Below are 72,089 nucleotides of genomic sequence, written 5' to 3'. Positions count from 1 at the left end.
TTTGGGAGAGCAAAAAACACCTCAGTCTCAATGAGAATACAAGAAGCATACTATAAATTGTTAAGCAGGTGGTAGATGACACCCCAAGGATTACACAGAATGTACCCACATGCAAGTGGGGGGTGTTGGAGAGGCTGAGGAGGCGAGGGAACACTTCTTCATATTTGGTGGACCTGCCCATGTATACAGCCTTATTGGGAAGATGTGCTGGGAAAAATGAGCAAAATTCTTAAGATTATTATTCCACCAAAACCTTCTTATCTGATCTATCACGATCTACCCAAGATTGTTGGGGAAGATAAGTACTTACTCCTCTTGCTGATGCTGAATTGTGCAAAGGGGCTAATTCCGGTGCACTGGAAAAAATCACGAGTCTCGAGCTTACAGGACTGGAAGGCCAGAGTGGGGGAATTGCTTAGACTAGAAAGATACCATTACCTCAAAGTGGGCAAACTAACTACACACGACATGTGGGCCGCCAGCAGGGAGGTGTCAATCAACCCGATCATACTCGATCGGGTTGTATTGTGGCGATGTCTGTCCGCCTGCTCAGAGCAGGCGGACAGGTTATGTCCGCTGCTTCATAACTGCTGTTTCTGGTGAGCCTGCAGGCTCTCCAGAAACACGGGGCATCAAGTTCCATTCAGAGCTTGATACATATGCCCCTTTTGCTTTAGTGCATAAACCAGATGTGGTTCTCACGAACTCAAGGCTGTATTGTTATATACAAATCAATGTCAATATCATAACGATGGTCTAACTGATCTGTGAATTGTATCATTGTTTTTCTCATCAATAAAGCTTGTTTGAAAAATTAAAAAACAAAACAAAAAAAAAAACATTTAAAAACAAACAAGATAGTATGGCACCCATATTGAAGGCAGCAGCAATACACTTAGCAAAGGGTTAAAAAGATTTTCTCCCATTATGCAATTGGTGATAATCCAATGAAAATACAGCTAAGGGTTTATATTTTAAATGAGATTGTTTTTTAATTAAGTCTATGATTAAAGGGACATGAAACCTAATTTTTTTTCTTTCATTTAGAAAGAGCATGCAGTTTTAAACAACTTTCTAATTTACTTCTATTATCTAATTTGCTTCCTTCTCTTGATATTCTTAGCTGAAAAGCATATCTAGATAGGCTCAGTAGCTGCTGATTGGTTGCTGCACATAGATGCCTCCTGTGATTGGCTCTCCCATGTGCATTGCTCTTTCTTCAACAAAGGATATCTAAAAAATGAAGCAAATTAGATAATAGAAGTAAATTGAGAAGTTGTCTAAAATTGTATTCTCTATCTGAATCATGAAAGAAAAAAAATTGGGTTTAGTGTCCCTTTAAGGCCACAAGCCGAAACATGTTAGACCATTCTCGCCAAGCTGTTTTCCCTTTTTTAAGCTGTATCATTTAAGTTTTGGAATTTAACCAGAAGATTTGTGCCGGCTTCTTTTCACTTATCTTTCATTGGAATTGTTTTCCTACGTTGCTGGGGACCTTCTAATCTTGTGGGATCCAGCTATCACAGATTTCCTCTTACCATTGGTGGAACAGCAGTTACATTGAATAGTAAGAGGCCAACATCTACCTCTGACGTCATCCACACTTTACGGCACAGAAGCTGTAAGGAGCAAGGTCAACTGAGATGCTACAGAGGGAGAAAATACCCTGCTTCCCCGAAAGGATAAGGAGGTAATATTCCGGATAGTAAGGCTCCTCCCATCTCTGAGTGTGCTGCAGAGTATGCAGCGGACCGGGTGACGGAATTCCAGGAGCCCTATCAAAAACGTAAGTAGGTTTTTACCCTTAACCTGGGGACTTAGGCTGCAGTCCAGAATAGCCGCACTCAATTGGTTGTTAACCACCGCTTTTTCTATAAAAGACATCCCTCTGTCGTAGTATATAGATCACTTGTTGTATGAGCACGGGCTTCCTGGGGACTATTTTCGCTTCAGTTATATATATATATATATATATATATATATATATATATATATAAGCAAGAAGTGTGAATTGGCGCAATATAGTATAGAGAGTAATCCAAATAAAGTACAAGGGTACACTGGAAAATACAGATAATCTGTGAAAATATGGTACAATCTTATACAAATCTAATAATTGCAAACAATTAGGTATTTTGATACCTACCTACAATGGAGCTCTAGAAATTAAACACATTATAAAAAACACTGGCATATCCTAAAAAAAGGAAATTTTTAAAAGGAATAACAAAGAATGTTTAGGAAAAATCAGAATCTAAAAAGTATTTTAGCTCCAAGCCAACTGTGTGTATCACTGAGAAACGTGTCGCTGTATCTGAGTATTTGATATTAAATTGTTTTAAACATTTTATATCAATACTGAGTTTTATACACATTTTTATGAGAATCCAGCCGATTGACAATAATTTGGAAAACACTTTGGCTATCGTGTGGATCCTATTGCCTCCAAGACCGAGACACTCCCTACTATCAGATTTTAATTCTGTTTTTTATGCATAAGAAGTTCTTATATATGTTAATAAGGAAGATTTTTAATTTCTTAAATTTCAACTATTTATTTCTATTCATCAAAAATAATTGGTTTTAATGATATGGATTTATTTTGTACTTGTTTTTTGGTGAATGAAGTAGCACATGATGTCTACATACATACATAGGTGATGACTAAGAGTCGTGTAGCTTGCAACACATGTGCATCATGTAACCAGTTGGAGCATATCAACTGAGAAGGGGCATGCCGTAGCCCCGAATTAAAGTTAGGATCACTGCGTTCATTCTGTAATATCCTCTGATGAAGAAGGTACAGAGAGTGATTGCCTTCGAAACGCATCAGGATTGGTTTGGAACACCAGGATTTTAGGACTTTCTGTTTTTAGAGTAGTACATCAAAATTTATTTGATTTTATGGAGTGTATTAATTACCTCATACGATATTGAGATCTTAGAATGTGAGCACCTAATTTTGGAATGGAGTGTGTGTATTAAATAAACAAACAGTATTGCACTATTCCTTTCTTGTCTCTTTACATGTACTATGTATGACATCCAAAACTAAAGCCTTGTTTCCTACTACAGGTGTCTGAGATAGACTTCCCTTACACTGTGCGGCCCTTACCTCATATCGATTGAGGTTTTGGAGTGTAAGTAGATACCCGAAAGGGACCAGGATATCTTCCTGCCATCGCATTGATTGTTGATGAACTTTATGACAATTTATTTTAACTATTACTGTTTTCATGGTTAATTATCTAAATACCTATTGTTTTCAATTATTGGATTTGTATGAGATTGGACCATATCTTAACAGATATTAGTTTACTTTATATGTCTCACTAGATTTATCTGTATTTTCCAGTGTACCATTGTACTTTATCTGGATTACACTCTATACTATATTGCGCCAATTCGCACTTCTTGCTTTCTTTTCCATTTTTTCTTTTTATTGGGTTATTAGACACTAGGGAGTATTTATATCCCAATAAGTGGATTCAGGCTGCATTTTACAGTTAGAGCTTCGGATGCACAGCGTCCACGTCACACTATCTCTTTCATTACACACACACACATATATATATATATATATATATATATATACAGTATATGTTTATGTATTATTGTATTGACAGACATATATACACATATACTTCACTGGTTCTAATGCACAACCGGAACCTATGAATAACAGTAATTTTCATAGAGATCCTTTGTTCATCACTCAATTTAACCACAACCACAATTTAATCAAAGAGATTGTCACCAGACATTGGAGAATTTTACTTAAAGATCCGATTTTGAAAAAAACTTTAGATGACAAACCCAAAATAGTATATAGAAGGGCTCCAACCCTCAAAACAATGTTGGCTCCAAGTAAGATCGTTAAACATAGACAATCATATCCTGGCACCAACAGTAGTAACTTGCGACATGGGTCATTCAAATGTAGACGAGCCCGCTGCAAGATGTGCACTTTTATTGATGATCAGCGGAAAACCTTTAGGTCTAATGTCACAAAAAAGTCCTATACTATTATTGGTCATGCCTCTTGCGCTTCTACTTATGTGGTCTATCTACTCACTTGTGTTTGTGGGGCCCAATATGTAGGGCGTACCTGTAGACATCTTAGTACAAGATGGTCTGAACACTATCGGAATATGAAGAAAAACTTCAGACTCCATAGTGTTTCAAGACATTGTAATGATGTACATAAGGGAGACCTTAACTGCTATTCTGTGGTTCCCATTGAATTTGTTCCCAAATCCCATTTATACAATCGTTTTTTCAGACTCAGACAAAGGGAGACCTTTTGGATCCATTTGCTGAAAAGCATGCATCCAGATGGTCTTAATTTGTGTGTCGATCTGGCGGCCTTTTCCTAAAGGTCTGATCCTGGTGTCCCTCTGTCTGAGCTTGGTCCTCTATACTGGTTTATATCTCTGATTCAATGGTCCCATATATACTAATCTTGTGATTCCTATTAGTCTGATAGATTGTTCTGTCAGTTTTTGATTTATAGGTTCTAAATTCAGATATAAGATTATCCACTTTCAGGTATTCATTGACATTTCTCTGTCAGAATATATGTCCCCCCTACAATGTGTATAGCCTTGTATAATCTCTAAATATCTATTGCTATAAACTCAATTTAATCATGCCATATGGCTGTGGAATTCCCATTCTAAGCATATAGTCACTAGGTATATTAAACCACCACAGTATATTACTTTTGATTTTTTGCTAGAGGCTTTATTTTAGGCACCTATCTATATTATGAGCACATAATCGTGCCTTATTTAGTTGGTGCTGCCTCTGTATATCATATTTATTATAAATATTATGATATATTTTTTCCAGTAGATCCTCATCCCTCATTGTCACTTTAGATTTCTGACTGTCAATGTGAGAAGTGCAGACACAACCCCGCTTGTGACCAGTTCCCAGGGTTTTAGTTTTAACCTATGATGTTAGAACTTATTTTACAGTCATATATACCAATATAGGCACCTTATTCAATCTTACGAAATATATATGAACTGTTTGTGACTGCGTACTTTGATTTGATGCTTTATATGCCCTATATATTTTATTAATTTTTTGAGTAATTTTTAAAATGTTTTATTTTATTATTTTATTATTTCATTTTGTTATGTATGTTCGCATATTACGGTCGGTAATGTTTCCATATTCATCATCATATATTCATTACTGAGCAGGTGCAATTGTCACTGCAGTTGTCAATCACAATCTATGATTGGCTCCATGAAGGGTGTGGACACAGACTGGTCTGTGATTGGGTAACTTTTATGTTAAATAGAGCTGGGATATCAAATGTAATATCAGCCTGATGAAACGACCGGAAGGTCGAGAAACGCGTTGCTGTTGTCATCTCATATAAACTATATGTTTTAACAGTGATTTTAATAAATTAGCTTTTACGATATCCCCGCTCTTGTGTATACCGTTTTTTGGTTGGTCCGGTTACACGCCACTCATACTAAGAGCTAACAGCAATTGGTCCTATCACGGGCTACCCGTTCCTCTGACGATTCTACCTCCTGTAGCTGCGGATTGGACCCTGGAGTTCCGGATCTATCTTTCCATTGGTCCGTCTGGCGGGCGACTAAGGTCCCGTCCTGTCTAGTGAGGCATACGTTTATGCCATCATTTTTGTGAGTATCCTGACTCGTTGTGTGTGCTGTCTCCTGCCCTTACCACTGTACTACGATACTGTCCCATAAGGCGCCTCTCTTTTTTCTGCTTCTACAGACTTTTACAACTATTCCTCTCCAAGAGTGCTGCCGTATCATATTGGTTGCTGGCTGTTCCAGGAACTTCGCTTTCCCTGAGATTGTTATCTAAGCTGGGTCTTGTTCATCAGCTGTGCGCACCTCCATAGGATTCATCCTTTATTATATATACACTTATAAAAACATTCACATATATAAACATATATATAAGTGAATTAGAGCCCTTTGCCATTAAGCAGATAAAAACATGATAAAACATATTTATGCAATATTGATATTTAATATAGATTTTAACTATGTATTTACTGTAAATATTTCACATTTTATAATGCAAATATGCTATGTTTGCGAAAAGAAGATTTGCATAATTAACACGTGCATAATAAAAAGACCACAATTTAACACCTGCTCTGAATTTCAAATCAGCAGTAGATTTTTTTTCTGACAAATTTTTTTTTCCCATTTTCCGGCCCCTTGTATCATGTGACAGACATCAGCCAATCACAGACTAGTATACATATACTCTGTGAGCTTGTGCATATGCTCAGTAGGATCTTGTGCTCCAGAAAGTGTGCATATAAAAAGTTTATTTTGACTTGAGTGTCCCTTCAAGTTAGGTTTTTCTGCACTGTTCGGGTTAACACTAGCGGCAACCCAACAAGCACAAAATTAAAATCCTAGCGGAGTTTTTGCTTAAGCAAAAAAAACAAAAACACGCAACTTGTAATATAGCCCTATACGACAAGAATGAACAAGCCTTTCTCGGTTATCTCTCTTGATGCCGAGAAGGCCTTTGATAGAGTTAGATGGAGCTACCTCTGGGAGACTCTCGACGCTTTCAAATTTCCCTCTGACATACGCCTCGCGATCCAAGCTCTATATTCCAACCCCACGGCAACGGTTAGGGGGGTGGGGTTCCATTCAACTTCATTCCCTATCCATAATGGTACGAGGCAGGGCTGCCCTCTCTCTCCGCTCCTGTTCGCTCTGGCAATTGAGCCGCTAGCAGAAACAATACGCACTAATAAGGATTTAGTGGGAATTACACTCTCTGGCTCCAAGCACAACATCGCCTTGTTTGCTGATGATGTGACAGTGTTCTCTGCAGACCCACTTCGCACGATCCCTAGACTCCTGGAAATTCTAGAGTCTTTTGGCTCTCTTTCCTTCTACAAGCTTAACGCCCCCAAAACAGAAATTTACTGGTGGGGTTTCCCCCAAACCTATGTCTCAGACCTCCAAAAGCAATTCGACTTCAAATGGTCTAGTAAATGGATCACTCATCTCGGAGTTAAAATATCTAATGACCCGAAACAGATGGTCAAGGATAACTTTTTACCCCTGCTGGCAGACCTGCGAGGGTTAAAAAATGTCTGGGATCACAAGAGCATTTCTTGGATGGGCCGTATAGCCTCCCTTAAGATGTCATTCCTTCCGCGGCTCACCTATCTGTTTAGATGCCTTCCAATCAGAATACCCACCCACCTTCTGCTACAATTTCAAAGCGAGTGCACCAAATTTATCTGGCAGAACAAAACCCCCAGAATAGCCCATAAAACCCTTCAATTCCCAGTCCAGTTGGGGGGGCTGGCCTCTCCATCCATAGTAAAGTACTACGAGGGAGCCATGCTCACGCACATCTCTCAGTGGGGAGTACTTCATTCACAAGACAGGTGGAGAGATATCGAACAAGCTTCCCTACCCTTCGATATCTACTTAAAGGACCTAATCTGGACCCCGGTCCATAGCCGTAGAACCCTGAACATACACAATTGTGTAGTCGTGGAGTGCTTAGCAATTTGGGATAAGATTCGGCACCGCAAGCTGATTGCGCCGCACCCTTCCCCGATCACTTCTATTCCAGGTCTCTTCACAGGCCTCCCTGAAACACACCCCAACATGTGGGCTAGGATAGGAGTGAAGCAAGTCTCAGACTTCTGGTCTGAGGACAATGGGGACGGTTATTTCTCGTTGTCTAAGGACAGACCTTGCGAAGATATCCCGTCCTATCTCCACTTCGAACTTACCAGGATTAAGAGTTTCCTCTCTAGCTGGGGATTTTCCCCCTCCACTCAGCGTCAGCTTACCCCATGGGAATCTGTGTGGAAGGGGGGATGTAGACTCCACAAGCCCCTATCGAGACATTATTGTCTGCTGGAGGGTACGGTGCCTCCAGATCTGGCCCCACACTTACGTAAGTGGGATACTATCCTTCACACTCGAATTTCGGCTAACGCCTGGCAGGGGTCCCTCACCCTAACCAAAAAATCATTGCATTGTGTGACAATGTTCGAAACACACTATAAAGTCATTTCTCAATGGTATCTGGTTCCAGTGCGGTTATCTAAGATGTTTCCGACTTCCTCTCCACAATGTTGGAGGGACTGCGGCTCCCAGGGAAGCATGCTCCACATCTGGTGGGAATGCCCCAAGTTGTCTCCTCTGTGGAACATATGCTTCCGCACTCTGTCTGCTCTCAAGATTCACCTACCCAAAAGCCCTGCCACAGCACTCCTACACCTAAATTTGCACGTCCTCCCTAAACATCAGCAGATCTTTTGTGTTTATCTCCTGTCATCAATTAAAACTAATATTGCTAGATGCTGGAAGAAAGTGTCTCCCCCTAGCTGGCCTGATACTCTCAGAACTATGGCCTACTTACACGCTATGGAAAGAGACATATTCTATAGTCTTGACAGAAGTGACCTTTTTGAGATGATTTGGGCTGACTGGACGGACACACACGACACCACATGGCTCCCCCAGGTCAGAGTATAAGAATTCATGCTTCACTGCCTCAGACCTAGTTAAAATAAAGACAAATTTACCTGTAAAATAAAACCTAACCTAAGTTACACTAACACCTAACACTACACTATAATTAAATAAATTAAATACAATTAATTACAATTAAATAAAATTATCTAAAGTACGGAAAAAAAAAACACACTAAATTACAGAAAATAATAAAGAAATTACAAGATTTTTAAACTAATTACACCTACTCTAATGCCCCTAACAAAATAAAAAAGCCCCCCCAAAATAATCAGCTCTTTTACCTGTAAAAATAAAAGTACAAATACCCCCCAACATTAAAACCCACCACCCTACTCTAAAACCCACCAAATCCCCCTTAAAAAAAAACTAACACTAACCCCTTGAAGATCACCTTACCGGGAGATGTCTTCACCCAACTGGGCAGAAGTGGTCCTCCAGACGGGCAGAAGTCTTCATCCAACCGGGCAGAAGTGGTCCTCCAGACGGGCAGAAGTCTTCATCCAGACAGCATCTTCTATCTTCATCCATCCAGCGCGGAGCGGGTCCATCTTCAAGACATCCGACCGGGGGAAAACTTATCTGTCCACGGCCGACGACTGAATGAAGGTTCCTTTAAATGATGTCATCCAAGATGGCGTCCCTTCAATTCCGATTGGCTGATTCTTCTCTGAACAAGAGAAACAACAACCCCAGACGATCATTTCAGCCTTCTGTGGGCCTTGTCAGTGAGGTGCAGTCACATCTCTCTAAGGGCATGTGTGCAAGGAGTCCAAGTCTGGTTTCCCCTTTTACTCTTAGGGAGACCCAAGAGCAATTTGCATAAATATAAAAAGAAAGAGAGATGCACTCAGCTGAGACAGAACAAAAGCTAGAAAAACTTCTGTGCCTGTTCATTTTAGGGTGCCACTCAGGGTGCATACTCTTTTAGCACACTATGCCCCTTCACAGAGAAAAAATATCCTGTAGCATATCAGTCTGACCCTGCCCAATGACAGCCCAACACAGAAATACCAGGCAATTCTTCTCTGAACAAGAGAAACAACAACCCCAGACGATCGTTTCGGAATTCTTTTATTAGAAAAATAATCATATATGCATATATACAAAATAAAATCATAATAACAAGGGGGCGGAGTCTGGCAGGGCTTTAGGATGGTCGCATCCCTCTAGAGCTCCGTGAAACTGAGCAAAAAGACATGTCATATCTTCGAACTACAGGGTACTATCTTTGAGTCCTAAAGCTACATGGAGTAAAGAAGAGTACTGTGGAAACTTGCAACACATTCTGACATATATAGAAAGCCATTTTGCTGAAGAGCAGAGAAGCATCAGTGGGCACCATTTATTCTAGGCCGCAAACACACAAAAATTCTGGCCGTTCGTAGGCAGCCATCATGGCTGACAGTATAATGAAGAGGAGAGAGTGTTTCCTCATACTATCAAAGCCTGGCAACCACTTTTTGCAAGGTCTAAACATATAACCTTATGAGTCACCGTGTGGGACAAGCTGGACTGCTGAGACCTGAGGGGGCGAATACTTACTATCACCCGGCAGTAGTGTAACCTAAGAGCTGTCCTGCAATCTGCAAACTTCCCACCTCTGCTGTTCATCGTTATATCCCTAACATGGATGCACAGATATTCTGTGATACTATCAGACTCATGTTTGCACGGCTAGAACAGAAAATGTGCAGTTTGCCGACCTTGCTCAGTCACTGCAGGATATGGACATGCGACCTATTAACGACACCATAGTACAAGAGAAAGAGGAGAAACAGCAGAGTAACACCCTATCTCTCCCTGGATACTTTCCACCTTCAACGTGTCTAATGGAGATGACTGGGTGGCTGAAATTCCTACCTTGGGTATACGTGCAGGACACATAGATAAGAATACCCTAGCACCTGTAGGAAAAAGAGCTACGGACCCGCTTCCACCTTCCAATCCTACCGTGGACTTTTCATTCCGTTTCCTGGCTGACAGAGAAAAGGCTGACCGGGAAGATGCTTCTTACCTATTTTGGCTATTAGCACGCACACTACATCAGAGACTGAAGAGACTTGTGCAGCCAGCTGATGATCTTATTTATCCCGACCAAAAGTGCCCACGGGCTGGTATCGGATGAAGCAGTGACGAATCGTAAAGCTGCATCCAGAGCCGTGTCAGTTTTTTTTTCTCCTGATCTGTCCCGGTCCGTTAACTTTCTAACTTTTTCCTGGTTTTGGGCTATGAACTCAGTTAACGATAAGCTCTACTGATGACTCCCCCCTATAGTTCTGAAACTGCTCTCATGTTACTAGTTGCCGATACAATATAGCTTAAGGGGACTTACTTAAGAGGACTACATTCAATATGTTTACTATAAATTGGTGGTACATAAGCCCACCTTAGCCATTTACAGCTCTTTATATGACATCTCTTTGTCTTCATTTGTATATCATAGCTGTATTCTGTTCCCTATATCACTTATATGTATAGCGCTGGTAACGTTACGCCAAGTTTAGATCAGTAACCCATTTATTTTAGATTGGGCTCATAATGTGTTTTATAACCTACTGTTCTCCTCTTTTTTTCAGTGTGCCCTTACAGACAAGTCTGTTTATGTTTAGGCTAACATCCATGATAGATACTCCTCATGTATTAGGCATACTGGTTTGTCAGGTAGTTACAACCTGTTCCTAACATTATTATTATTATTATTATTATTATGGCTTTTGTGTTAGTCCTTAGTAAGTTGCCTATTTTTGAGTTACTTTAGATAATTTTAAATGTATAGCCAAGATTTATGTGCTTCCTGGCCTGGGACGCAAGTTAACATGGTTATGTTTGTGGTTCACTTGATTTTAATCACTTCAGCAATTCAATACTCTGCCTCTTCCCTTATGCACTATACTCAGCCTTCCCTAGACGCTATATTTTAGGTCATGATAGCAGGTCACTACATCTGGGTGGTTATAGAACAATGTATGCAGCCTTGACCAGGCCACAGATGCTCATCCTTATATCAAGAGGCCTCCTTTTATCAATAATTACCATCCTATATCAACTTACACATATCATTATATCATGTAAGTACAAAGAGCTTAATCACTTATTCCTGTCTCGAGGTATAACAAATTAAATGGTGCTCTTTATATCCAATGTAGCTGTAACATGAGAATACTCAGCTATATCCTAGCAATCTGGATTAGTGCCAATAGACGGTCTATTTTATACCATACTTTTCTCATAGTTCCAGCTACTCATTTATTGTTGGAAAATTAATGCTTACCAAAGCCATAATCCCTTACGTTTATGTTAATAACGTTTAACTCGTGTCTTAAACTTATTTGTGGAAGAAATTTGGGTCGCTCCCATGCCATTATGTTCTAGTATATGTTCTGAATATATATATATATATAGTGCGGCTTCCCTGGTGAGACTTTTCTTCCTTTACATTAGTTGAGGCACACCTAGGAGGCTACACCTAACACAAACTGAGCCTATAGTCTTACTCAGCATATTCTCAATTATGGCACTGGATCCTAATCCTCTTGGGTTTTTTCTTTTTCTTTTTTTTTCATTGAACTTAAATACTTACTCCCACCTTGATGTAAAATATATTGAGTGGTGCTCTCTATATCCACTGTATCTGAAGTATGAAAATTTCCAGCTATACCCTAGCATTTTGTATTTGTACCAACAGGCGGTCTATTTTATGCCATACCTTTCTCATAGCTCCGGCGGCTCACCTATTGTGAAGAAATGTATACTTAACATAACCATAATTTGCTATGTGTATGTTGATAACGTTTAACTCAAGTGCTTTAAACTTACCAATAGAAGAATAGCAAGTTACTTTCGGGATTGTATAATATGCTCTAGTTTTTGTATTGAGCGATATATTGTACTGATCTCCCAGTATGATTCTTATAGCTATTACACTAGTCAATGGACTAATGGGCGTTTTTTTCTAAAACAAACTAAGCTTAGAGTCCTACTCAGCATACTCTCAATTATGGCACTGAATCCTAATCCCCTAGATTTTTCTACATAACCCACTAATTGGTCACAATACTACACTTAGTAATAACTCAGATAGTGGTAATCCTTTCATCTTAGACAGTTCCGCCCCCTCCCCTCCCTTCCCTACTCATTTTTAGGCGGCTCTGGCCCGCTGTAATCCTTTACGCAATACCCCCTTTACTAACTCAGTTCAGCCTATATGCACATTAATATCCCATGGAATCTTATATCTTGTTCAATTAGCGCTAAAGTAATCCTCTATCTAGCTAATAATCTCCATTGGTGCTCTCTAACATTCCTTCTGTAAGATACCTGAGCTGTGCTTACTATTATACAACCTATATTATAGAAACAGAGGTCACTCAGACTTAGCGTCCTGTCAGACTATATTTCTTTGTGCCTTTATTGAAAGCGGCTCACATAGCACACCCCATTGGCAGGGTTCACTTGTATACAATGACAGTTAATTGATGCATGCTTATTTGTTATCAATATTATCTATGTTTGTGTTAATGGAGGTGCAACTTCTTATATTGTTCTTAAAGGTCTGCGTTTCTTTTTTTAATTTTTTTATTTTCTTTTTAGGATGCTAGGGTCTAATTGTTACATGTATGGTTTTTTTTTTTGTCTTCTTGAACCTCAATAAAAAACTTTTACAAAAAAAAAAAAACATAATAATAAATGCAAACAAAATATCTCTTGTTACAAAACAACTGAAATATTGACCCAAACGTTTGTCATCAGAAAAAAAATCAAAATGCAAACATAAAACTTAAATAATCACACAGAATAAAATTAAACATATTTCAAATACAGAGAAAAACAAACTGGAGAAAAAAAAAAAACCTAAAAACTAAATAATCCAATCCTTCCACTTCTTTGTCTTCCAGATGCCTTCAGAATCTAATTCCCCATAGCGCCTCCTATCAAAAGAAAAATACAAACACAACTTCCCAAGGATCATACCCACACAATTACCTACAGTAACTACCTCTTTCTTAAAAATAAAAATATTACGCACACCCCACAACACCTCCTTCACACAACATGCCAACAACCATATCAATCTTGCTTTCTCCTTTTCCACACCACTTCCACACAAACCATACATCATCATATTAAAAGTAAAAAACTGCACTCCAGTCAGACCCTTAATCATCCTTTTCAAACTTCTCCAAACATCCCTAGCATACTCACAATTCCAAAACAAATGAATAACACTCTCACTTTGACAACAACCATCTCTAGGACACACTTCTGAAGCCACTAAATGACGCACTCTCTGAAAATCCCTTGTAGGCAAACACTTATGCACACTCATCCAACCAATATCTTTCTGCCTATTCATCAAATACTTATTACACACATTTTCCCATACCAACACGCATTCATTCTCATTTAAACCCCCAATCAACTCAAGACCTTACTTCTTCTCCAACATTTTCAACACCATTCTGTTTGCACACCACATCTCCCTACTAACATTCTCCAAACCATATTTTTTTAATCCAACATTCTACTCTTACATAAAACCACGGAACAGCAAAACATACCGGTTTCTTTCTATCAATCTCAAACAAACCATATCGTCTTAAAACATTTCCACAAGCATACTTTACCATACAACCAGCCATGCTATCCTTACCACTCAGAACCACACACCTGCTAACATATTTCACAGCCAAAAATCTCTCCACATTTGGAAAACCCTTACCACCAACATTCTTACTCTTAACAACAACATCTCTTTTCAAACGCTCCATACCAGAACTCCAGAAAAAAGAAAACAGCACTCTCAAAATTCTCTGAAAAATCCTCTCAGGAGGCGGAAAAACTAACCCCAAATATAACATAATAGGGATCAAAACCGATTTAATAACTAACATTTTTCCTTCCAAAGATAAAGTCCTTAAAGACTAAAACTGAAGTTTTCTACTCACTTTATCAAAAACATTCTCCCAACTTTCCAAGCCTTTCAAATCCACATCAAATTTCACACCCAACACCTCAATTGCACCGTCAGTCACAGGCCATCCACAGGAATCAATCTCCCTATCATTACCAAAAACTTTAACTTTACACTTATTCCAATTAACTCTGAAACCACTTGCCATACAAAAACATTCAATCAAAGTTTTCAGCCTCCTCAAACCAGCCTGAGTCTCACATACCACACTCACATCATCCATATACCCAATCACTTTTAAACACCTTCCATTACTGCCAGGAACACTCACACCTCTAACTAATTTATCCTTCCTCAAACTAGTTAACAATGGCTCAATGACACATACAAATAACACAGGAGACAAAGGACCTCCTTGACGCACTCCAGATTTAACACAAAATTCCTCAATCAAAAAACCATTAACCTGAACTTGACTCACAATATCACAATACAAACATTTAAACCATCCAATAATCTTACCAGAAAAACCTAAACGTTCTAAAACATGAAACATAAAATCATGCACTACCCTATCATACGCTTTTTCAAAATCCACAATAGCAACAGCAACAGACCTCATCCTCTCCCTCACATACCACAGTACATCATGCAGTAACAACAAACTTTCAGAAATCTGACGCCCAGGAACAGCACACACTTGCTCTTCACCCACAACCTTAGCAATCAATCCACGTATTCTATTTGCCAGCACCTTTGCAATAACCATATAGTCAACATTCAACAACGTAATCGGCCTCCAATTTCTCAAATCTCTCTTATCATCCTTTTTGAATAACAAAACAATCAAACCTTTCCTCAATGAAACAGGCAAAACATTCATTCTCAAAACAAACTTACAAACATCCAACATATCCACCCCAATCAAATTCCAAAAACAAGTATAAAATTCAACAGGCAAACCATCACAACCAGGTACCTTCCCATTCATAAAACTCCTAACAACATCTGCGATCTCATCCAAACTTAGATCCCTTTCTAACAAATCTTTATCATATTTTTCCAACTTAACCTCAATGTCTTCCAACAACTCCTTTTCCAATAAAACATCTCTTGTCTTTTCTTTATACAGCTCACTATAAAACTCATGAACTTCACGCAAAACACCATCCGTACCATTAATTTCACACTCAACCTTATCAAAAACACTAACAAAACCAGTATTTCCTTCAAAAGCTTTCTTAAAAAAATATTTACTACAAGACTCATCCTTTTCCATTTTCTCCAATCTTGCCATAAAAACAATTTTCTTTCCTTTTTCATGCATACACTTTTTAATTATCTTTCTTGCTTCAGCAATTTCCTCATGCACATCAATACCACCATTTCTCAATTCATACAAATACAACAACCTCAGATACCATTTATCATACAACTCCCTTTCCATTCTAGCTTTCTCACAGCCTTTCTTAATAAAAAACCTCTTTATTTCCAACTTCAACAATTCCCACATAAGCACATTATTAAAATCACTTTCTTTCACACCACCTTTCATACAACCAAACAAACTGACGCTTAATCTTCTCATCTTCTAACAAATCCACATTCAGTTTCCAAACACCCTTACCATACTTGATCTTCAAATTACAATTCACCTTACACATCAAAAGGGCATGATCCGTAAAGGGCATTCGCTTTAAAGAAAAATCATCAACACATAGAAATTTAGATAAAAAACAAAAATCAATTTGAGATTTTATCCCACCACTATCACTAAAGAAAGTAAAATCCTCCCCTGAAAATGAAACAGACCCGAAGGCTTCCTTCAAACCGAAAGATTTAAGCAGATCAACTAAAAACTTCCCTGAGCTATCCACCCTACAATCACTCCCACCCTCTCTGTCCCCATTCTTAATAATACAATTAAAATCCCCAACCAAAAAAGTTGGCTCTCGACCTGACAGAAAAAACTTTAATGTTTCAAAATTAAGCAAACGTTCTACCCTATTTGTAGAAGCATATACTGTACATTAAACAAACAAAAAACAGTCCCACAAAAAACTAAAACTAACCAAAAGAACCCGACCTGGGACAATATGAATTACATTAAGGATAGAAAAGCAAAACCCCTTAAACAACCCCCCCCATTCCTATCAGAAGAACAAGACCATACTTTAGGACCATATTCCCAGTCAGCACATTTAGGATGTTTAGAGAGACCACATTCCTACAAACAAAAAATATTAGCAGAACATACAGATAATAACTTAAAAATTGCAGCTCTCCTTGTTATAGTTTTCATACACCTGACATTAAGGGAAGAAATGGTCAGAAACATCACAAAAATAAATTAAAGAAAAACAAAAAAACATCAGGACTTCTTCTTTCCTTTCTTTTTCTTAGGACTCAAAGGAGATCCTTTAAATCTGCCTCTGTGACGTTCTGACCTCCTAGGCTCCCCCTTGCCAGCCTCATAACCAGTAACTTCAGCAAGTTGGTTCACATCTCTTTTATCTAGATAACCAACAGAAGAGGTATCAGAAAAGTCACCTATACACTGGCTTGAGTCAGAGGGAACATCTTTAGTAGAGACAGAAGGAAACTCTGAAATTAAAGAGTCAGCATCACTTGCAGTATCTGGATCTGCAATCGTAAATACTGGAAGATCCAAATCAGGACTCTCCGATCCATCAGATTCCGCACCTTTTTTCCGCTTGGATGCAAATTTTTTCCCTGCAGTGTCCATATCCTCCTCAGAACCAGAGGACACAAGAGAAGAGCAATCAATGTTCTCTCCTTCATCAAGAACAGCATCAGGAGCAGGATCACAAGATGACTCGGTGAAGGAAAAATTCTCTGTCCCAGGAACAGCAACATTATCATCCACAGAACTGGGCAACAGGGCTTCAAGAACATCGGAAGCAAGATCCATCTCCTGAAGATTAGATTGGGCTTCCTCCACCTTCTCAGCCACAGAAACCACCGCAGTAGCATCAGACACCTCTCCGACAGGAACCCCAACTGCAGTTTTTTTACACAAAAGAGGTAATATAGAATTCAATGCCTCATCAGAGACCTCCTCCTCATTCACAGATGGCTCAACCGCAACTGAAGATGTTTTTTTTTGCAACATCAGCGTAGGAAGGCTTCACTCTATCAAGCCCCTGCAACATCATCAAAGGACACATCCTGCACAGATGACTTGAAGAACCACACAGATCACAGGTCAGGCGTTTACTACAGTGGGCAACAAGATGATACTCCTCACCACAATTTCGACATCTGGCACCTGGGCAGTTTTCAGCAATGTGACCAAACAAGTTGCAACTACAGCAAAACAGAGGCATGTCATCATAGTATAGGAAACCTCTATTTCCACCAATGGCGAAAGTCTGTGGAGGGTGTTTCTTTCCACGAATACCTAATTCATCTGGCACAAACCGCACCCAGAACCTGAGCTTTCCATTGAAAGTCCCAAATTGATTCTTTAGCTTGCTACCTCCTTGAACATCATCAAAGTAGCAACAAAGAAGCAGATGAATTTCGACATCAGTGACCCAAGGGTTGTACATATGTACTGTCACCGGGATTCTTCTCTACCTCTGCACACAGGCAACAAATGCCCACCAACTCTGGAGAAACAGCCATATCAATAGTCCATTGATAGCAGGTCTGTAAATGATGCTCATCGGTGAAAGCCATATCAAAAATCCCTCTTGAAGGGAAAGACTGAACACAATGCAAACTTGCTCTTGGCATCTTCAAAACACCCTGCTGGACATGAGCCAAACCAATATTCTTTCGGAAGTTCTCAGAAATCAACACCTGAAGTGTATGGGGAACGTTTGGCTCATTGGTAGCCATAATTGACCTATTGCCTCTTTAGGCTGGATTTCAGAGCTCCCCCCCAAAAGCTGAAGGGATGATGCCACAAGGCCAAGGGGATAGCCCTACTACCCAGTTTCTCTATGCCTAAGGAGTAGCCACCCCCCAATAGCAACAGGAGCCCAAACCCTGAAGGGAAAGGACCCCAGGCCAAAGGAGCAGGTCTCCAGGCAGCAAATCTTTCAACCAAGACCAAGCACAGAAAATTGCACTTGATCCCAGCTAAAGACCCGAGAAGCGACCTCAGACGATCATTTTGGCCTTCTGTGGGCCTCATCAGTGAGGTGCAGTCGCATCTCTCTAAGGGCATGTGTGCAAGGAGTCCACGTCTGGTTTCCCCTTTTACTCTTAGGGAGACCCAAGAGCAATTTGAATAAATATAAAAAGAGAGAGAGATGCACTCAGCTGAGACAGAACAAAAGCTAGAAAAACTCCCATGCCTGTTCATTTTAGGGTGCCACTCAGGGTGCATACTCTTTTAGCAAACTGTCATGGTATATGTGAGGTTAATAAATATATATATTTGAATCATATATCTCAAGATTAAGAAATCTGTATTGTTGATCAGATATTTCACTGATCAGAAAAAAAGTGATTCATTCCTCTCAGACAAACTGACTTCACTCATGTTCAGCTCTTCCCCCATTTAGTATGCAGACAGGATGTCTCCAAAGGCTTGAGCATAACCTTTGAAGCCCCCTCCTGCTGTGTAAAAGGCAGCACTTTGATACATAGAACAGGACACAGGCAAATATATGGATTTCCTCCAAGAGAAATGCCGATCCATCTGAAGAAATGTGAGAAATGAAAACATTTTTCAAGGGGAACTGGTAATTAGCACAGATTTATTTGAGCGGTTCATGTGGTGATTAAGATAATAAAGGCCTTGGGAAACAAAAGACAGGTGCTCAGGTGTGACTCTGGAAGCTCAAGTAAGCAGGCAGCAAATAAACATCAATTTATTTTTTTCTGTTTAAATGCATGCCCCAGAATGTATTAAATATAGAAATTTGAGAAATTGTCTAATTCTCTATTATTATTACATGGGTATTTGCTAAGCTTGGGAGGTAACTGTTTTAGTCAGTCAAAAATGTGTTATAACCTCTGTTTTGTTTATATTTTTCAGACAGATAATCTCAGATCTACATAGAAATTAATGTGCATATATATGTATATATATACATATATAATATATATATATATATGTTTTGAAAACATAAAAGATCTTACTTAACCTCTGTGTTTTTAAGAATATAAATAAATACTTGTGGACCTGGAAAGAAATAATTAATGACACTTATTACTTTATTTCAGATGGAATGCCTGCATAAAATGAAATATCATATCATATGAATGTGCAATAAATGTTTATAAAGTTTTGAATACATCTTTTAAAATATAGTGAGATGAAGATATGGAAGTTACTTTGATGTGATATGACTATGAGATATATATTTTCTGTTAGGCTAAATGAAATATAAATTATTTTAATATAATGTTAGATATATTTGATATTTCATATCAAAATGATCAGAAAATTAATTAAGATATAACTTATCCAAAACAAATATTGTGAATAGTTGTTGCAGTAAATTATGATAAAATGAATAACCATTTCATAGAAATAGTGATTTAAGTTGTTTCAAATGTTGCTGTGTCTGTTTGTGATGCCACCCGGTGTTGCCACGAGAGAACTACAGCCAGAAAGATTTTTGGCTGTTGGAAATGGGATATCCAGTTATCCAATAGAGGGACAAGGTTTCGAAGGGCCACCCATATTTCACACCAATGATTACACTATATAGTGCTATGCAGGAAAGGGTGAAAAAACACTGGCTGCAGAGTTTTGTAACTGACTGAAACTGTTTTGCGTGGGATAGTCAAACTATAAAAACAAAGTGGGCCATACTACTCCTATTCCATTGCAATTACACTTATTTTATATGAGGTGTGAAAAAAATCTTGAAGTTGGATATCATTTTGGTAACGTATATATAGAGTATAAGAAAAGGGCTGCTAATTACATGTGATATTTTAAAGTCACTGCAGTTTAAAGATACAGTTTTCTGGGTTTTGTAAGATAAGTTATATGCATAGTCAATTTGTATTTAATAGATTTAAAGAAGCAGTGTGTTTTAGTTAGCATTTCACAGCCTATATATATATATTGTTTAAATCTGTATCTGATTTGCTAAGTAAATCATCTGTGCAAGTTCTGATATTGTAAGTTAATTCTGTATTAGGATAAATTGCAGTTAAATAGCAGAATATATATATATTATCCTATTGTTGAAAGAGCACAGTTTAGAATTGTATTGCTTGGATGTTAAAGGTTTTTAGTCCCATTGTGTTAAATAAATAAGGCTGAATTGTGAAGGTATATTTTTCTGGGTTTTGTAAGAAGGATAGCATATTTTAAGAGTTGGTTTTAACGCATATAAATTTTATGTCATATTCTAATATTGCAAATATATTTCAAAAATGTTCATGGATATTAACTAAATAAAAGAGTTCAGGTATTTATATTAATTTTATTGTTTCTAGTAGATGCATGTTTATTAAGGGTTTCTATTTTTAAAGAAAAGTATTGGTTGTATTGTGTCATAACCCTGCCATAAACTGATATATTATTTGGATAGCACTACTAAGATTTTCATAAATATACTGACATAATAATTGGAGGCACTTTGCATGAGATTTAATAATATCCATCATAATTGATATAATATATTTGTAAGTAAATAGAAATTATTATAAAATAAAAAAAATAAAAATCATATTTCGATATTAATATTTTGAAGATATAATTTTTGAAGAGTTGAAATATTGAATTTCATATTTCGAGATTGATATTAATATCTTGAAATATTATTAAAGATTAATTTTGAAAAATTAATAAAAATATACATTTTTCATATTTCAAAATTAATCAAAAATATAAATTTTTCATATTTTCAAAGTTAATCAAAAATATTAATTTTTCATATTTCGAAATATTAATTTTTCATATTTCAAAATTAATAATATATATATATTTTTTTTAAATATAAATTTTTTTTTTCTTCTCTCTTTTTATTGGCAAAAATTGTATTAGCGTTTTAGTTAAATAAATACTAAACCAATACAATAATGTCTGTAGCCAGAAGTGACTCATTTAATTCTATACATAGCGATGAAATTGGTCCCATTACAATACCCATTACTAAAGGTCAGGTCCTTAAGAAAGATATCTTAAGTTACATTAAAGGGAAGTTAAATATTGCTGGTGAATTAAATGATTTTGTGGATATGCTTGAAACTAGGGCTAAAAATATTACCGTTAATAATAATATGTGGAATGAAGAGAATGAATTCTTCCAGGAATTATTAATGATTAATCAATGCAAGGCTCTCAAAAAGCGAGACAAACTAATACTAAAATGCTGGCCCCTTTTAATATGCATTATTGACGAAATGTCGTTTTGTGTCACAGACAAACGATTGCAAATACAGGAGCTAGAAAATAGTATTCGTTCCTCGCGCAGACGCGAAGAGGGTTTAAAAATAGCCAAAAATAAAATGGATGAATTTGCCCAAAACCTAACAGCCTTAGATAAGCATAATACAGACTTAATCGCACAGATACAAGATTTAAATAAACAGCTTGCGCAAAGCCAGAGAGAATTAAGCGATTTAAAAAGGTCATATCGCCATAATGAAAACCCCTATATTAGCAGTGAGAATAATGCAGATAATGCTAACTCCTTTAGCGAACGCGTCAGGGACGAGGTACAAAAACATATGGAACAGTATAGACAAACGACCCCTAACGGGTCAGAAATAGATTTCCCGAATAGACAATCCCCTCAGGATGTAAATCCAGAGGATTGCTGTAGCGCAGCTGGTGCGGGGGGGGGGAAACTCTAACAGAGAAGCCCAAAATAAGTCTGATAAGGTCTATGATTCCCATAAAATAATCACCTTCGTACAACGCGCAGTACCTATATTCTCCAATAAGGGAACAACATCTGTAATTGATCATTTACAGGCTTTTGAAAATGCGTTAGCTATAATGAATGTTACAAGCGAGAAATTGAAAATCGAATTTCTGCCCTGGGTATTTGACAGTAAGCATCACAAATTCTTTGCTTCACTAAAGGATATGAATATTCATTCCTGGAATGGGGTAAAACAACAATGCAGAAAAGAATTCGGGCAATATCGCACTAAAACTGCCGCGAAAATAGCGGTATATGGTTTAAAGTGTCGTGCGAATCAGAGTCCAATCGAATTCCTTTCTGTATTGAAAAATGCGTACAGTATGGCTGAAGATAATCCCAAATTTGATGGCTCAGAATTTGTAAATTTATTTTTTGAAGCACTGCCTACACCCATCAAAATCAACTTAGCTAGAGATTTTGATGAGGACTGCTCATTGGAATGGCTGATCAAAGAGAGTACAAAGTTATACTCTATTCAGCAGTCCAGTGAGCAGGGGGTTAAAAAGGAGTCAAAACCCAAAATTGTTGCAGAAACTAGGGTGTCACCTAGCCCCCTCAATTTGGAGTCTAAAATGAGGACTTATACAGAGGTGGCCAGTCAAAACAGGCCATCTCCACAGAGGTTTAATTCTGCCCCTCCCCCTACACAGGTTGAGGCGCAGGGAGACTATAACCAAAGTGGGGGACATAATCAGGTGAATAATTACTCACAAAGAGAATACTCACCAAATAATTGGTATCCGCGCAAGGGTAGATACAATAGACGGCGAAGATATTCTCAGGGTAACCAGACACTCCAGGTATATAATGCTCCCCAAAGTACTAATGCTGAACAAGCTGAACCCCAGGGGCAACCATGCCAGAATAGAAATAGTGGCCCTGATTCTGAAGGAACCCAATGGTCCAGGAATCAGTACAATGGGGCACCAGGAGATAGACCCAGGGGTAGAGGTAACCTGTACAATCAGGTAGATATGCTGTTTACCCAGTTAAATCGGTTGAGCGAACAAATCGCTAATATGAGTCAAAAATCTACGGCTCAGCAACCGAACAATACTTTTTTAGGGGTGCAGCTAGTGGTCAGCAGTGGACCACAGGCACAGTCATAAATACTGCAGTATCACCTGAAGGGGAGGGGAGAGATGTACAAAATGTAATAATAAATATCAATGATACTAATCATGTTATCTCACCACAGACAGGAAACGGACAATTTAGCTGTGATGACAGGCAACCTCATCCGGGAAAAACTAACACATCTCTTCCTTTGCAGCACTCTCTTAACCTTATTTCCACAGATGCAGTACAAAAGAATCCAGCCGACCCTGTCATAAAGGAAACAGGTAGGTATGAAGCTTCCTCTGCACAGGAAAACGTGGCGAATTCAGGTAACACATGGCGAAGCCCACAGATGTGTGAGAATGCCAATTTTATGTGTGAAATGGTAGAAAATGCAGGAAGATATTATGTATTAGTTGAGCTACAAGATTCAGTCTCCAACCCTATCAGGGGATTAATTGACACTGGGTCACAGGCAACTATCTTATCCCACAGGTACTACACACAGCTAAATGAGCTAACACCCCACAAACCTAAAATAAAAGAATTTGACTGTTCTCTAATAGGTGTTGGGGGTGACTCCCTAAAAGTCTACGGTACTGCCTGGTTAAAATTTAAATTGGGGAACAGGGTCATAAGACACCCTGTCATTATAGTGGATCTGCCAACTGATCGTTTAATTATTGGTAGTGATCTCCTGAAACGATTAAGCACTATAATTGATTACATAAATAATGTAATTTGGTCACAAGTTAAACGGCCTATCAATTATGAAAAATCTGGTATATCTCGCACCCGACATAGCTGTCACGTGGTGGAAGAGAAACCAGATGCTGTGGAGATTCATTTCAGGAATAACTCTGTACCTGAAATCACTATTCTACAAATAGATGATCAGACTCCTTTTAGTGGCTCTGATGGTAATACTTTTAAAATTTCGCCTGGAAAGATAGTGAATATTTCCCTAGATGGCGATGTATTAACCATATCACTCCACAAGGGGGATCATAAAATCCCTAAGGGGGGAGGCCACGCTCAATACCTCACAGGGATTGAGAGAGTTAAAGAGGATCTATTTATCCCTATACAAGTACATGACCTTGGTAAAACCAAGTATGCTAAAATAAACTTAAAGCAGGAAGCTAGCTATATAAGCGAAGGTTTATTAGCGCAGATAGCTGAACCTAAAGTGATTAAATATCTTTCTCCCCAAGACCACTGTGTCAACGGCCTGGATGACAGGTCTGAAAGCTATAACATCACAGCTAAGTGCTTATTATCTATCTCTATGGGTAATAAGTCAGTGAAGCACCTGTTTTTAGTTTTAAACATTCCCCATAATCAAATATACATTGGCAATGATATCTTACATAGATATGCCATACAAATAGATCTGATTAATTCTTGCCTTTGGAGCAGGTTAAAGAGGGACCCTGAAGTATTTCAGGATGAAAATGCAGCCCTGAAATCAAACCAGAAATTGCCATATGCCGTGAATATGCAGGTATCTAGCGATGTTATAATTCCTGCTGGGGCTGATAAATTTCTTTTACCCTTACAGGTTAAGAGAGGTCAGAAATTAAAAACTTCTGAAACACTAATTTGCCTCTCCCATAGAATACAAAATCTGGGTATCACAGTAACCTACACTCCTATGGTGAATATTGGAACTATTCCAATACATATTATTGTGCATAACATGACCCCACAGGATATAACATTATCCAAGGGAACTACCATAGGATATGCACTGGAATCAAGTTATTACACTTTTGGATTCCAGAATAATGTAATTGGGCTAATACCTGAAGGATACTTAACTGAAGAACAATTAATAGAACAATCCTTTGCATCCATGCCAGAGGGTCTATTTAATATTCAATTTTTTTCATATAAAGTCTCTTTGGTTATTGTCCACATATATGCTCAGGACATCCTACACCTAAACCCTTTTTGAGGTCATTCCTCTAGATCCTCCAACTACATAACTAGACATGTCTAGAATATATTTGTCTAGGTTTTTTATATCTGTGCGATCCTATCCCCTTGCCAGATTATTAAACCCAATACACACTTTGCTGGCCCCTTATAAGATAGATAGGAGGCTAATTCTCCTATTAGAGATAAATCTTAATAGATTTAGATATCCTCCATTTATTTATTTTGATCACGAATAATTGACAACTATATAATCTATTTACATAACATTTTAGTATCTCTACCCAAATCTACTCGTAGGGCTAGTTTTTAGTCCTTTTTGTTGTATACTCCATACCCATATCTGTGTTTTCATGTACCTTCGGCTATTTATAGTATAAGGATCCTTCTAACACACTGATATATGCTAGCGATGTATTTCGCACCGAAACAGGAACAAGTAAAACATCACAATCAATGGACCCCATTGAAATTAAAATATTTCCCTTTGACCGATACAATATTGTGGACATGTAACAGCTACAAGCTGGTTATTAGCATATTTTTGGACAGTCATTTAATCCACATTAACATCCAGTAGTTGAGGTTTTATAGGGATTTTCCAATATATAAAATTAAACATAATCTTGTTGGTTCTTTTGCATCTCTCCCAGAGGATGTAACTTGCTTTTAGAAATTTAAAGGAAATAATTTCCTCATACAATAGTAATTTTAATGCGATTTTTAGTAATATGTATAGCCGTACATTCTCATGTGAGGTTTTAGATATAGCCATATTATTGGTGCTTTTTTATATTATATTTTATTTATATGTATATATGTTAATATTTTATGAGTTATTGGTCCTTTGAAGGATGGAAATATATTTATTGTGCTTAACAACAATAGGTGTGTCCGATCTGGTAGTTATTCTATATCAACAATAGACATTTTAATCACAGCTATTTTGAGCCGATTGTGGCTCTTGACTATATTGCAAACTACCTCTTTACCGTAAACATAAAACAGAGAGGTGCGGTTTACTATAAGTACCGCATTGGATAATTTCATTTTACCTAGGATCTACGTAACCATTGAGGTGTGTTTCATTACAAGCACCTTATTGGCCAAGTGACGCAAATGGAACTCCCAGTGTTCGGACACACCTACATACATGCGCGGTGTGCATTTGAGGACGCCGTACTGAGTGTTATAAGTTCGTGGCTGTTTGTGTTTTTATTATACACTTATGCACCTGAGGAAACGGTCACGTACAGACCGAGAAACATTGTGCCATTAAAGTCTTATTCATTTTAAGATTGTAGCCACAAACTTTCATTTACATTACCACTGGTAAATTTTGTCACTACATCATCAACTTTTAATTTGCCTTGCTGTTTGACTCCTCTCTGGAGAGCACGGACCGTATCTGTATATTCTGATCTGAGTGGATCTGAAGCCTTTCCCCTTGGAACACAGTCTGCAGCTGAGACCGTCAGCGGAGCCATCAAAATCGGCAGAGACGAGTGGAATCTTACTACCACAGTGGAGTGGGAGTTAGCTGGACGACTCTGAGGGTCCAGGAGGCACTTGTGACACTTTTCAAGTGTCCTATATCCTGTGAGTATATTGTATTACTTGCACTGCGTGTCCCATCCCATTGGTAACCGCACTATGTTGGCGCCTTCTTTTATCTCTTTTTCTATTTAGTCCTTTCCCCTGGGTCACCAACAGGGATCGTTTGAAGAACCTGCTTGCCACCTGTGATTTGGATATTACGCCTACTATATTTGTATCTAATAGAACTTTGTTTTTGGGACTATCTCACATTATCATTGTGTCCTTATTATGACCATTACTGTGTATTTTAATGCTAGTACCCCTTTTTCGATAAGGAGGATTTTGTAAAGACAATATTAACATACCATCACTTATTGTCCTTTAAGTATCGACTTAGGGGTCACCGTATCTGGTTCCAACTTGGTTTCAGTTTTGTCACTACCACTTTATGATTGAATTTATATATATTTTATATTTATAAAGTTATTTGACCGTTGGCGCACTAATTACATTTTTTTTATATTTTTCTATTTAATATTCAGTCTATTTATCCCTTCAGCTCAGAGGAAGGCATCTGTAAAATTGAAGAAGCCTCTCTAGTGTTTGATCAACCAATCAAACAGCATGATTACCCCAATACCCAGAGTCATGGGAGCAATGTAAATTATAATCAAGGAGATCTCACCTCTAGGTTGGAAGAAGCCTATGAAATAGGACAGCCTGAAATCTTTCCAGGATTTCAGCAAATAGTCGAAGAGCAAATATCCTTAGCTAATGGCTGTTCCAGCGATGATGAACGCCAGCAGCTGCGAGAACTCCTGATGGAGTACAAGGATATTTTCGCTAAGGATTCTTATGACTGTGGTACTACAGACTTGCACATATCAAGGATACAAACAGATCCTAATGCGCCACCTGTATTTGTCAAACAATACAGACTTCCCTTAGCCTCATATGATTCTCTTGCAGAGATCATAAGGAATTTGGAAGAAAGAGGTATTATCAGACAGGTGCACAGCTCTTATAATAATCCTATTCTAGGTGTCCTTAAGACCAATGGACAATGGCGTTTGTGTGCTGACTTAAGACAGCTAAACAAACGAGTATACATGTCTGGCTGGCCTGTACCATACATTGACCAGTGCCTAGCACAAATGCAGGGATCCAAAATATTCACTGCCATTGATTGTGCACAGGGATATTGGACCATAAAGGTACATGAAGAGGACCAATATAAGCTAGCATTCTCCTTCCAAAAGGTTCAGTATGCATTCCAGAGACTTCCATTTGGATACATAAATTCTGGACATGAATTTGCTGTATTCATGCATAAGGCTATGCCTGACGCACTGGAAAGGGGAACCTTATCTTATGTTGATGATGTTTTAATCAAAAGCACAGACTTTGAAAAACACATCGCAGAGCTTAAACACATCCTCAGCCAACTTAAAAGGGCAGGTTTCAAATTATCCCTAAAAAAAGCTCAATGGTGCCGCACTCGTGTAAACTTCTTGGGACATGAAGTTACCTCTAAAGGATTAAATCCCCAAAAGAAAAAGGTGGAAGCTATAGTGAATTCTAAAAACCCAACTAACTTAAAGGAATTGAGATCATTCCTGGGTATGACGAATTATTCTCACAAATTCATTGATAATTATGCGGAATTAGCTAAACCACTACTACTTCTTCTAAAGAAAGATGTGAAATGGCACTGGAGTGAGTCCCAAGAGACAGCCATCAGAGAGCTGAAAAGAAAACTCACTCAAGCACCTTGCTTAGCATACCCTGAAGGTGGGAAACCTTTCTTCTTAGAGACAGGTTACACAGATATGAGCATGAGTGCTGTTTTATACCAAAAGCATGACAATTTGAACAAAGCCATTGCTTATGCGAGCAAAAATCTATCCCCAGTAGAAATAAAGTTTAACGATTGCGAAAAAGCCCTCTTATCTACCGTATGGGCTCTACAAAATTTCCGCAGCTATATACAGGGTGAGAAAATTATTGTAGAAACGGCCCACCAGCCTTTGCTATATTTGCAAAGTGAGAGAATAAGAGATGGGAATTTCTCTAATAGCCGCATAACAGCGTGGACTCTTTCCTTACAAGGCTGGCCCTTAGAAATTCGCTACAAGCAGAATAAAAAGAATCCAGTCGCACAAGAGCTTGCTGAGCTCCATGACTGTACTGCTAGAGATCCTGGGGAAGAATTATCAGAAGATGATTTTCTGGAGGAACAATTGCTTTCCCCATAGGAAATATACAATGAGGACCATTGTCAAACACTACCTTGGGTGTATGTTGATGGTTGTTCTTACCATGCCACTATTGATAATGAGCGCAGATTAGTCGCTGGCATTGGTATAACTGGGGCAAATGGATTCCCAAATATATCTATAGGTTTCAACATTGGACCAAGATCCAGTCAAGTTGCAGAATTAACTGCTGTTTTCAAAACCATTGAAATGGCTATTGAACATGGTATTCATGAATTTGTGATCATAACAGACTCAAATTATGTGCGTGACAGTTTTGTTGAATACCTGCCAACTTGGAAAAGAAATGGCATGCAGAAAAGCAATAACAAACCAGTCAAGCATGGCAAGTTGTTCTGCGAGATTGATAATCTGGTGGTATCCAATGATTTAACCATACACTGGAAAAAGACCAAGGGTCATTCCAGAGTTTTAGGTCCTGATAAGGAAAGCAATGATCTTGTGGATTCATTAGCCAAACAAGGAGCCATAACTGGAGAACTCCTTAATATTGACCATTTAATGGGTGCAATTCAGGTAGAAGCCATTACCAGAAACCAGGCAAAACAACAGAGTGAGCCTAACTTGGTACAATGGAGTCAGGATTCTCCTAGTGAGGACCTGATCACTAATCAAAAAGAAGACCCCATTGTAGGCATCTTCTATAAACACATAGAAGATACTGAAAGCAACCCCATCTCAAAAGATGATTGCATTGGCAAAGAAGATCTTAGAATCTTAATGAAAACTAGATCACAATTCAAGTTACAGGATGGTTTGTTAATTAGAACTTCCAAAACTGGCATCCAGCAGTGGGTAGTACCCACCAAGTTCAGAGGTCTAATGCTTCAACATGCCCATGATGCTCCCACATCTGGTCATCGTGGTGCCAAACTCACGTATGAAATATTGCGTGATTACGCTTTTTGGCCACACATGTTGAAAGATGTTCAAACCTACTGTCAAGGGTGTTTAATCTGCCCACAGTTCCAACCCACTGCACCAACGCATAGAGCGCCATTGCAGAAAAGGGGGATGGTAATGCCATGGTCAGATATACAAATTAATTTTATTGGTCCGGTAACAAGGTCATCAAGAGGTAACAAGTACATGTTAACAGTGACATGCCTGTTCACTAAATGGGTAGAGTGCATTAGTGCACCTAACAATAGTGCTGAAACATGTGCAGCATTGCTCATCAACCATGTATTTTCCAGATTTGGTCTGCCCCAAAGAATCAAGTCAGATCGGGGGACCCACTTCACTAGCGAAGTGATGACAAAAATGTGGAAAATACTAGGGGTTAAAAGAAAGCTCCATATTGCTTATAGAGCTGCCTCAAGTGGTGGTGTAGAGCGTTACAACCAATCCATTGTTAAAATCCTCAAAAAGTTTGTGAGTGAAACGGGTAAAGACTGGGATGTAAAACTACCTCTAGTCTTAATGGCATTACGAGCAACTCCAAGTAGTGCTACCAAGATGTCACCTTTTGAACTGATGACTGGTAGAAGAATGGTTCTACCTCAGCATCTGCTGTACCGTACATCAGACCAAAACTTGATAAACGCTGCCAATACACATCAATATGTGGAAAACCTAAGAAAACACCTGCAATATGCATTCGCATTTGCTCAAAGGAATTTAGAAAGAGCCGCAACTGCCACTAAAACCTATTATGATCTCAAAACGTCCAAAAAGGAATATGAAATAAATGATAAAGTTTATCTTTATAACTTTGGAAGAGATCAGGTTAGGGAGAAGAAATTTCTTCCCTCATGGAAAGGTCCTTTCGTCATTACTGACAAAATATCTCCAGTGGCCTATAAAATACGGATCCCCAAAAATGAAAGTTTCATAGATAAATGGGTCCATATCAATCAATTGCGGGCATGTCATCCCAAATCCCAACTACAAGTCATAGAGGGAGAATGAAGTGTCATATCCCCAAATGAACTAAAGACATACTGTAGTTCAAAGATGCCTAGCTGATAAACATGAAGGCTCAAAATAACAAACTTCCTACATAAGAGACTGTCTATGAGGTATACGGTTGATTCTCATAAAATACCATTGACTTTAGACCAATTTAAATACATGTGTCCTACATCTATTTAAAATTGGAAGGGGGATTATGTCATGGTATATGTGAGGTTAATAAATATATAAATTTTAATCATATATCTCAAGATTAATAAATCTGTATTGTTGATCAGATATTTCACTGATCAGAAAAAAAAAGTGATTCATTCCTCTCAGACAAACTGACTTCACTCATGTTCAGCTCTTCCCCCATTTAGTATGCAGACAGGATGTCTCCAAAGGCTTGAGCATAACCTTTGAAGCCCCCTCCTGCTGTGTAAAAGGCAGCACTTTGATACATAGAACAGGACACAGGCAAATATATGGATTTCCTCCAAGAGAAATGCCGATCCGTCTGAAGAAATGTGAGAAATGAAAAGGGGAACTGGTAATTAGCACAGATTTATTTGAGCGGTTCATGTGGTGATTAAGATAATAAAGGCCTTGGGAAACAAAAGACAGATGCTGAGGGGTGACTCTGGAAGCTCACGTAAGCAGGCAGCAAATATACATCAATTTATTTTTTTCTGTTTAAATGCATGCCCCAGAATGTATTAAATATAGAAATTTGAGAAATTGCCTAATTCTCTATTATTATTACATGGGTATTTGCTAAGCTTGGGAGGTAACTGTTTTAGTCAGTCAAAAATGTGTAATAACCTCTGTTTTGTTTATATTTTTCAGACAGATAATCTCAGATCTACATAGAAATGAATGTGCATATATATATATGTATATACATATATATATATATATATATATATATATATATATATATATATATATGTTTTGAAAACATAAAAGATCTTACTTAACCTCTGTGTTTTTAAGAATATAAATAAATACTTGTGGACCTGGAAAGAAATAATTAATGACACTTATTACTTTATTTCAGATGGAATGCCTGCATGAAATGAAATATCATATCATATGAATGTGCAATAAATGTTTATAAAGTTTCAAATACATCTTTTAAAATATAGTGAGATGAAGATATGGAAGTTACTTTGATGTGATATGACTATGAGATAAATATTTTCTGTTAGACTAAATGAAATATAAATTATTTTAATATAATGTTAGATATATTTGATATTTCATATCAAAATGATCAGAAAATTAATTAAGATATAACTTATCCAAAACAAATATTGTGAATAGTTGTTGCAGTAAATTATGATAAAATGAATAACCATTTCATAGAAATAGTGATTTAAGTTGTTTCAAATGTTGCTGTGTCTGTTTGTGATGCCACCCGGTGTTGCCACGAGAGAACTACAGCCAGAAAGATTTTTGGCTGTTGGAAATGGGATATCCAGTTATCCAATAGAGGGACAAGGTTTTCGAAGGGCCACCCATATTTCACACCAATGATTACACTATATAGTGCTATGCAGGAAAGGGTGAAAAAACACTGGCTGCAGAGTTTTGTAACTGACTGAAACTGTTTTGCGTGGGACACAGTCAAACTATAAAAACAAAGTGGGCCATACTACTCCTATTCCATTGCAATTACACTTATTTTATATGAGGTGTGAAAAAAATCTTGAAGTTGGATATCATTTTGGTAACGTATATATAGAGTATAAGAAAAGGGCTGCTAATTACATGTGATATTTTAAAGTCACTGCAGTTTAAAGATACAGTTTTCTGGGTTTTGTAAGATAAGTTATATGCATAGTCAATTTGTATTCAATAGATTTAAAGAAGCAGTGTGTTTTAGTTAGCATTTCACAGCCTATATATATATTGTTTAAATCTGTATCTGATTTGCTAAGTAAATCATCTGTGCAAGTTCTGATATTGTAAGTTAATTCTGTATTAGGATAAATTGCAGTTAAATAGTAGAATATATATATATTATCCTATTGTTGAAAGAGCACAGTTTAGAATTGTATTGCTTGGATGTTAAAGGTTTTTAGTCCCATTGTGTTAAATAAATAAGGCTGAATTGTGAAGGTATATTTTTCTGGGTTTTGTAAGAAGGATAGCATATTTTAAGAGTTGGTTTTAACGCATATAAATTTTATGTCATATTCTAATATTGCAAATATATTTCAAAAATGTTCATGGATATTAACTAAATAAAAGAGTTCAGGTATTTATATTAATTTTATTGTTTCTAGTAGATGCATGTTTATTAAGGGTTTCTATTTTTAAAGAAAAATATTGTTTGTATTGTGTCATAACTCTGCCATAAACTGATATATTATTTGGATAGCACTACTAAGATTTTCATAAATATACTGACAAAACTATGCCCCTTCACAGAGAAAAAATATCCTGTAGCATATCAGTCTGACCCTGCCCAATGACAGTCCACCACCGGAATACCTGGCAATTCTTCTCTGAACAAGAGAAACAACAACCCCAGACTGATATGCTACAGGATATTTTTTCTCTGTGAAAAGGCATAGTGTGCTAAAAGAGACTGCACCCTGAGTGGCACTGGCCTTGTGGACAAGCACAGAAGTTTTTCTAGCTATTGTTCTGTCTCTGTGAGTGCGTCTCTCTATTTTTGATTTTATGTCAATTGCTCTTAGGTCTCCCTAAGAGTAAAAGTGGAAACCAGATGTGGACTCCTTGCACACATGCCCTAGAGATATGCAACTGCACCTCACTGACGAGGCCCAAGAGAGGCCGAAACGTACGTCTGGGGTTTGTTGTTTGTCTTGTTCAGAGAAGAATTGCCTAGTATTTCGGTGCTGGACTGTCATTGGGCAGGATCAGACTGATATGCTACAGGATATTTTTTCTCTGTGAAAAGGCATAGTGTCCTAAAAGAGACTGCACCCTGAGTGGCACTGGCCTTGTGGACAAGCACAGAAGTTTTTCTAGCTATTGTTCTGTCTCAGTGAGTGCGTCTCTCTATTTTTTATTTTATGTAAATTGCTCTTAGGTCTCCCTAAGAGTAGAAGGGGAAACCAGATGTGGACTCCTTGCACACATGCCCTAGAGATATGCAACTGCACCTCACTGACGAGGCCCAAGAGAGGCCGAAACGTAAGTCTGGTTTTGTTGTTTGTCTTGTTCAGAGAAGAATTGGCTGGTGTTTCGGTGCTGGACTGTCATTGGGCAGGATCAGACTGATATGCTACAGGAAATTTTTTCTCTGTGAGAAGGCATAGTGTGCTAAAAGAGACTGCACCCTGAGTGGCACTGGTCTTTTGGACAAGCACAGAAGTTTTTCTAGCTATTGTTCTGTCTCAGTGAGTGCGTCTCTCTATTTTTTATTTGATGTAAATTGCTCTTAGGTCTCCCTAAGAGTAAAAGGGGAAACCAGACGTGGACTCCTTGCACACATGCCTTAGAAATATGCAACTGCACCTCACTGAAGAGGCGCAAGAGAGGCCGAAACGTACGTCTGGGGTTTGTTGTTTGTCTTGTTCAGAGAAGAATTGCCTGGTATTTCGGTGCTGGACTGTCATTGGGCAGGATCAGACTGATATGCTACAGGATATTTTTTCTCTGTGAAAAGGCATAGTGTGCTAAAAGAGACTGCACCCTGAGTGGCACTGGCCTTGTGGACAAGCACAGAAGTTTTTCTAGCTATTGTTCTGTCTCAGTGAGTGCTTCTCTCTATTTTTGAGCTCATATAAAAATGTCATTCATATTGTTTAACACATATCATAAACACCACTCTATCCAATTGCAAAACACAGACAAGAGGGCCGATTTATTAATGGCCGTATTGCCCCGCGGAGCCATGAAGAATGGAGGATCATCTTCGTACCATCACGGTCGTACACTGAACATTGAATGCAAGTTACGCATTTAAATATGGCGTACCTTGCATTCCTTTTGGCTGATTTGAATCTTAAAATTCAAATCACCCAATATGATTTCAGTAGCTCTCATCCTATTGGCTGATTTGAATTTGAAGATTCAAATCAGCCAATAGGAGTGCAAGGTATGCCATATTTAAACTCGTAACTTGCATTCAATATTCAGTGTACAGTGGTGATCGTACGAAGAGGATCCTCCACACTCTATGGCTGTTTAACTTAGGGCAATGCCCTACAAAAGGCCCCTTTAAAGGCTATTGGTAATTTAATTTAGATTAGGGGGTGTTTTTATTTTGGGGGACTTTTTTATTTTCATAAGGTTTAGGTTTAATTTTTTTATTTTTGATAATTTGGTTTATTATTTTCTGTAATGTTAGACTTTTTTATTTTTTGTAATTTTAGATTAATTTAAACGTAGTTTATTATTATTTTTAAAGTATTGTTAGGTTGTTTTATTTTAATTGTAATTTAGTATTTTTTAATTTTAGGTAATTGGGGTTAATTTAGAGGCTGTTACGTTAGGGGTCTTTGTAATTTAAATAGTTATTTGCATTTTGGGGGGTTGGAGGTTTAGGAGTTAATAGCTTAATTAGGTTAATTGCATTGTCGTGTGGTGTGGTTTAGGGGTTCATATACTTTATTTGGTAGTTTGCGAAGTGGGTGAATGGCGGATTAGGGGTTAATAGTTTAATTAGGCATATTGCAATGTGGGGGTTCGGCGGATTAGGGGTTGATATACTTTATTAGTTATTGCGGTTGACAGGTAGATATTGCGCATGCGTTAGGTGTTAGTTAATATTTTCAGGGAATTACTGGAGTTACAGTGCTCACATTTTCAGCGTAAGGCTTGCTGCGCCTGCCTATGTGTGGTGAGGTGAAAATGGAGTAAAATTTCTCAATTTTTGCCACGTAAGTACTTGCGCTGAGTATGTGATACCAACTTGTGACGTGGTTCTATGTTAGCTTATAGGAGTAAAATTAGCGGGCGACGGGTGAAATATATGTGCCACATTTATATGCGGCGCGTATATGTGATAGCAAAACCGGACTAAACACTGGTGGCGCCGTCTTTTACGGTCGACGCCGCATATGTAATCTTGTCCACAGTGTAATATTTAATGACACCAGGGGCAAGCCAAATACGAGGTGTTAAAATTGTAAATTTAAACATTGTCATGCAAAGGTATTATGCCAGCTTGTTTCCAAAAAAGAAAGTATTAAAATTTGTTTTCTTATTTAGGGCCACATTACGAGTGGAGCGGTATTTAACCCGACATGAAAATATCAATATTTCACATTCCAATGTTCCTCACATAGAAGAATATGTTTTATTTATCCATAAATACATATTTCTACATATATCTGATGATATTTTGGTACAATATATATTCATACCTATATACTGTATATAGATGATTATATATAGGTATAGATATATACAGTTACTGTATATATAGGAATATCTATTTAAAAATACATAGAACAGCTTCCCCTATGTGAAGAACATCAGAATGTGAACTATTTACAGTAAATACATAGTATAACACTTTATTAAATATGAATATTGCATAAATATGCTTTTTCATTGTTTCATCTACTTGACTGCAAAGGGCTCCATTGCACTTATATATGCCTATATATGTATTTATGTGTTTATATGTCTATATATGTCTGTTAATACATACATACATACACATATAAATACATAAACACATATGTAAACACATATATACATTGATATATCTATATATGTGTGTGTATATATATATATATATATATATTTACACATACATACATATTTAAACATGTACGTATCTCTATGTTAAAACCCTTTCCAGTCTTTTTTTTTTCTTACTCCTGACAACTCATATCTTTGAGACCTTATAACTTTTTTGTGCAATATTTTTTATTGGATAGTGTTATTGTGAGTGTAACTGTACTTTTCAATGTATTTTTGATGTGTTTTGTGACGGATTTTTGTTTCCCAAAACAGTTAACCAGAACTTTGGGGTTGCGCTATCCCAATGCACGGTAACTTCAATTGCAAATAAGCGATCACGTTTACTTTCAACTTGTAATACGAGCACTACATCTAACGTGCACAAACAGTCGCGATAAACCCGATATCACTTGAGTGTAACTGTTAGCGCACCACTCGTAATCTGGCCCTTAAAGGGACACTGAACCCAAATTTTTTCTTTCGCGATTCATATAGAGCATGCAATTTTAAGCAACTTTCTAATTTACTCATATTATCAATTTTTCTTTGTTCTCTTGCTATCTTTATTTTAAAAAGAAGGCATCTAAGCTAAGATGCCAGACAACTGTTGGTTCAGTACCCTGGACAGCACTTGTTTATTGGTGCTGTCCAATCAGCAAGGACAACCCAGGTTGTTCACCAAAAATGGGCCGGGATCTAAATTTACATTCTTGCTTTTCAAATAAAGATACCAAGAGAATGAAGAAAATTTGTTAGTAGGAGTAAATTAGAAAGTTGCTTAAAATTGCATGCTCTATCTGAATCACGAAATAAAAAAATGTGGATTCAGTGTCCCTTTAATAAGTAAAAGCCATTTCAGACCATGGAATGGTTAATTCTAATTTTATGCATATTTTGTTTTTAGAAAATAGCCCCATTTAACCACTTAAAATCCGTTCACTTGCTAACTTGCTAGTAATAATAAATAAACATAAAAAGAATAATCAATTTATTTATTTTTAAATTATAAAGTACCAGCACAATATTAAATAATTAATATTAGCTTTAACACAAATAATAATTTCCATAGCAATATTTAGGATGCAAAAGATTTTCCCTTTAACTTTCCCCATTTCTACTTTATCAAATCCATCATCTAAGCTAGTTTCAGACAGTTGTATTCATTCTTCCAGAAGACCCTAGCTGAACCATAGTAAGTATTCCTCTCCTTCAGTGTGGAATTTTCTCTGTTTAGCAGATCAGTTCATTAGCTGCACAGACTGTATACAAAGATAGAATTTAGAAGGATCATGTCACCTACTCAGTCATGGCCAATGGCTATAATTATAGTAATCACTCAGCGTATCTTCTCATAGGCTTGACTGCCAAATTTGAAAAATATTTCATAGTGTGCACATATTTGCATATTTGATGACATTACAAAAATGTACTGCAATATAAAATATTTCCCTTTTCCTTTAGCTTACATATAAGCCTCATAGGAAGATAGTTTATTTTAAACCTTTACGGGTTTGTTTGTTTTACAAATACATATACAGAAACCATAAGGGTCTGCAATAACATACATAAGTCAGGATTCCATACATAATAATTACACTAGTCTTAGAAAGAAAGCTTTATTAATGAAATATTACAGCATTCACTTTTCACACATTGCATCCGCATTATCATGTTACCACTATGTAGAAAAGTAAATTCTAATTATTAATACATAGGAAGTCAACATACTGTACTAGATGAGAACGTTATAACTATACTTCGCTAGAGTGCTAACTACGCTAGCAGTAAACTTTTTGTGCGCGTTGGGTTGCGCTTGTATTACGAGTTGAAAGTAAAAAAAAAAATAGAACACCCTACTTGCGTGCTAACCTGAATCGACATAAGCTTGTGCTCTAATAACCCCTAAACCGCCACATAGCCCACCGCAAAGTCCACACTACACTTTTAAGCCCATAACTGCCAGCGTCCTTAATGCAAAGAAAACCACTACACTATTAACCCCTAAACCGTCAGCCCCCGAACACAAAGTAAACCACTACACTATTAACCTCTAAACTGCCAGCCCCCCAACGCAAAGTAAATCACTAACATCTAAACCTCCTAAACTAACACCCCCTAAGTTAACCCAAAATAGACTAACCCTACCTTTACCAAAAAAAAACTAACTACCTTTAAAAAAAATCAAAACTTACCTGTGAAAGTAAAAAGAATACTAATCTTTTGTAGAACATTGCCCTAAAGTGAACCAGCTCTTTTTGTGAAACAAAACCCCCTAATTTAAAAAGTACCATGAAAAGGGTATTTGGCTGGGCACTGCCCTTTAAAAGGGCATTTAGCTCTTGTGCTGCCCAGAGAAAAAAAAAAAAAAAAACCTAATCCTAAAAAAAAAACAACCTTAAAAGAACAAACCTAACTCTAAGTATGGAGCTTGATACCCCGTGTTTCAGGCTCACCAGAAACACAAGTTATGAAGCAGCGGTCTGCTAGCGGCCGATTGGCTGCAAATCTTCCGGGGGCGGAATTGCACCAGCAGTTCACAAGAACTGCTTGTGCAATGATAAATGCTGAAATCTAAACCATTTTTAAATGTATCTAAGGTATTGGTATTTACTATCTCCTTGGGCAATGAGTTCCACAATTTAATTGCTCTTACAGGCAAAAAACACGTTTATGTTTCTGGAGATTAAATCTCCTTTCCTCCAGCCTTAAATTGTGGCCTCTTGTCACAAAAAAATTATTGGAATAAACAGAGCTTCCACCATCTCTGTAAATGGGCCTTGAATATATTTACATAAAGTAATCATGTCACCTATCTTAGCGCCTTTTTTTTTTCTAGAGAAAACCGAGCTTTCCTCATAGCATTCTTAATTCCCCTTATTAGTTTTGTGGACCTTCTCTGAACTTTTTCTATGTGTGCAAAGTTTTTTTTTGAGAATGGTCCCCAGAACAGCACTCCATATTCAAGGTGAGGTCTTACTAGGGTTTAATAAAGTGACAGAATTATGCTTTCCAGCCTTGCATCAATACCTCTTTTAATAAATGCTAGTATCTTATTAAAGTTGTACCTCTAAAAGACTTGCCATAGATCAACACAGGAGGCCAGAAAGTTCAGCAAGAATTGTGGCACAAGCCTACATCCAGCAGCCCCCAAATCCTCTCTACCCAGCCCTTGAATCCTGCTCCCTTCCCCCCTAGAGTTCCCTTAAAACTGCCCCTACCATGCCATAACAACTCAATCCCTGCTGCATTATAGGCAGGACTAAAATGGCCTGCCAAGATACTGGGAAAAATCCTGGTGGGCCGCCCGGCTATTGGCAGACAGTAAGCAGCAGCAGCTGAGGGAGTACAGTGAGTTTGTTGAGCACACAGAGGCAACTAACCTACTTGAGCTCTGTGTGCTTGTGCTCCCAGTGTGCTGGCCCATGTGCCCTCCAGGTTGCCTCTTTCCTTGTTATGACATCCCCCCCCCCCCTCCCTGCAGTGTTATTAGAGCTCATATAGTAAGGCAGCCACTCTGCTCTAATAGCACTGCAGGGAGGGGGTGCGGGGGATATCATGACAAGCAGAGAGGTGAGCTTGAGGCCACATGGGCCAGCACACCAGGAGTACAAGCACACAGAGCTCAAGGTTATTAGCACTGCTCTTAGGTTGGGAGATTTATATACAGGTATAGGCTTATACCAGGGAGCAGAGTTGGCTGTGCCGGAGTTGGCTGTGCCGGTGTGGAGGTGGGGCTAGGCTGGCGGGTGGGGCGGGGCTGGGCCGGTCTTTACAAATTTCCAGGACCGGTCTAATTTCCCAGTCTGGCCTTGATTATATAGCATGTAGTTCCAATGTTTTTCTTTTGTATTCTCTGTTTTAATTTTGAATAATGTACTCTTACTGTACTATGCTGCAGTGCTGCTGATATTAGTTGATGCATGGATGTTAAAAACAGGTTGTAGGATTTACCTTGTTAATGCCACATCCCTCATGTTTTCCTGGATAGTAGTCACTCAGCTAAATTACTAACACATGAAGCAGTGTGTGTTGTACTAAGTACTACCTTTAATGTGCAATTAGAAACACAAATCAGTGCTGCACTTGCACTTTGCAAGTTTCTCCATCCATGTACACTTCTTCATATGTTACTCATACCACAGATAGACTGACTGGCCAAGAAAAAATGTGTTGTGGTAATAACTGTCCAGCTAATTTAATTTCAATTTGCTGTTGTGTGTGTTGAATTTACGTGTTTGTAATGTATTACATTGTATTGTATTGTAGTTGTACTCTAACTACTAATGTTCTAAGTGTTCTGTACTACAGCTAGAGCTGTAAAAATGTATGTAATGACAGGCTGCAGGATGTAAGGATTGCCCTTGTCTTGGCTATGTTTATAAAACCTGAATCCTTCTGAACTTCCTCATATGAAGTCAAGAAGAAAATATGATTCATTGTAAACCTAAATGGACGGGAACCCTAATTAATGTCATTGCTTACACCTGTATCTTTCCTACTATTTAAAGTCAAATTGACTGCTGTGAAAAAAGTAGATTACATCAGGTTTGTGCAAGACATGCTTGAGCTTTACATACACATGTGGTATTAGTTTAATTCATTAGAAGCTTGCTAATAAGACCAACTTTCAATCACATGATTCAATTCAAAATGCCAAAGATTGCAGAATTTGACAGACATAAAATCATACTTTTACATCAGCAAGGTCACTCCCAAAGGGAAATCAGCAAAAAGCTGGATACTCAAGATGTGGTATTCAAGCTGTTATAAAGAAATTTGAAGAATCAGGAGAGGTCAAGGACAAAAAAAGGACTTGAAGGCTAAGAAAACTTTCAAAATCTAATGAGAAGTTTCTTCTTTGAGGTACCGGAAGAAGTACAGCAAGGACTTGGCTCAGCATATGGTTGCTTCATTGGGATGCCAAGTTGACCCTTCTACAGTTTGAAGAAGCTTGATCAGGAAGAGTATTTGTGGAAGGGTAGCGGCCAAGAAACCACTTTTTCAGAACGGGAACAGGGTGAAAAAGCTAAGATATGCTAAAGCTCACAACCATTAGAATGAAGATCAGTAGAAAGGAGTATTATGGAGTGACAAATCCAAGTTTGACATTTTTGGGTCCAATCGTCGACAATATGTGAGAAGAAGAGTTGGAGAGAGATGGAAGAATGAGTGCTTGTGGCCTTCAGTGAAACATGGTGGAGGGTCTCTCCTGGTTTGAGGAAGCATTTCTGCCAGCAGTGTTGGTGATATTGTCCGAATTGATGGGATCATTAATGCTGAAAAGTACAGACAGGTTTTAATTTGTCATGTCATTCCTTCTGGAAGGCTCTTGATTTAGACTGGTTTTATTTTTCAGTATGATAACTGTCAAATTAAGAAAAGCTTTCCTTAACTTAGTGAGCCAAAAGTTAATTCTTCCGCAAAAACAATTTACTAGGGGACATGACCAAAAACAATGTATCACATCTGCTTTAAAGAGTCTACATTTATGGCACAAAATCCCCTCTGGATTATTGACAAAACGAGAAATATAAAAGGGAGTAAAATAAACCTGAAAAAGAATTCTTAGTTGATGTTCTCTAAAATATTCTGAAACTGTAGCCCCAAATGTTCTATGAATTGACTTTGACAGGGTCTTTTGTCCTGCGTCAGGATCACTAAGACAAGTCCACTTAAATAAAAGATACCTCCTATTGGGGGGCGGAGCTAACCGCTGAAGTGGAAGGTTGCATCTATACAGAGCTCCTAGCTCCAACTTTATAAAATGGGATCTATTTAGCTGTTTTTTTTTGGCTCTCACTAGTTCTGAGGATTGCCCCGACTACATAAGACTCTCTGATGTGGTGTTTGAGAATTTACAATAGGCCTGTGGTACTGGTTAGGGCAAATTATCAGTTCATATCTTGAGCTGATCTTGTGAAACCTCTCTACAAAATGTCCGCCCTTTCTTTCCTATCTTCCCGGTGAATCAAGCATCACAACTGTCTCTTAGCTTATTTGTCGTAATTTATTTACAATGGAAATGGAGGGGACACACAAGTTGTTGCAGGATCTGCTATGAAGCTTTGATCTTCAGCTAGACAGATGCTTTATGGATTTGCACAACACTTTGAAAATGGTGTCTCGAGGAGTGGCGGACAGGAAACTTATTGGTGCCGAATACACTGAACTATTTGAGGAGCAACTTTCAGAACATCGATCTGAGTCAACACAGCGTGACCTAGTACGAGGTGGCCTGGGTACAGATGTTATGAGTATAGAGCAACAACCGGCTAATACGCACTCACCTGATTGTACTACAGGAAAGCATCTACAAGCGGCAGCCATTCGGCGCAACATAACTCGACCGGAGAGAGGTGCGCAGCTCTCGACCCTCCAACTCCATCTGGAGCCAGATCCTACCTCTATACCAGCGCAGAAACTTGCGCTGGCCCATAGACTGAGGAGGGGCGATTGATTTCTGTGGCTGGGGCTTGGAGCCCTTTGATCTCCTGGCCTCCCGCGGAGGCCCTGTGTCTGGGCTGTCGAGAGATAGTACACTGATTCTGAGTCCCGTCTCGCCTTCCTCTTCACTCGCTATGGACAGGAGCCATCTAGTACTACAGTGTGAGCTACAGGTTCATGTGTATCGGTCATCGGACCTCAAGACCGGAGTGGGGTAAAAAAAAAATTCCCAGCTGCTATAATGTGCTGGAGTATGATTAATCCTCAACTGTAGCTAGCCATATAGCCATTAACTTATAACAAACTGCAGTAGATTTTACCAAAGCCACTACCCTTACATTGAATAAAGCGAGGGGGAGAGTTGCTCTACCTACCAGCCGTGTGGTTTGCATTAAGACAGACATTGGGTAATGTCACCTAAGACTTTCTACTTATTAATGGAGTTCTACCTTGGGACACTGACCTTAGCTTCACCACTCAGATGACGACCGTTGGGTCTGATGTTCGATCCTTGAACGAGTGTGCCCCCATTGACAGTTGAGAGCTGTATAGTGTGTGTGCCTTCGCACAAGATTCAGATTTTCTTTACAGGTGGTCGTTATGTTAAAGGGTGCCTAGCTTCTGCCTTGTATCCTAAACCACCTGACACACAGGTGCTACTAGAGAACTCCATTCTATGTTTTTTACACTTCCCAGTTTGATGTTATAATTTGTAAAGCACAGCGTAAATTGTTTATTCATGCTATCACCAGCTTATTACAGATATGGGTCACTGTGACAAAGTTTGTGTCCTATATATAGTTTGCTATATCCCTTTGGTAAAGGATCCATGTTTAATTATATGTCAGCCATAGTTCTAGTTCAGGTTTGATTTTTCCTCAATGGTATACTTGTTAGTCAAACTGATAATTCAACTCCCACCCAGGTACATAAGCTGGTCTACTATGTAACCTTTAGAGGTCCACATTATATTGCTATTGCTAGCCTGCTATATACAGCCTTTGTCTACAGACCAACAACCATAGGAGATGAAGTGGTATGGTACAGTATATATATATATATATATATATATACACTTTCTTGATCCACCGGAAAATCACTAGCACACTGATTTTCAGGGCAGAACAACATCCCCCTTAGACCACAGTTTAACATACCTGTATATGAGGAATTCATATATGTGTTTAACACACATTTAGGCATATTGCCATCACCAATAATACTCATTATAATATCCCTACCATGGTACTTCCGGCTTTACTTGACCTATATGTACTCTTCAGTCAGTTACCTCCCCTGTAGGGTGATTATTATAGTGAGCCTCAATATTGCTCCCGCACCACTTCGAGTTAGTTTCTAGGCAGTTGTTAGAGAACTCCTTATTGCTGAGTATTAGTAATTTGGACATCGGGCAGCATGTTAGTTTGGGATATTATAAGACCCAGAATGCCTTACCAGTCTTTATCCACTTTAGTAGAGGTTTATATAACTAAATGTTTCTACACATAGCTATATCTTTATGAGTATGTCCAGTGATAAACTCTTTTAAGTCCACTTGAGCTATCCTATAGTTGAGACCTTTACTATTTATATCCCCATATAGAGAGCACTTCCTGTATACATATATATTAAAGGCTCCTGTTGAAACCCTGAACTATGGGTAATTGGTGGATAGTCTAGGTAAAAAGCTTTCTATATAAATAGTTTAAATCACCCCTTTAATCTCCTAGAGAGTCCAAAATATTGTATATAGTCAAAGTACCTGTACATTACCTGTACATTATGCTACCATATATTATCTCATGCCGCTAGATTACTATAGGGCTTGGAAGCTCATTAAAAGTTTACTTGGAGGAGCTGTTACTTTGCATGCTAACTGATGTACCTTACTAATGTTTGCTTTTTCTTTTAACCAATGCGATTATTATAACTATATGTCTGTGTCTTAGAGCTGCATCTCTATCTGCGTGCATAACTTTTAAATTAGAATGATGGGACATCACGCTAATATGCTTTGTTTTTCCCTAACGTGATGTATGGTATTTTACACTGCTGGCCCAGACAATATCCACAGGAGGGCCTTTACTATTCTTATAGGACATGAAAATATTCCTTATACCATAGATTAAACCCTTTCCCTCCTTTTATAATAATACTACGTCCAATCTCATCAACTCAGCTTAACTTTTAATATTTTGTCTATCAAGCTTTCCTTTTAGTTATCTAATAGCTGTTCTTATAAATATAATTTCCCTAGCTCTCTTACCTTAATGAGATCTGTGCAGATTAATACAGAGCTCTTTAACTGCTGTTCTCAATTTACTTTAGAGAGATATTCTATAGTTTTGATGAGTTAACTAGGTTGAAATCTGACCAGTTTGTTTATGTTTATCCTGTATTTTACACATATGTTAGTCTGGTAGACATGCTATGGAGGTCCTTACAGAACTTGCACATGGTTTGAGTCCTTTAATGACCTTTATTGTAGCTCATTCAATTCTGTTGCTCAGTGCGGATCGCTCTGATTAGCCAACCATGTTGATTATTATTATTAAAACTACAAACTTTATAGACATACAGACACTTAAGTTATTTAAACTTATTTCTCAGAGGTAGCTCTGTAGGTATAGATAGGAGCACAGACCTCAAATCTTGGCTAAGTAATTGCGTTGAACAGGGTTATATGTATATATATTTAACTATATGATAGTCAACTGTATACACCTTCCACCTACTTTGGCGAAACACTTAAATCTCATTCAAGTCTTTTGTCACATCTATCATATATAATAGATATGTTTTAGACCGTTCATTATGGGACTCGGAACAAACTATACCACTCCCTATTAATTAGACAATCAACAGTAGGTTCCTCTGTAATCTGCCCCTTTGATTATATAATTAGATCTCTGTTAACCCCTTGTATCTTACTATTATGGCTCTAAATAAGACTCCGCCCCCCATCCCCTTCCCCTCTCCACTTCGAGCGGCTCTCGCCCGCTGATTTTGCTTTTTCCTTCCCCGCTAACCTGGTCCAAAAGTGGCCAATCAACAGCAACTCCTCACTTGCCCAAAATTTTATTTGCTTAGGTTAAATAATCACTTTAATGGCAATGTGGAGACCATACTTACTATTTATATGATATAAAATGAGGTGTCATTATCTTTTAATGTTATACTGGCCATGCATATTTTACAATATTACTTCCAGATTGCTTATATTTCTACTATCTTGTTATGTTTCTGAGTTTACAATTGATGTTATGATGTTATATTCTCATTGTCACTGTATGAATATCTCATGTAACGCTTCAACAACCTCAATAAAAAATATATTAAAAAAAAAAAAAAAATACCTCCTATTACTATCTTCTTTAGACTTCAATAAAGTTTTATACAGACTCTTAATTGAGAATTTCCCTTTTCTCAACAAATTAACAATTAAGCTATATTTTTTACCTTCGCAGTAGACATTTGCAACGCAAAAATTTTTGTATCGTTTTCATTAGTAAAATAAATAATTTTGTTTCTGCAAATTAGTTTTGTTTAAACAAAAATTGTTTTGGCAAATAAGTTATGTTAAGTTTTTCGTATCCGTTCATTATTTCGGATCCATTCTTTATTCATATTCATTATTCTATTCTAAAGTTTAGAATAGAATAATACAAATGAATAAAGAATGGATCTGAAAAAACAAAAGGATCCCAAAAAATTATTTAACTTAACATAACTAATATGCCACCGATTACCGAAACAAAATTATCTAAAACTGCTGCAGCCACCCACATAGCCGACACTAACTAAAGCTATTAACCCCTAAACCGCCGTTCCCCGACATCGCTGACACTAACTAAACCTATTAACCCCTAAACCGCAGTTCCCTGACATCACCGACACTAACTAAACCTATTAACCCCTAAACCACAGTTGCCCGACATCGCCGACACTAACTAAAACACTAAACCTATTAACCCCTAAACCGCCGTTCCCAAACATCACCAAAGCTAACTAAACCTATTAACCCCTAAACCGCAGTTCCTCAACATCGCCGACACTAACTAAACCTATTAACCCCTAAACCGCAGTTCTCTGACATCGCCGATACTAATGAAACCTATTAACCCCTAAACCGCAGTTCCCCGACATCGCCGACTAACTAAAACACCAAATAAACTTATTAAAACTAAACCGCCGTACACCCACAAGGCCAACACTAACTAAACCTTTAACCCCTAATCCGCCGGCCCCCACATCGCAACAACCTAAATGAAACTATATTAACCCCTAAACCTAACACCCCGTAAGTTTAACATAATTAAAATAGACCTTAATTAAAGTTACAATTATTAACTAACTACCTATTTAAAAATAAATACAAACTTACCTGTGAAATAAAAATAACACCTAAGCTAGCTACAATATAACTATTTACTAACTACCTAGTTAAAATAAATACAAACTTACCTGTGAAATAAAAATAAGACCTAAGCTTACACTAATAAAACCTAACATTGCTAAAAATAAAAAAAACTAACGGCTAGATTATGAGTTGTTCTTTATGCGTGAAAAAGCCTCCTAATGTTGCTTTTTCACTACCGCTGGTATTACAAGTTTACGTAACGCCACAAAAATATCCATCTCCGCTCAAATCATTAACTTAAACCTAGACCCAGTAGTTAATCATATACCGCTAACAAAAACATCCACAAATCACTTCAAAAACATTACACAAAGTACACTTACACTCATACAAACACTACACAATATTTATTTTTCAGATTTCACATTTTCTGGGAAAAAAGAACTTGTATGGAGACTTGCCAACATTACTGTGATACTAAACATAGATAAAAGGATACAGCTCATCTGGCTCAGGAACCTTCTTTCTCCTGCGGATTATTTTGGTTGCCCGTGTTCAATCTGCGTGTCCTTCTTTGTTGTACCTGCTGCCATTCCCGCCTCTGAGGAAGCGGGTTAGTACTGAGTCCCGGTTTGTGTTGGTTTTGTGCGTCTTCCCCCTCTTCTATCACAGGAGGGGTAACATCTAGGGCCTTGCAGATCTGTTTGATGTCTCCTGGTGTAGTGCATATGAATCTCTTTCCTTGCCAGGGGATAATTAGCTGAAAGGGAAACCCCACCTGTATGGGATGTTTAGTTTCCTAAGAAGCATAGTAAAAGGTTTGAGTTCTTTTCTTTTGAGGAGGGTCCTCTGCAATAAGTCTGTGTAGAATTGAAGATCAGCATTTTCGTACTTGACAGGTTGTTTTTCACGAGCCAACCTCATAAGTTCTTCTTTGACCTGATAGTTTGTTATTCGTACAATTATGTCCCTAGGTGGCTGTGTGTCTAACGGTTTAGGGCGGAGTGCCCTATGGGCTCTGTCTATCTCGATCTTTATTGGGGACTCTGTTTGTTTCAAAGAGTTAAAGAGATCTTGTAGATATTGCTCTAGGCCCAATGGCGGGATAGATTCGGGGACACCTCTAATTCTGATATTATGCCTTCTACTTCTATTTTCGGCATCATCAATTTTTTCTTCCAGACCTAGTATGACTTCATTCTGTTTGTGAATGGTGGTATGTAGATCAGATATTGCCGCAGTATGAGTATCCTGGATAGTTTCCACTGCCTCCACTCTATGTCCTATTTCAGACATTTCTTTCTTTAGGTCATTGATTTCCTCTTTGATACATTGCTTAACTTGCAGAACTAAAGCCGAGAAATCTTTTTTTGAGGGAAGTGATTCAAATAGAGCTTCAGGCACTGTGATGGTGTCTGTCATAGTTTCAGAGTCCGAGTCTGAAGATGAATAAGCTGCAGCAGAGTCATGATCTTCATTGGGATTTAAACTTGTGGACTTGACCTCTACTGATTTAAAAAAATTGTTAACTGAAAGAGTAGCCTGGTTTCTTTGCTTTGGTACAGCCCCTTTTTTATTAATTTTTTTAGGAGACATGTTTGTCTTGTTCAATGTCAGATTCTGTATTTTAAAGATATTCTTTGCGCAGGTTAATATCTGATAGGGACCCAGAACATTGATGTGATGTATAGTAAAGCTCGCCCCAAGCAAAAGTTCCCTGGTCAGGTGATCATAAAGCTGTTTTACTTATTGTAGCTTAGGAGCGGCGAGATATATCACTGCCATATGTATATTTCTTATGATTTACACCTAGTGTCTGAGTGCTGCTGCGTTGCGCAGCATAAAAAAAAAATGATTATGTGCAAAATCCCTTTCAGGCGTCAGGCTGTGGTGTGGGCCTCTCCTCTAGTAGAGTATACATCAAATTGAAAGCCTTACTCCTTGTGCTGTATGCAGTAACACATGAATTTTAAAAGCATATATGTGGAGTCACAGATGAATATTCCTTTCAGTGATAAACATATAATGAGGACAGATAAATCCCTTTGAAGTTGGTCACACTAGGCATGAGCTAAACATTTTCCTTTAAGTGTTGCTTCATATGATGCCTCTCTGTCACATAAGCATTGCTTAGAGATTGTAGGTCTTGAGGCTGATTATATAGGTCTTTTAGTCACTGTTCCTAAGCACCCATGTTTCACAAATCTATGTGTAGCTAAGCTGCAGTCTCTCTCATTAATGGGCCTCTGCCACGCAGTGTTTTATATCATTAGGTGTCTTTAAACAGTTGCTGTCCTTGAGCTCAATCCCATGTTATGGTCGCTAGCCGACAGCTTTAATTTTAGGCAGTGTCCCATGCTCTTATATTACCTCTTCCTCAGCTGCCGCTATGGGTATAAGCTGTGTCTAGTGTTTGCTTGAAGTTCCGGTGCGTGTAGGCCCTTCCAGCCACGCACCGTGTCGGCCGTTATAAATAGGTTAGCGGGCGCGCCCCCACCTCAGATCCGACTGCCCGCTCGTCACTTGGGCCATATAACACCTCGGGGCTGATTTATTCTCCCGGTTATGGCAAGTTAATACCTCTCAGCCAGACAGGGCACAGGAGCTGTTTCAAGCCGCGGCCATTTCCTTGGCTGGCTAGCTCCGTCCTCCGGCTTTTCCTTCCAGATTTCACATTTTCATGTCAAAATAGAACGAATCAAAGTTACGAGATCTCGGGTGTTTGAAAAAAAAAAAAGCCACACAAATCCATTTTCCATTGACTTACATAGACAGACGGGAACATACACTCATATAGCTACATCTAACTACAAATATTATCACATACATACATACACTAATCAATACATACAAACAATATACAGCACATATACCTACACAAATCAGATTTTTATTAGGAAATAAACACGATTTAGCTACTTTTTCACACCAGAACATGACGTCACTCACTTTACGCTCAAAACAAGTGTTGGATTTTATTTCTCAACAAATTTTTCTCCTCCATTGACTTCTATGGGGAAGACGTGCTTGTGCATGCGACAGGCAGATTTACCTAACGCATGTAAAATGCGTAGACAAGAAAACTCGTAATACCAGCGTTACAATTGTGAAACTAACTCATTCTTTCTTGCGTTAGTCCCTCTATGACAAATAGATCAAGAAATTACTATTTCCCTATGGAGTTGTGGCTTTTACTTGTGTGAACATCACTACAACATCAAATTGTTATATAAATTTACATTACATCAACTACAAATCACCATCACCAATACGAAATCGGTTGGAAAAATTACATCATATTTAAATGGACAGAAAAATAATTTTTACATTTCATTATTCACAAACAGTAGACAATTGGAAACACGTCTCATTTACCTCTATTATCACATTTCATTTATTCAATTCATATGCTTGCATGAACAGCATATCTACATAGGCTCAACACATGATCATTAATGGATGCACATACATGACTTTTGTCATTGACTCATACATGTGCATTGATATTGTGGGGGAAAAACACATATAAACAATGAACACATTTACATCATACAACTACATTGGAAAGTTGCTTAACATTAGATTCTCTCTATGAATCAGGAAACATAAAATATGGATTTACTGTCCCTTTAACATCATAATTCACTCATAATATATGTACAATAAGAAAACAGCATTAGAACAGATTACAGCTGTCACTTTTTTGGAAGGAACAACAAAGCTATACTGCTTTATATAAGTCAGCATATGTGGGAGAGAATCACAATACATACGAATATATACATAACACGCATCACACAACAGCAAAGCACACATTTATATTTTTAATCAGCACACAAGAAGAATGTTTTCAAATACAACACAATGAATATTTGCTAACTAGACAGGCAGGTTGCTAATATGATGATGTCATTATAAGCTTCAACCATACAGATTACAGCTTTTGGACTGTACCGCCCCTTTCAGAAGTTTCTCACTCAATACTACAATACTACATATACGTAAACGAGAGTTTGGAAGATCGTCATTATTATTGCGATTTTAATGGGACGTGTACAATATTGACACCTCGCAAATCACTTATATATACAATATTATAGATGTCAGCCGGAAGATCTTCATTGTTATTGCGATTACAATGGGACGCGTAAAATATTGACATCCCGCAAATCACTTATATATACAATATTATAGATGTCACTCGTTACTTTATCGTTTAGAAACAATATTGCAGCAACATTGATCGATCAGATTCTATGCCATTATACACAAGTATGCACTTTCATTCATGTTAGCGTGCACGTGTGCTTTTTACTATAAGATCGTGTTTAATAAGTATTAATTACGCATATGAACAAACATTACGAAGATGCACTGTATATGTTATATTTTACACTTTCACATTACGATTCTTTGGGGGAAAACAAAATTTAAGCAAACACCAAAAAAAAAACCCCACTTTGAAAGCATTCGCGCCGCTCACATACAATCAAGTGTATACAATTAGCAATCATTATGAACTCACTACCATTGGACTATAAATCCCCCAAACAACATGGCCAAAGCGTCCCTTGTGATCGACATTGTATCAAATCGCTTTTGTGTTTTTGCATACCTTGTTACTCCTTGTGTGTTTGCTCTGCTGTTTGACTTTGTGCTGCTTAGCTTGGCAAATATGGATGATCCGCAGTTAATTGCTGCTGGTGCTGTTGCACGAGTTGTGTTCAACCGAATCAGGCGTGCTCTGCGTCTCCAAGAGAGACATAGGGCTCGTTTAGTTAGAGGTCCTCCTGTTCACAGGGTGAGGCCCACCTTGGATAACATGAGCGATTTCGAGGTTTATGACAAGTATAGGCTCAATCGCGAACAGCTCATTAGCCTTTACGATGTTCTTAAACCTCATATGGAGCCACATAGATGTATGCGAACTGCAATCTCTGGCATGACCAAGATGCTAAGTTGCATACACGTCCTGGCCTCCGGGAATTTTCAATCTGGAGAGGGGTACATGCATGGGCTGTCTCAGGGTACCTTCTCTGTGGTTTTTGACAACTTTTTGGACGCCATGGTACGAGTCAGTAAGCGTTATATAGGATTTCCTCAAAATGATGGTTATTGGAGTCACCTGAAGAGGGAATTCTATGCAATAGCTTGAATGCCCAATGTCTTGGGAGCAATAGATTGCACCCACATTGTGCTGCGTGCTCCAGAAGATGACTTGCCCTTCCGAAATTGCAAACACTTAAATAGTCTCAATGTGCAGTTTGTTTGCGACGCATGGATGTGGATTATGCACGTGTGTGAATTTCGGGGGGTCTTGTCATCATGCCCGCATCCTCAGACAGTCGTCCCTGTGGCAGCAGTTTGAGGCCAGACAGTTTCCCCCTGGGTGGCTCGTTGGTGAGTACTTGTGCACAACATGGTTAATTAGTTAGACAATTGCCACTGAAGTCTTCAAAAACATTTGTGTTTGTGTAATGTGCAGCTCTAGGATGCAATTTAACCATTTCTTTCTCTTTTAGCAAATGTCTGGTTTATGCAAAATACGCATAAGTAGCATGTCTTAGCTTAAAAAGGCAGATAGAGAATGTGCTTTAACCATGTCATTGTCTCTTTCCGCAAATGTCTAGTTTTAGCTCCAAACAGATATGTAGCATGTCTTAGCTTAAATGGGCAGCTCTAGGATGTAATTTAACCATTTCTTTCTCTTTTAGCAAATGTCTGGTTTATGCGAAATATGCATAGGTAGCATGTCTTAGCTTAAATGGGCAGATAGAGAATGTGCTTTAACCATGTCATTGTCTTTTTCCGCAAATGTCTAGTTTTAGCTCCAAACAGATATGTAGCATGTCTTAGCTTAAATGGGCAGTTCTAGGATGCAATTTAACCATTTCTTTCTCTTTTAGCAAATGTCTGGTTTATGCGAAATACGCATAGGTAGCATGTCTTAGCTTAAATGGGCAGATAGAGAATGCGCTTTAAACATGTCATTGTCTCTTTCCGCAAATGTCTAGTTTTAGCTCCAAACAGATATGTAGCATGTCTTAGCTTAAATGGGCAGCTCTAGGGTGCAATTTAACAATTTCTTTCTCTTTTAGCAAATGTCTGATTTATGCGAACTACGCATAGGTAGCATGTCTTAGCTTAAATGGGCAGATAGAGAATGTGCTTTAACCATGTCATTGTCTCTTTCTGCAAATGTCTAGTTTTAGCGCCAAACAGATATGTAGCATGTCTTAGCTTAAATGGGCAGCTCTAGGATGCAATTTAACCATTTCTTTCTCTTTTAGCAAATGTCTGGTTTATGCAAAATACACATATGTAGCATGTCCTAGCTTAAATGGGCAGATATAGAATGCGATTTAACCATATTATTGTTTTTCTGAAAATGTTTATTTTAGGGGATTTTCGTGTACACAAATGAATTGTATTTTAATATAATCATTTTAATGATATTTTTTAATATTTGTCATTTTGTTATGTTCATTATTTATAGGTGATTCGGGTTACATGAGCCGGCCTTGGCTCATTACGCCGTTACATAACCCCACGGACGAGGCCCAGGAGCGCTACAATCGGGGGCACAAACGGACTAAGGCTGTAGTGGAGAGGATGTTTGGGCTCCTCAAAATGAGACTAAGATGCCTGGACAGGTCTGGAGGAGCCCTCGAATACAGCCCTAGTAAGGTGGCGAAGATGGTTATAGCCTGCAGCGTCCTGCATAACATTGCTCAGCAGGCTGGGATGCTGCAGACCGTCCAGGCACCCCGAGACCTCCTCCAAGATGAGGAGGATGACCCTGTTCTAGAGGGGCCATTCTGGGACGAGGGGCTCAATGTCAGAGCAAACATCATCAACCGCCACTTCAGACAGTAAATACTAGAAGTTATATAGGAGCATTACGAATATGTGTAAATTTTAGGGAAATGAGAAGTAGAGAATTGTGCAAACATGTTAGGATTGTTCATCAAATGATTTAAAAAAAAGATAATTTATTATTATTATAGGTAATTTTTTACATCAGATGATTATGGCATTGGGTCCTGTAATGACTTTGCCACCTGGTTTTCAAAGACAACATCAGATGGTAAGTATAAACAATGTATGGACTGTGGCTGGCAGGAATTTTGCACAATCAGCCATCATATGGCATACATTTTAAAATGTAGTATTTAGTTTACACATTACTAGATTTTTGGATACTCAGAAAGGGATCCTCTAGCAATACTATATGCTTCCAAGTCATATTACAAGTCATACATCAGAGGTTAGGTCTGCACAATGTATGACTCATCTTCACAGTTGATTGATAGAACATAACACAAGATGCTACACACGCTTAGTAAGCTAGTGATATAAATAGTTTCAGAAATGGGGGCGGATGCAGAACACACTTCTATAAATGATTTGATTTACACTTTTTCTGCCATTAGGGAGATGACTTCATCTAAAATTCAAGACTGAAAGTGAAGAATTTAAGGCTGAAAGTGAAGAATCCCAGACTGAAAGTGAAGAATACCAATGTGATCATGTCTGTGGCATTGTCTTTCAAATGTGCTGACCTTGAAAACCATACAAAACACGTTCACATGGTAAGTGGAAACAATTCTATGGAACAAGACTGTGGATGCATCCTATTGGAGACACTTAGATTTATTATATTTTTTTAGATGGTATTTCACAATGCTCTATTTTGAAAATGATGAATAGGACACCTAATGAAGATAAACTGATATTTTGAAGAGCATTGCCTTTCAAAGACCATACATCCAAGTTGGTTTGCACAATGCATGCTATTTAAGAATCATAGAAGGAAGAATGTTCAAAGAATTAGGAATATATACATGTCCTATATTAGAATATGTTTATTTTACATACATTACCCCTACTTTTTGCTAGAGAGGACTCAGATCCTGACCAATCAGACAAAGGGATACATTTTATAGTTGATATAGAGGTATATTATTTGAAGGGACATGAAATATTACATTCAATTATGTTCCTCATACAATCCAATATAAAAATATTTTTAAAAATTTATATGCATTATTTTGTCTGATTTTAAATGCTAATGTGTAATTCAACTATTGATTAGACAATATAATGGTATTAATTTCAAATTATGGATAGATATAGATTTCAAGTATGAACCTGTTTTTAATATCAAGACAAAAAATACATGTTAGAGCAAAAACACAAGAGGATTTAACAATTATTAGATTTCATGAATATGTTAAGACATGTGCTCATTAAATAACCTAAATGACTAATGTTTTTAATATTTCTTTTCTTTCTTTTTCAGAGTTTCATCTGTGATGAATTTCCTTTTTTTTGTGTCAATAAATTTATTGTCATACTATATATTTTTCGATTTAATTTTTTTAAATACATATTCTTTGAGACATATCTCTATCACAGTAAGATAAGAAGACATATATCCATCTAATATTCTGACATGTAAACCAAATATTAGTCCCATGACTGTTAAAGTCATCTATTTTACAAGCACATGCCTGATATCAAATATACTAATTGTGTTTTATGTATTGAATGAAAAATATTAACATAGCTTATTCAGATAATGTTAAAGTCAAGTATCTTACAAAATTTAAGTTGGAGTTAAATACATCTATCTATGCTTTTATTGTGTGATTCATATATGTTAAAATCATAAAATGTTTGTGAAGAGGATATGTAGTCTTAATTATACAGAACAACTTTGTTCATTTCACTTTTAAGAAATGAAAGTTTTTAACTTACATTAAAGTGACAGTGTAGTTGAATGTAGATTTACATTCTAATCTCTATAATCTTTCTTAGGTATCCAAAAACATTCTTACACCAAATATCGGTTATTCGGCTTTAATTATTTTTAAGGTAATATGTTAGAAATTATCTTTAAATAAAAAGTAAGTTAATTTCACATTTATACCAAGCTAGTTATTGTATTCCATATTGATTACTTTTTAGCTTTAGTGGAGTTATTTGAAGGGTCAGTTAACTATAGATATATCAAAAGATAATTTCTAGCAATTATACACCTAGATTTAGAGTTTTGCGTTAGAAGGGGTGTGTTAGCTAAGCGTCTTTTTTTTTTTTAAACGCACGCTGTTTTTAATGCTGGTATTACGAGTTTCAAAACAAGCTCCTAACGCGACTCCTAACGCGTATATTTTATATCAGTAATCACGCCCGGGTTAGACAGTCTCCCATAGAAATCAATGACAAATCAGAAAAGCATGCTTTTTTCAACTAACACTCGATCTCGCAAAAGAAATACGCACTGCTCGGTCATATGACCTATAACACATTATGCACAATAAAAACAAAATGAAAATGTAATAACAACAATCACAAAACATAGCACACACACATTACACATTCACAAGCGGGGAAAATAAAACATTACACTAAACAAGGAATACACATATACCTTACGATCCGGAAAAATGAAACAAAACAAAAAGAAAAAATAAATGCACACTCATACACAAGCAAAACACTCGCATTCAACATTACTGAATATTAGTACAAACGAACATTCACAACACTTCACAAATACGACAACATCACAAATCAACATTTACATTTACACATAAAACTATTGGACAATGTCATGGAAAACGATCACTATGATATCATCGCATTCTACACATTCCACAAATACTAACTCAATATGAACATGCGCAAATTCACACAACTAATACACATTGCACACATACTAATTACTAAGAAAGCACACCTGAACACAATTTACAAGGCAAACAGGTACATCATTAATCATTTACACAGGGTATATAAGCACGACACAAGCATGGCTTCTTTGACTGTGTTGATGGGGTTTTTTTTGAGATTAGAGATTTAGTGAGTTATTGTGAGAGTTAGTGCGAGTTAGTGTTATTGGGAGAGTTAGTGTTAGTGTGAGAGAGTGAGTTAGTCTTATTGGGAGTGAGTTAGTGTTATTGTGCGAGTTAGTTAGTGGTAGTGTGAGTAAGTGGTAGTGTGAGTTAGTGGTAGTGTGAGTTAGTTAGTGGTGTGAGTTAGTTGTAGTGTGAGATAGGAAGAGAGCGGTAGTGAGCGAGAGTTGGTTTGGTTGAGTGTGCGAGTGCTTTTTCTGTATACGTAACACATTTACACGCAAACACATTCAATACATACATACACTTATCAATAACACTACATACACTCCATACCCCATCCCCTCTCATACTACACTCCATTCCCCGTTCCCCGTAATCCCATTCCCTTTCATCCCATACCCCATTCCCTTTCATCCCATACCCCATTCCCTCTAATCCCATACCCCATTCCTTTTAAGCCCATACCCCTCCCATCATTACATTTAGTTTACATATCCTCATTTTAGTCTTCTTATATGTTTTTGTTTGTTAAATACTCCTTACCCTCTTTTATTGATATCCCTTTCACACTTTGAGCACTTTTTTTGCCTTTTTATTTATTTATTTTGACCCCCTTTCATTTGGGCACATTCACTTTTTGTTGTAGGAGTTAGGGATTAGTGTAGGGAAGACATGGAAGAGGAGGGCAGGCAGGAGCTTAGTCAGGGGAGAAGGAGGGGAAGGGGAGAGGAACAGGACAGGAAGGGGGGCAGGAAGCGGGGGAGGAAGCGGTGGGTGGACCCAGCAACTTAGTTCAAGATGAACAAGTGGCTGGGCCCAGTGGCAGACAGAGTAGGGCTTCACAGTCCGGGAAACGGAGGACACCATCACAGGGGAATGCCAAGCTGACTAGGGAGGCGAGGTTTACTATGGAAGAGAAGGAGGCCCTCGTAGAGGCATATGTGCCGAGAGCTAGGAGGCTGCAAGCTCAGAAGGCCACCCCGAGGGAGAAGAGGAATCTCTGGCTGGAGATCAGGGATGCAGTTAATGCAGTAGGGGGCCACAACAGGGATGTCGAATCCATTAAACATCGCTACCGGGACTGCAAAACTGAGCTGAAAAGAAAAGTGTCTCGGGAGTACCAACATGCAACAGCAACCAGTGGCGGGCCTCCACTGACCGTGGAGTATACCCGATGGGAGGATATGTTGCGTCCCAGCATCTCCGAGGTGACCATAGTCGGTATCGGAGGAGTCGATACCGGGTACCTGCCACTCTCATCTGACGGTAAGCTCATTTAATAATTTCTCAACCTCAAAAATAAAGAATGTATTTAAAGGGACATGAAACCCCAAATTTGTCTTTCACGATTTAGAAATAGCATGTAATTTTAAACAACTTGATAATTTACTTCTATTATCTAATTTGCTTCCTTCTATAGATATCCTTTGCTGAAAATCATATCTAGATAGGCTTAGAAGCTGCTGAATGGTGGCTGCACATAGATGTCTTGTGTGATTGGCTAACCCATGGGCATTGGTATTTCAACAACAAAGGATATCTAAAGAATGAAGCAAATTAAATAAAAGAAGTACATTTGAATGTTGTTTAAAATAGTATTCTCTATCTGAACATTGAAAGAAAAAATGTGGGTTTAATGTTCCTTTAAGAATATGATTAAAGCTATTACGCTTTTTTACACATTATTACGTAAACGCATTCACAATTTCTTTGCGATTACATTAGTATCTAGGCTACAGGTCAGGTGTGCATTTAAACAGACTGAAAACAAAATCAAAAACATTCAGATTGACCAGATAGATATCACAAACACGGTTTGGAAAATGCGGAAATCATATTGATTGTTAGATTTCAAAGTGGATTAATGAGGCTGCATTTGTAATGCTATTGTAAGCAAAAGCATTTACATCTTTATTTGGAACTATGCTAATATATACATTTCTTTCTTTTTGCAATATACAGAGTCTGGGGAGGAGCCAGCACAGCAGCCACAGGCTCCTCATTCACCCAGGTATGAGAGTGGTGGGGATCAATTGCCACCTCGGGGACACATGGAAGACATCCCTCTATACTCAGAAGAAGAAGCCGCCCCCACTGCCGAAGAGATCCCTGCACCAGCAGAGCCTCTTGCACCAGCAGAGCCTCTTGCACCAGAAGAGCCTCTTGCACCAGCAGCACCTGAGGAGGAGGAGATAGCCGAGGTGCAGGTATTGCTGGATTTCCAAGAACAAATGCGTGCCTCCCGGAGGGAAAATATTCAAACTCGAGTCCAGATGTCAGAAGATATTCGTGCCCTTCGAGAAGGCCAAAGACAAATTATAGAAGGCCAAAACCGGCTTGTGCAGATTCTCACAGATCTATTTCAGTTCCTCCGGGAGGCGCATGCTGGGTTATCTGCTGCTGGGCCATCTGCTGCTGGGCCATCTTAACCTGGGCCATCTGCTACTGGGCCATCTGAACCTGGGCCATCTGTTCCTGGTACTCAATCTCCTCCTCAGCCTGGTCATCCCAGTACTCCTCCTTCCCCTCTTCCCCGAACATCTCCCATGAGAACTCGTCGGAGGGGGCAGTTGCCCCCCCAGAGCCTCAGTCTCATGGGAAGAGGGGAAGGAAGAGGAAGGAAGTATTTTCTGGTATATATTTTTTTGGTTATTTAATGTGTAATGGATAGGTATGTGATGATGTGGTCTTCTTACACTTGTGGACCACACTCTGCATATAATCTGCTTCTATGGGACCGGGTCCATGGAGGCAGATTTTTTGCAGAGTGCGGGTTACAAGTGTGTGGACACCACATCATCACATACCTATCCTTGTTCATTTCATTGATTGGTTTCTGTGATGTGATGTCCAAACTCTTTCCCTAATCTCAAACAAAATGACCATTACAATTATACATGACGGCATATTACTGTTTGAATTCCAATAACATAGCTTAAAGGGACAGTCAGAACATTATTGTTGTTTACAAAGAAAACACTGTATTACGCATTATCAAGTTTTTTAAAAGAAAATTAGAGAAATACACGTGTGACTTATGTGATTACCCTTGTATCTATGCCTTTGAAAAATGACCACTTATTTATGTTATTTTGACAGACCAACATTTTAGCCAATCACTGATCAATCCAGGGTCACTATGCTGTATGAGCTCAATGTTTTCTATATGAAAGTTTGAACAAAATGCCCTCTAGTTGTCAAAATTCATTCAGATTACATGCACTCTTCAAGCTCTAAGAAATGAGCCGATGAACCTCCTAGGTTTAGCTGTCGACTAAGAATAACAATAGAACTATGATAGATTGGTGAGAAACGTTTGAGATAATTTTATTAAAAAAAAAAGTTTTTTTCAACATTAAATTCATTATTGGTTTTCAAGACTGTCCCTTTAAAAAATTACATATGCTAACATATGCTAATTCTTTGATTGTTGGTATAGCTACATGTACTTGTTCAAACAAGAAAATATTGGAATAGGATTTCTAATGACGTGTTAAATAAAGTCTATTTTCTTAAAGAGACATTATTGTGTTTGAATTTCTTTAAGTAGACATTTAATTTAGAAGGAATATGGTTTCAGGTCCTTTTATGAGTTACTTTAGAAATATATGCTCACACTAATATATTTTGAGATTAAACAATGTGGAACTCATACATGACACAATACTCAACATTTACATTAAAGAGACAGTATACAATCATTTTCAGACAACTGCATGTAATAGATACTATTATAAACAACCAGATGACCACATACTGATATCAAAATCCATGAGAAAACGGTTTAAAGACTTACTTAGAAAATCTGTTTAGCTATGTTGAAAAGATAGCTGGAAAGCCCATTCCAAGTGGGAAATAAGACAATACCCCTTCCTTTGCATATGAAAAGACTCTTTACACAAACAGGAGCAAGCTGGAGAAGGTAGCTGATGGTACTCACATCAAACTTTGAGGCTTGGGGAGGAGTCAGAATCACTGCAATGCTATTTAAACATCATCAAAAATAGACATTTATTTTTAAAAAAAGAAAAAAATATAAATAGATAGAAAAAACATATATGTGTTTTAAAAATGAGTGTATAATGACCCTTAAAGAAAAAATACCACGACATAACATCTTGAAAAATTAGGCATCTCGTATATTTAGCATTTGATAAAGGTCAATGCATATTGATTACTTGATTAAAATACAATAGGGCATATTTCGGAATTCGATATGTTGAAAATTATAACCAACACAGTCATTATTCATATAAAGGAACATATTGTTGATAAACATATTAAACAAGATGGACTATATCCATGGATTCGCACTTGCCTCAAAATATCTTATGCAGGAAAACATTTTGCTTTCATTCGTTTATTCAACGAGACAGCCATCAAAAGAGAATGTTGTGTTCTTTATCAGCTATGGGTCAACAATGTACATGATTCACAGAATCCATAGTCGCCATGGTTTTAAACTTGGCTTCTCATTCACAAACGTGGGTTACGTGCAAATTCAAAAATTGCGGGACTACGTAATCCAATCAGACGTTTTTTCAACCTTGGCATGTGACGTCTTAATTAACATGGCGCATCATTGATTGCGTAAAAACGCCATCCAATCAAAGGTGCATCCTTGATCGCGTAAAAACGCCATCAAATCAAAGGCGCATCCTTGATCACGTAAAAACGGCATCCAATCAAAGGCGCATCCTTGATCGCGTAAAAACGCCATCCAATCAAAGGCACATCCTTGATCGCGTAAAAACATCATACAATAAAATGCGCATCCTTGATCGCGTAAAAACGTCAGCCAATACAAAAACTCATTGGACAGCCTGACAGGTGACGTCTTAAGCAACATGGCGCATCCTTGATCGAGTAAAAACATCAGCCAATACAAGGACTCATTTGACAGCTTGGCATATCAATAAGAAACGTATTTATATTTTATAAACTAGTATGTGCTATATTGCTAGCTATGAATGTCACGCTAGATAACGTAATACTGTGATATATGAAATAGAATCCATTATTGAAAATAAAGAGATATTTCAGTAGAAGCAGAGGATTATTAACTAACGCCTAGATTTAGAGTTTTGTGGCCGAAGGGGTGCGTTAGCTACGAGTCTTTTTTTTCTAACGCACATTGTTTTTAACACTGGTATTACGAGTTTACAAACAACCTTCTAACGCGACTCCTAACGCGTTTATTTAATACTCATAATCACGCCCGCGTTAGACAGTCTCCCATAGAGATCAATGAGAAATCAAACAAACACGCTTTTTTCACCTAACACTCGATCTCGTGAGAAATACGCACTGCTCGGTCATATGACGTATACCACATAATGCACAACCAAAACACACTGCAAATGTCATAACAACAATCACAAAACATAGCACATACGCATTACACATTCATAAGCGGGGGGGAAAAATGACACTAAACGAGGAATACACATTTATCTTACGATACGGAAATACGGAAAAAAACAACACGGAAAAAAAAATGCACACTCATACACAAGCAAAATACTTGTATTCAACATTACGGAATATTAGGACAAAAATACATTTACAACACTTCACAAATACGACACCATCACCAATTAACATTTACAGATAATACTATTGGACAATGTTATGGAAAACGATCACTATGACATAATCGCATTCTACACATTCCACAAATACTAAATCAATATGAGCATGCGCAAATTCACACAACTAATACACATTGCACGCATACTAATTACTAACAAAGCACACCTGAACACAATTTACAAGGCAAACCGGTACATCATTAAACATTTACATAGGGTATATAAGCACCACACAAGCATGGCTTCTTTGACTGTGCTGCTGGTGGGTTTTTGGAGAATTAGAGAGATTTAGTGCCTTATTGTGAGTTAGTGTTAGTGTGAGAGAGTGAGTTAGTGTTATTGTGCGGGTTAGTGGTAGTGTGAGGTGGTAGTGTGAGTTAGTGGTAGTGTGAGTTAGTGGTAGCGTGAGTTAGTAAGAGAGCGGTAGTGAGTGACAGTTGGTTTGGGTGAGTGTGCGAGTGGTTTTTCTGTATACGTAACATATTTAAACGCAAACACATTCAATACATACATACAGTTATCAATAACACTACATACACTCCATACCCCATACCCTCTCATACTACACTCCATACCCCATTCCCTGTAGTCCCATTCCCTTTCATCCTATTCCCTGTAATCCCATACCCCATTCCCTGTAATCCCATACCCCATTCCCTCTAATCCCATCCTCATCCCCTAGTTACATTTAGTTTACATATCCTCCTTTTAGTCTTCTTATACATTTTGGTTTGTTAAATAATCCTTACCCTCTTTTATTTATATCCCTTTAACACTTTGAGCACTTTTTTGGTCTTTTTATTTATTTATTTTGACCCCCTTTCATTTGGGCACAGTCACTTTTTGTTGGAGTAGTTAGGGCTTAGTTTAGGGAAGAGATGGAAGAGGAGGGCAGGCAGGAGATTAGTCAGGGGAGAGGGAGAGGGGGGAGGAGAGGGGGGGAGAGGAACAGGACAGGAAGGGGGGCAGGAAGCGGGGGAGGAAGCGGTGGGTGGACTTAGCAACTTGGTTCAAGATGAACAAGTGGCTGGGCCCAGTGGCGGACAGAGTAGGGCTTCACACTCCGGGAAACAGAGGGCACCATCACAGGGAAAGGCCAAGCCGACTAGGGAGACGAGGTATACTATGGAGGAGAAGGAGGCCCTCATAGAGGCGTATATGGACAGGTATAGGAGGCTGCAAGCTCAGAAGGCCACCCCGAGTGACAAGAGGAAGCTCTGGTGGGAGATAATGGATGCAGTGAATGTAGTGGGGGGCCATAACAGAGATATCGACTCGATTAAACATCGCTACCGGGACTGCAAGATGGAGCTGAAAAGAAAAATAACCAGGGAGTACCAACATGCAACTGGGACTGGTGGCGGCCCTCCAATGAACATGGAGTATTCCCGATGGGAGGAAATGTTGCGTCCCAGCATCTCCGAGGTGGCCATAGTCGGGATCGGAGGATTCGATACCGGGAACCTGCCACTCTCATCTGATGGTAAGCTCATTTAAGAATCTATTAACATCCAAAATAAAGAATGTATTTAAGGATATGGTTAATGCTATTACGCTGTTTAACACATTATTATGTAAACGTATTCACAATTACCTTGCGATTACATTACTATCTAGGCTACAGGTGTGCATTTAAACAGACTGAAAACAAACGCAAAAACATTCAGATTGACCAGATAGATATCACAAACACGGTTTGGAAAATACGGAAATCGTATTGATTGTTAGATTTCAAAGTGGATTAATGAGGCTGCATTTGTAATTCTATTGTAAGCAAAAGTATTTACATCTTTATTTTGAAATATGCTAATGTATACATTTCTTTCTTTTTTAAATATACAGAGTCTGGGGAGGAGGCAGCACAGCAACTACAGGCTCCTCCTTTGCTCAGGTAAGAGAGTGATGGGGATGAATCGCCACCTCAGAGAGAAATGGAAGAGGCCCCCCTGCACAAGAAGAAGAGGCCCCCCCCCTGCACAAGAAGAAGAGGCACTCCCTGCACAAGAAGAAGAGGCCCCCCTCAAGCAGAAGAAGAGGCCCCTGAAGCAGAAGAAGAGGCCCCTCAAGCACCAGCAGACCGCCGTGCACCAGCAGGCCACCGTGCACAACAGGAGGAGATAGCCGAGGTGCAGGTGTTGCTAGATTTCATAGAGCAGATGCGTGCCTCCCGGAGGGAAAATATTCAAACTCGAAGTGAGATGACAGAAGATCTTCGTGCCATTCGAGAAGGACAAAGAGAAAGTATACAGGTCCTTAGAGGAGTTGAACAAGGACAAAACCGGATTGTGCATATTCTAGAAGATATGTTTAATTTCTTCCAGGAGGCGCATGCTGGGCCATCTGCTGCTGGGCCATCTGCTGCTGGGCCATCTGCTGCTGGAACATCTGCTGCTGAGCCATCTGCTGCTGAGCCATCTCATCTTGGTACTCCTCCATCTCCTCCTCAGCTTGGTCATCCCAGTACTCCTCCTTCCCCTCTTCCCACAAAATCTCCGATGAGAACTCGTCGGAGGGGGCGGTTGCCCCCCCCCCGAGCCTCAGTCTCATGGGAAGAGGGGAAGGAAGAGAAAGTAAGTATTTTTTTAGATAGATTTTTGTTTTGTATTTATTTAATGTGTAATGGATAGGTATGTGATGATGTGGTTTTCATACACTTGTGGACCACACTCTGTATATAATCTGCTTCTATGGGACCGGGTCCATGGAGGCAGATTGTTTGCAGAGTGTGGGTTATAAGTGTGTGGACACCACATCATCACATACCTATCCTTGTTCATGATATTGATTGGTTTCTGTGATGTGATGTCCAAACTGTTTCCCTAAATCTCAAACAAAATGAACATTACAATTATACATGATGGCATATTACTGTTTGAATGCCAATAACACAGCTTAAAGGGACAGTCAGAACATTATTGTTTACAAAGAAAACACTGTATTACGCATTATCAAGTTTGAAACAAAAACATTGAGAAATACACGTGTGACTTATGTGATTACCCTTGTATCTATTCCTCTGAAAAATGACCACTTATTTATGTTATTTTGACAGAACAAGATTTTAGACAATCAATGATTAATCCAGGGTAAATATACTGTATGAGCTCAAGGTTTTCTATATGAAAATGCTATCAAAATGCCCTCTAGTGGTCAAAATGCATTCTGATTCGATGCACTCTTCAAGCTGTAAGAAATGAGCACAGGAATCTCCTAGGTTTAGCTAGCAACTAAGAATAACAAGAGAACTATGATAAATTGTTGACAAACGTTTGAGATAATTTTTTTAAAAAATCAATTTTTCAGAATTAAAATCATTATTGGTTTTCAAGACTGTCCCTTTAAAAAAAGACATATGCTAACATATACTAATCTTTTGTGATTATTGGTATATCTACATGTACTTGTTCAAACAAGAAATATTGGAATAGGATTTCTATTGACGTGTTAAATAAAGAGACATTATTGTGTTTTAATTATTTTAGAAAGACATTTTATTTACAAGAAATATGGTTTAAAGTCCTTTTATGAGTGAGTGAATAAACAAATATATGCTCACACTAATATATTTGTAGATTAACCAATGTGGAACTCATACATGACACAATACTCAACATTTACATTAAAGGGACAGTATACAATCTTTTTCAGAGAACTGCATGTAATAGACACTACTAGAAACAACAAGATGACCACATACTGATATCAAAATCCATAAGAAAAAGGTTTAAACACTTTCTTAGAAAATCTGTTTAGCTATATTGAAAAGATAGCTGGAAAGCCCATTCCAAGTGGAAAATAAGACAATACCCCTTCATTTGCATATGAAAAGACCCTTTACACAAATAGGAGCAAGCTGGAGAACGTAGCTGATGGTACTCACATCAAACTTTGAGGCTTGGCGAGGAGTCAGAAAAGCACTGCAATGTTATTTAAACATAAGCAAAACTAGACATTGATTAAGAAATAAAAGGACTAATAAATAGATTGGAAAAACATATGTGTTTTAAAAATGAGTGTATAATGACCCTTTCATAAAATAATACCACGACATAACCTCTAGAAGAAGTAGGCATCTCATATATTTAGCATATGATAAAGATAAATGCATATTGATTACTTGATTCAAATACAATAGCGCATATTTCGGAATTCGATATGTTGAGAATTAAACACAACACAGTCATTATTCATAAAAAGGAACATATTGTTGGCAAACATATTAAACAAGATGGACTATATTCATGGATTTGCACTTGCCTCAAAATACTTTATGCAGGAAAACATTTTGCTTTCATTCGTTAATTCAACCAGACAGCCATCAAAAGAGAATGTTGTGTTCTTTATCAGCTATGGGTCAACAATGTACATGATTCACACAATCCATACTCGTCATGGTTTTAAATTCTCATTCACAAACGTGGGTTACGTGCATATTCAAATATTGCGGGACTACGTAATCCAATCAGACGGTTTTTACACCTTGGCATGTGACGTCTTCATTAACATGGCGCATCCTTGATCGCATAAAAACATCATCCAATAAAAGGTGCATCCTTGATCGCGTAAAAACGCCATCCAATAAAAGGCGCATCCTTGATCGCGTTAAAACTCCATCCAATAAACGGCGCATCCTTGATCGCGTAAAAACACCATCCAATAAAAGGCGCATCCTTGATCACATAAAAACGTCAGCCAATACAAGGACTCATTGGACAGCCTGGCAGGTGACGTCTTAAGCAACATGGCGCATCCGAGATCGAGTAAAAACGTCAGACAATACAAGGACTCATTTGAAAGCTTGGCATATCAATAAGAAACGTATTTATATTTTAGAAACTAGTATGTGTCTATATTGCTAGCTAGGAATGTCACGCTAGATAACGTAATACTGTGATATATGGAATAGAATCCATTATTGAAAATAAGGAGATATTTTAGTAGAAGCAGAGGATTATTAACTAAACTATTTAGCAAGCAGCATGGTTTAAATAGACATGAAAACAACATTTTAGGTTACACGATTATGTACGACATTGCAATTTGAAATACATTGTAACAATAAATGCAAATCTTTGGATTATTGTGTTTCATGTCCCGTTAACTGAGAATTAATGCTAGGAGATGCATTCGGAAAATAGGGATGTGTTATATATTATATGTTAAAGGGACAGTCAACAACAGAAATTTTGTTGTTTAAAAATAAAGCTAATCCCTTTATTACACATTCCCCATTTTTGAACAACCAACACAGTTATATATTAATATACTTTTTACTACTGTTATTATCTTGTATCTAAGCTTCTGCTGACTGCCCCCTTATTTCAGTTCTTTTGACAGACATGCAGTTTAGCCAATCAGTGCTCACTCCTAGGTCACTTTACATGCATGAGCTCAATGTTATCTATATGAAACATGTGAACTAATGCCTTCTAGTAGTCAAATGTATTCAGATTAGAGGCAGTCTTCAAGATCGAAGAAATTAGCATATGAACCTCCTATTTTTAGCTTTCAACTAAGAATACCAAGAGAACAAAGCAAAATTGTTGATAAAAGTAAATTAGGAAGTTGGTTAAAATCGCATGCCCTCTTTAAATCATGAATATTTTTTTGGGACTTGACTGTCCCTTTAACTATAGCTATGGTGTCTATCTTTACCATTTAAAAGGTACACATGATAAATACATATGTCATTGATGTTTTCAGATATGTTTATATTGTTTGGGAATAACAATAATGATGACACATGTATTGATCAAACGTGTCACTTATTCAAGTTGAAATATGGTCAGCCTACCTATAGCCATATATCGGAGGATAATTAAAGTGAAAAAATATTAATAGAAAGATATTAATCATCTAAAATATGTGCATTACACACAGTGATTGATTTGGTTACACTACAACAATAATATATAATTGAAATTGGAATACATGTGCTGTCAACATTCAAATAAGAGTCTTTTTAAAATAAGATTATATGTCCTTGTTCATGTAAAAAGGATAAAAACGCATTAGAAATGCCGATCCATTCCTTAACAATTGTGGTCAGCATCACTTAAAGGGACATGAAATAAAAAAAATCAGTTTCAGGATTCACAGAGAGGATACTATTTACAGAAAAATACAACTTTACAGAGATTATCTCATTCTATCAATCCTGGGATCATTTGTTAAAGGTGCATCAATTCACGAATAGTTTACAAATGAACACATGGATGTGAAATTAAAAATATACATATATATATATATATATATATATATATATATATATATATATATATATATATATACAAACAGCAAGATATATATATAGAGATAAAGAAATTCATTCCTATGCTAATCATAATCTTGCAAAGATAAAGCTTTAGGAAAAGTATATCAAGAAAATGAATCTAATTAAATTGGAGATGTAAATATTAAGGTCATTTACAATTGTATTAGATCTATGATTACGGAAAGACCATTATTTGGTTTCAGGTCCCTTTAAGGATTAACCACATAAACTATAGATTTCAATCAATGACATTAATAAAGAGGACAAAGAATCATGGAATGACATGCATTTTATTAGTATGTTATAAAACATAAACAACGTTGACCAAAAACATGTTGAAACATCTGTAAAATTGCAGACATTTGACAAGGTAAAAGAGTGCATCACAGTCCTTGTCGGGAGTTGACAAGGGCCAACACAGCCCCATTGGAGCCATTTGACAAGGTAAAAGAGTGCATCACAGTCCTTGGAGGGAGTTGACAAGGGCAAACACAGCCCCATTGGAGCCATTTGACAAGGTAAAAGAGTGCATCACAGTCCTTGGAGGGAGTTGACAAGGGCAAACACAGCCCCATTGGAGCCATTTGACAAGGTAAAAGAGTGCATCACAGTCCTTGGAGGGAGTTGACAAGGTCCAACACAGCCCTATTGGAGCCATTTGACAAGGTAGAAAAGTGCATCACAGTCCTTGGAGGGAGTTGGCAAGGGCCAACAAAGGCCAACACAGCCCCATTGGAGCCATTTGACAAGGTAAAAGAGTGCATCACAGTCCTTGAAAGGAGTTGACAAGGGCCAGCACAGCCCCATAAGAGCCATTTGACAAGGTAAAAGAGTGCATCACAGTCCTTGGAGGGAGTTGACAAGGGCCAACACAGCCCCATTGGAGCCATTTGACAAGGTAAAAGAGTGCATCACAGTCCTTGGAGGGAGTTGACAAGGGCAAACACAGCCCCATTGGAGCCATTTGACAAGGTAAAAGAGTGCATCACAGTCCTTGGAGGGAGTTGACAAGGGCAAACACAGCCCCATTGGAGCCATTTGACAAGGTAAAAGAGTGCATCACAGTCCTTGGAGGGAGTTGACAAGGGCCAACACAGCCCCATAAGAGCCATTTGACAAGGTAAAAGAGTGCATCACAGTCCTTGGAGGGAGTTGGCAAGGGCCAACAAAGGCCAACACAGCCCCATTGGAGCCATTTGACAAGGTAAAAGAGTGCATTACAGTCCTTGGAGGGAGTTGACAAGGGCCAACACAGCCCCATTGGAGCCATGTGACAAGGTAACAGAGTGCATCACAGTCCTTGGAGGGAGTTGGCAAGGGCCAACAAATGCCAACAAAGCCCCATTGGAGCCATTTGACAAGGTAAAAGAGTGCATCACAGTCCTTGGAGGGAGTTGACAAGGGCCAATACCGCCCCATTGGAGCCATTTGACAAGGTAAAAGAGTGCATCACAGTCCTTGGAGGGAGTTGACAAGGGCCAACACAGCCCCATTGGAGCCATTTGACAAGGTAAAAGAGTGCATCACAGTCCTTGGAGGGAGTTGGCAAGGGCCAACAAAGGCCAACACAGCCCCATTGGAGCCATTTGACAAGGTAAAAGAGTGCATTACAGTCCTTGGAGGGAGTTGACAAGGGCCAACACAGCCCCATTGGAGCCATTTGACAAGGTAAAAGAGTGCATCACAGTCCTTGGAGGGAGTTGGCAAGGGCCAACAAATGCCAACAAAGCCCCATTGGAGCCATTTGACAAGGTAAAAGAGTGCATCACAGTCCTTGGAGGGAGTTGACAAGGGCCAATACCGCCCCATTGGAGCCATTTGACAAGGTAAAAGAGTGCATCACAGTCCTTGGAGGGAGTTGACAAGGGCCAACACAGCCCCATTGGAGCCATTTGACAAGGTAAAAGAGTGCATCACAGTCCTTGGAGGGAGTTGACAAGGGCAAACACAGCCCCATTGGAGCCCTTTGACAAGGTAAAAGAGTGCATCACAGTCCTTGGAGGGAGTTGGCAAGGGCCAACACAGCCCCATTGGAGCCATTTGACAAGGTAAAAGAGTGCAACAGGCACAACCAAAAAAACCATAAACCAAAGGCCAAATGGAAACAATATAAAACAAAACAGTAACATGTGGATGGAAGAATCTTATGTGCGACCTTGGAGCATCTCCAGATCCTCCACTTACTGGGCATCACCTTCATTGTCCTCTTCATGCTCTGCTCCAGATTCAGGCATTGACTCTAAACGCCTTATACGGAGTAGAGTCGAACGCAGGGCATACCCTGGAGCAGGGTATGAATGGTGCCATGCATCCTTCCCAGGAACAGCGAGTTCCTCAACACGGCCTGCTCTATACGCGATAGACTTTCGAGCATGAGCCATGTTGAGTCACAACCTAAAAGAAAGAAATATAAGAATATTAATGATAATTTCACAACATAATAAAAATAGATCAAATATCCATTGGAATAAGATAGAGAAATCATTCTTACAATCAAATATTCGATATTGATTATTTACACATAAAATATGTTCTTCAGACATAAACCATTAAAGGGACAGTTTACTCTAAAATGTTCTCCCCTTTAATTTGTTTACAATGATCCACTTTTCCAGCTTGAGTGTATTAATATGTTAAAAATTATTTCCATTGTCCATACATTGTAAATTTAAATAGTTTATTTATCCTGTGGTATCCACACCTATCCTTAAAGCTTTTGGCCTTGAGGCCAAGCTGTGTAAACACAGCAAGCAGAAGAAATTACACTCCCAGTGGTTTAGAGAAGAGATAAGGTAAGAAAAAGTTAGATTTCTATTGTTCTATCCAAGTAGTGGTGATTGGTATATGGAGTGAGATGATATTAAAGGGACACTGAACCCAAATATTT

Source organism: Bombina bombina, chromosome 4 (assembly GCF_027579735.1).
Source record: "Bombina bombina isolate aBomBom1 chromosome 4, aBomBom1.pri, whole genome shotgun sequence".
In the NCBI taxonomy this organism is placed as follows: Eukaryota; Metazoa; Chordata; class Amphibia; order Anura; family Bombinatoridae; genus Bombina; species Bombina bombina.
This window is presented reverse-complemented; position numbering follows the sequence as displayed.